Here is a 70,598-nt window from a genome sequence, read left to right as displayed (position 1 = left end):
CTTTTTTTGTGTAAGGCGGGTTCGAGTGTTCAATTAATCACCGTGGAGGTTCATTGTTTCAACTAACCACCTCCCTACGTCCCAAATGGTTCCCCTCATGCTCAGGGATCACTTACTATGACGGAGAAGCAAAAGCACCACACAAAAAAACTGTAAATAATCAACTTGATTCATTACAATCAGTTGTAGTTGATGTTGTGTGGATGCAGAAATGAAGGGAAACTTCCTCTAATGTTTCCAGGGTTTCTGCAGTCTGAAAGCACATTTTTAAAAATGTATTTTTAAAAGCAACTACTTTTTTGGTTTGTTTGTTTTTGGTTGTACTGTGGAGTTCTGATACCACACTGAAAAAGCTCTGAATTATGAGTAAATGTGGTTCAGAGAAAATTGAATGTATGGAAGTATGCTTTTAAAAAAGAGAGGGAAAAATAAAATAAAAAAGACAATAGCTCACCGTCCACTGTTACTGCAAATTATGGCATTATAATATCATTGCGAATGCACTGATGACTTGTCAGTTCTTTGCCTCAAAATGTAAGAAATGCTGTCAGAAACACCCAAAGCCCCGTCCACTCAAACATAATTTCAAAAATATAAGCAAGTGGTTCGAAAGAGATTAATAAACTATCCTCAGATTTATGCGTACTCACTGGCGGGCATTGTTTTCTATAAAACTGAAGAATTATATTAAATTACATTGTAAACTTATTGTTTAAGCTTATCATAGGAGCATCTGGTGAGGGCAAAATAATGCAAACATCTCATGAACACTTTGGGAAGAACATTAAGTAATCAAGTAATTTCCATACAAAGTCTACATATTGTTAGTTCTGTTTTAGCAGTTAAGCTGTTGAAAAACAAAGAAACATGTATCTATCTAAGTAAATGTTAACTTATCCCTTGATTCTGTGAATAAAAATTGATTTTGGGTTTAAACTGATGCATTTTATTTATAGTTTTGCAAGATCTTTGAGTCTGTTTTAGTAATTTAATCTACAACCTGATTCTTTCATGCACTCAGTATAGAACTGATATGCAGCCTGCAAACTGTCAAATAGCACGTTCATAATTGGCTGAAATTGTGTGACAAATGATTTTAAAAAATGGGACATAAATACCAAAAGACCCAAAGACATGTGAGAAACAGCCATCTGAAAAGTCCAAATTATTTGACAGAAATGCTGTATGTATTGAAAAGACCAACACAATTTAAATAAGTTGAAGTTGGAACCCCACTGTACTCTAAATCTGCTTGGAGGCAACTGAGCGAACCTGTGAGCCCAATAAACTTTATTGCTTCTGTTTCCCTGGCATATTTCAGTTTACCATCCATATGCCTCTAAAAAAAAGAGAGAGGGGGGGAAAAACAACACAGCTGAGCTCTATGCACTCCAGATTCCTCTGGCTCCATCTTCAACTCAGACATCTCCTCCCAACACAGCTGTCGCTGTGTTTTTCCTCTCAGATTTATAAAAGGTTTCTATTCATGTTGCCTTCATCTTTACGATCTGAGGAGGCGTGTTTGACACTTTCCATGTAGCCCTAGGTGGAAGCAGTCATTCATCTTCACTCACAAATTCTCCACTCTGACCGCTTCCTTTCTCTGAACGCTCTGCCTCCCTGTTCCTGCCCCGTGCTCTGTCTCTGTCTCAGACACCTTTTTGTTCCCCTGAGTCTCATTATATCCACTGAAAGCAATTAACAGAGATTAAAGTTGCGTGTGTGCGCTGGTGTTGGTGTTTGCACGTTCTTCTGATTGGGTGTAAATCTGTACGAGGGAGGAAAGTGACACTGAGATCAGTGTTGGAAGAGATGAGGTAGTGTTAAAAATAGTGTCAATAAGTTACTTAGTAGACAACAAATTGCATAAGTTGAAAGGCCTTCTGGGTTGACTGACCTGCAGAAGAGAGGTGACTTTTCGGACTGAAACGCACTAAAGTTTTTTTTACAGAAGATACTCCTCTTGACATACTTAAGCAAAACACTATTTATGATATGATTTTTATTCATACCTGCTACTTTCAGTCGGCAGCCTCTTAGGTAGGTTGATATAACACTTAACTCTAAACAGAAATATCTGAACGGTTCCTTGACAGATTGATGAAATTTAGTTTAGCCATTCATGGTTTCCAGAGGAGGATCCCTAATGAGCAGCAAAGAGGTGCCACTGCTAAACTGAACTAGAACAGCAACACAGTCTTAAGGAGGCTGAGTCCAAGTTTGTCTGCATAGGTTATGAACCCATAATCCTTCACTTTGCATGTGATGAAAGCAACGTAGACTGATACGTACGTGCTACCATGAATCCATTACATTACAAAGATTTAGCAAACGATTTTATCCAAAGAGACCATATTGAAGGATGACTACTTGCTTAGCTACAGCCAACTCTACTTTAGCATCTTAGCAAACTGGCATTTACTAATCCACTATCAATATAATTTATCTCAACTAAACTCAACTCAACTCAACTTTATTTATGAAGCCCTTTAAAACAGCCTTGGCTGAAACAAAGTGCTGTACATAAATAACAACACGAAGTATAAGGCATAAAACATAAGAACAATGTAAAAACAATAACAATATTAAAACAATAAAAACAATAACAGAAACAGAGTCTCATGCTGGGTTAAAAGCCAGGGAATAAAATTGGGTTTTAAGACGAGTTTTAAAACTGGACAGTGAAGGGGCTTGTCTGATGTGCAATGGGAGGTCGATCCACAGTTTAGGACCAGCAGCTGAAAAGGCTCTGTCTCCTCTGAGCTTCCGTTTAGTCCTCGGCACCTCCAGGAGCAGCTGATCAGCTGACCTGAGGCCCCCATCTGATGTATCTGATGTATCTGATGACATCTGCATGCTAACATGCTAAAGTAATTCATGAGCACTTTAAGTGTTACCTGCTAGAAACCATGATAAGTAATTCAGTGATTTATTTCCACCTGTAGTGCCGTACAGCAGCTTTAAAAACCCCTAGCAGCACTAAATTAATTTCCCGCAGCTTCATAAAAGGCTTATGAATCTGTCGACAGCACACCTCTAACAACAAAGAAGACTGCTTAATGCTTTTCCTGTTGTGGCTCTTTAATCCATGGAAGTTTTATAACGCTCTCCGTGGAGAAGAAAAGGGACTTTTCATTTTAGTGAGGCAATCACAGTTTTCTTATAACCTCAAGAAAAGACATGAGGCATTTATTTGAGGAGCTCTGGGTGAAAATACAATAGAGCAAACTGCAGAGCACCATTACTGTGGCTACTGTATGTTAAGTGTTAGCTCACTGGAGTGTTGTGCCGTGGTTTTCTAAATTGGTCTTGTTTAAACCTGCTTGTTCTTATTTACTGCCATTAGCGAGACGGAGCACCAAAAAAAAAAAAAAAAAAGAAAACTGTGGGTCACAGCTGGCGTTCTAATCTTTTGCAGGCAACTGTTATTGGGGCTGTCTACAGATTAGATCAGCAACAATGGATACTGTCTCGCATCACTCTGCGTTGCAGCTTTCAGATGTCTCTTATTGCAGAATGGGGGTAGAATTATGAAAAGCAGTGTTTGACCAAAAATAGCACGAGATGGGTATCATAAAGTAGCCAGAGGTGATGCTGAGTTTGTGCGTTATCTCACTGATGTACGCATGAGCTCACCGGGTTGGCACTTTTGCTCATTAGCTCAACACCTTGTGGGCTGCGAAAGAAAAAAAAAAAAAAGAGCGCAGCTTCCCTTTAATTTGAATTACGAGCATGTGTAAGTGTGTGTGCAGGGCCAAAGGACAGCCTGGGATGTTAAGAGGAGGAGTGAGTACGGGGAGTAATGCAGGTGTGTGCCCTCTATTTCTCCTCTTTATACAGCACATCAGCTGATGGTGAGCGGTGGGGTTCTATCCAGGAGCAGGTCACCGTTCACAGTAAGTGAGGAGCATACTTTTAACATCCTCTTTGCATTTCCCTCCGGCTCTGCTCCCTCTTCTTTTTCTTTTAAATTCTACCTCCGTTCCATATCTTGGTCAATTTACTGATGCACTGATATGATGACATCTTGGCTCTATATTTAACCCACACGGGATGTGTCTATATTGTGTCTATCTGTCAGTGCTCTTTGCAATTTCCTTCTTTTTTTTTTTTTAGCTGTGACAAACTATGTCCATGCACATGGAACAACCCCATAGTTGAACTTCTTTATCTGTAGGGTAAACGTGGCTGCCAGAGACAAGATGTTCTTGAGATTGGCGAAAGAGAAAGTGACAAGTTTAGACTATTTCTGAGGAGGGTTTCCTTGAGGAATTTGCTGAGGAGAAATGGAGGGGAGGCTGCCCGGAGCCGCAAACCCAGCTCACTGGAGAGGTTTCTTGAAGCAAATAGAAAGTCAGATCGGTCCTCTCAGAACATTTATGACCGTTTTTTGCTGTCCTCCACAATCCTCAGCTTTAAAAGGCTGGTTTTCATGCTATAAATATGTATCAATCTACAATAAATTGTGTCCGAGGAATGAAAGTGGATGCACTGAAAATAAACTGGAAGTAGTGACAACTTCAAAAACAGTTCGCCTTGAGGTCAGTGTGTCTTAAATTTAAGCACAATAAGTTTAGCCTTGTGTTGTGCATTTCCTGTTTCTGTTCTCAGTTCTTCGCTGTCTCTCCCAATTTTGTTCGCGTGGAAGCTTTCATTTTCACCCCCTTGCCAACAGTTTCGATCTTCACGCCTCACTCAGTTGCCTGAAAAGCAATCAAAATAATGCTGTAATGTGTGAAATAAAATGTAGGCAGGCCAGAAACAGGCTGGTCATTTGTTATTTCCCCTGAAACATGCCCTGGTCACTTGTTTAGTTCTTTTGAGCAGAATTAACAATGTTTCACATGTTATGACTCTTTAGTACAAAGTGTATATAATCATCCACCTTCGGAGATGAAAACTGGACGGGGATGTCAAGCAAGCTTGACCGGGATACTGCCCACCGTAGAAGGGACAGATGGATGACGGAATGAACAAACATTTTTGTTCATTTCTTTGTCCATCTGTCGCTCACACACACACACACACACACACACTGCGGTGGACACTGTGGACAAAATTTTAACAGAAGTGGGAGTTATTATGTGTCCCACCACCACATACTGACATTAAATCACACTCATAAAACATTGTAATTATTTGTTAAAGAAGCTGCAAATCATAGAGAATGATATTTGACCACATTCTAAATGACTGTTAGAATGACCATAGAAACATTTGGAAGCACCACAAGCATGTGATGCACCGGCATAAAATTTTAGGAGTTAGATGACACAATCATTTGAATACTATTTATTCTTCATATTTTCAGCCAGTCATTTAATTTAGGTTCTATAGTTCCCTAACTGTTTTGTAGTTTTTATTAGTTTAGTTTCCGGTATTTGCAAAATACATTAGTTTTAGCTTTTTTTAGGACAAGAACTTCACCAAAAATGTTTTCACTTTGATGGCACTGATGGCAGCCTCAGTGCTTATTAATAACCCTCTTCAAAGGGAACATAATTTTCATGTGTGGTTCTAGTATTTCAGTGTATTTTGTGTCCAAATTTACATTTGTATGGTAGCTCGAAGCTGTGAGATGAATCTCAAAAGATGCAGATCCCATGGATGACAGGGATGCAGAGGAGTCGAGTGCCTCATTCCACACCCTAAAACCAGCTGTTTTTAACAGAGGTGTTAAGAAAGGGCTGAGAAGAGAGTTGCAACACTGTAGTTTGGTAGTATTTTTTCACAACCATTTCACTAAGAGACCCAGACAGATAATGTAAAGTTCTGGAAAAAAAAAAAAAGTCCAATCTATAATGGAACCTCATCACATGCGGCTGCTGTTGAACTGATGTTCTTTGGCCTCAAAGCGAGCACAGTTGTTTTTTGTTGTTGTTGTTCATAAAGTAAAATGTAAGTGACTAAAGGCAGCCTATACATCTGAGTATTTTGAACAGTCAGAGCTTAATTAGCCTAGCTTGACATAAATACACAGAGATGCGGGAATCATCGAGACAGCTTTTCTGTTCAAAGTTAAATTATTTGCCAATCAACACCCATAGCACCCACTAATTAGCATGCTCTATCTTGTCATGTTAAATCCACACAGCTGGTAATCAGACATGTAATGGCAGATTGTGTTTATACGCTCTAACTACATTTCGACTCTAAACCACTGTCAATGATATCTCTTACATCATCTCTCTCTGAGTGCAATATTACAAATCCATACATCATAGATAGTCTGAGGGGCTCCTCGCTGAGTTAAATGACCCAGTCATATTTAAGTGGCAGCTACTTTAAGAGTTGTTCGAGTTCTCTGAACGCAAGGGAAAGCAGCCTCACTGCTTCATCATTATCTCTGTCATGAAAGAGATATTTCTGTGCAATTCCTGGGAGCTGCAATATTCAAAGCAGTGCTCGATCACGCAGTTCACTGGGATTCATGGAAATGAATGAGGACAGGATGGTGACTCTGAGCAGCCTGTGATGACAAGCGAGCCTTTTTCTTTCCCTTTGAAAGAAGGGAAAGAAAGCTGTTCCCTTGAACAGCTGCACACCAACATCAAAGCTCAGTTCTGCTGCCATTGGATTCTTGTGAGCGTGGTAGTCTCCTCTGAAGTTGTTAAAGGACTCATGTAATGCCCTTTTTGAACAAGTTGGCACAATTTCCTTAAGTCTTATGGGAGACGTATGAAACGGGCTTTGGTCAAAATATCTGTTTGAGCACAAGTACTCTGGACAAGTGCTAGTGATCCCGCCAACCGCCTCATCCTTTGAGGTGGGCTGCTACCCAAACTGGGTCACAGACTCATGTCCTGTGACACAGGAGTTGAAGGCCTAATGTCCCTGTACTCCCCTCCTTCATCCTTGTACTGTACATGGATGTGGCCAAATCAGCACTGAGTTTGGTTACAGACACAGTTGATTTGAGCCACAGTTCCAGCTCAATTTGGCCAGTTTATGAAACCACTGTCCTTGTCCCAGTACACCTGCACAGGGGCTGCAGCTTTGAACTTTCTCTGCAGGAGATGATCATGAACAAGTATAGCTGAATGTACTGCACAGGCATCAATCATATTTAAGTTACTTGGAAATGACCACGTAGTCTTAATGAGCTAATTTTTAATCACAATCTCTACTGCATTAAGCCATCTGATGAAAGAAACTGAAAAATAGGTGAATCAGTGTAGCTTTATTGAAAACTATTGATATACACTTTAGTTTAATTGTTTTTACAGAAAAAAAAAAAGAACGGAACTGTGGAGCATGTACAGAGTGCCTTGCCACATGAGTCTATTTGAGCCTATACATGCAGGAGTTGATTTGATCCCAAATCACATTTTTTGAGTTTGTTAGTGCGGCTTTAAGAAACTCTATTTTGTACGATTTTGATCAGACTAAACATATGCGCATGCATTTTAAGTCCAGTTTCGGTCGGACAAGCACAATTCTTTATTTCTCATATCTTTAGGCGTACTTTGTGTTGATTGTGTACATCTTCATGGAGTGTGATGACAAACTCCTGAAAGGGGAATGAGTCAGGAAATAGCAATCATTGTACATTTTCTTTGGGTGCCTTTATTGTTAAGGTGTGATATTTTGCATTTTGGACCAAAGTAGCTACTGTCATCAGATGAGGTTTTATGAACTGAGCAGCATAAAGGATGAGAATGAGATGAACAAGATATATTTTTCTGACAGTGAATACTGTAAATCTACTCAAGGGTTACCTGTCCTCTCCTTATCAAACTCTGCACCTTTATTCCATTTTCGTAACTGTCTTATGTGTTTTTTTTCACTTCCCTATCTGGAAACAAACAGCCCCCCTGCCTGTTTGACACGTCTGCTTGAGCCCACCGAGCTGAGGCCTCTCTTAATGTTTGTCTCCTGGGAGACACGTTGCCTCATCTGAATCATCAGGCTTGTCAGTCACAGAAAGGGCCTGGTGAGTTTTGAATTGCAAGTGATCCAGGAAACATGGAGTGGCAGCTATTATAGATATGAATAATACATGGAAGGTAATTGATTATTAAAATGAATTTTCAAAATCATCCTTACTCTGTGCATCATTCTACATTTCTGATTATCTGTCTGTCTTCTTTGTGCTGACAGTTGTTGGCAGTTGATGCTCTGTTGCTTTGTGAACATCTCTGCGCTGCGCTGCTCTTGTCGGATCTCATTTGTAATTTATTCACATTGTACTTTACTATTTTCCCTCTACTTTTCTTCCTCATCCACAATGTTATCTCTGAGAATTACACAACTTTGATTTTACATATCCACATGCTCCATCTTTGCTTTCTTTACCTCTTCTGCTCAGCTATTCTCCTGCCCTGTATCACAGGGCTATACTCTCAGATTTTGTCATGCCTGCCATTGTCAACCTCCTCTTCAACGTGGTCTCCACCAACACCACCATCTCCTTCACCGCGGTGCTGCCAATGGTAAGCCTGATCTCTCTTCTGGTGGGGGTCGGGGGTCACCTCCTGCTGTGGCTGGTGCTGGTGAAAAACCCCCGCAGTCGCTCCAAGCCAAGCTCCATACTCCTCCTCAACCTCAGTCTTGCAGACCTGGGCGCTCTTCTCACCCTGCCCTGCGTGCTTCTGGGTGCCAGTTTCCAGAACTGGGAGCTCGGTGGTGCTACCTGTGTCCTCCTTGGATTCATGACTTCAGTGACAGTAGGAGTGGAGATCTTCAGCCTGGCAGTGTTTTCAGTGCTGAGGTATCGCATCGTTGCACCACGGACGCGGCCACCTGTTAGTCTGACACAAGTGTGAGTGTTGTAAAAATGATAAAGATCAGGTCCTCTGTGTGTTGAATCTATTTAGTCACGACATCACAAATGATTGATAATGATTCTCTAATTCAAAACATTTTGGTAAAATCAGTTTTGATGCCACTGAATAGGATGTCTTTGTGATACTACCACTTGGAGCAAAGTGCAAAAATGTTCATATATTTCTAGTCAAGGGACTTGGAAGGGTGCCAAAATGAATATTTGTCGTGCTCCTAACCAGCATTCTTTTAAATTTTAATTTATTTGTAATTCCCTGTGTGAATTATCTTTAGAGATGTGTTAACCTAAAATGAATTCCACTTGAATGTGGTCCAGGGGCTCATTAGTTTCATGGCAGGTTGGATCCTTTAACAAAATGGGAAGAATTAAGACATCCATAAAGACATAACTAAAGACCATCTTGGGATGGGATCATACCTGCTTTAATGGAAGCAGGGAAAATTCTGCATCATTCACACAATCTGCCATTGCAAGTCAAAAAACCTTCTTTTTCCATTCCACACCAGTCCTACAGTCAGAGTCTTCACTGGGGAAGGCATGAACGCAAACACATAGAAGAATCTGCGGTCATTAAAATACCTCTGTGTGTACAGGACCGCAGGTCAAATAATTCACAGTCAGATGTTTAATTCAGGAACTGCACATTAGCGGTTCAGTTGAAACTAATACAACTGACGTGAGCTCAGAAGTTCCTAATGTTGAAAAATGACTCAAGAATTTCTGCTTAACAGGACATTTAGAATATTTGTCTAGTTATTTGGATGATTAATTTCCCCTTTGTTATACCTTGGAGCACTGGCAGTTATCTGGACACTGGGAACAACACCACAAGATTAATAACTACCATGAGAAAAATGAGACCGGTGTTGGCGGTGATCTTCAACTTAATGCAATAAAAAGACAAATATGTTGCTGGTCTGTTATAGAACATGAACTCTAGCCTTTCATCCTCTTTCTGCTTTGCTACAACTTAACAGGAAAATTACTTCAAGCACTGACACATTGGCAGTGGAAACTACTGTTATGCTACATAACCAGTCTTCCTCCATGAAATAAAAATCATTCTTAACCGCTTCTTTATCTCCCTCTCCCACAGGTTATGTACTGTGGTAGCCATTTGGGTGGTCTCAGTAACAATGGCACTACCAAAGGTCACCTATATTGACTTTGATGGCGGATGCACGTGGTCAGTTGGCCAAGAAGAGTGGCTATTCTTCCTGGTTCCTGCCTTCCTGGTTTACTATGTGGCCCCTCTTCTGTGCATTGCCATCAACTGTGGCCTCATCATCTCTCACCTCCACAGATGCAGGGGCACGCTGGCTGCGGACAGACGCAACAAGAAAGCTACCGCCCTGCTCATTGCTTCAACACTGGTTTTTGCAGTTAGCTGGTTGCCATACTATGCACTAGAGTTTGTCAATGTCATGTCCCCTCACGTTAGTTCGGCAGCTTCTCCCATAAGCAGATTTGGGCGTAGGCTATTTTCAACTTTGCCTCCTTTGCACTTGTCAGGCACCCCACCCGGGCCAAGCCAACAAACGCTTACAAGGGTGACCCTGCTGTGGGAAGTGGCGTCCTTAGTGGCCATTTTGTTGGTGTGCCTGGCGCCGTGCTGGAACCCTCCGCTGTACTTCCTGTTGTCACGTCCGGCCGTACGTCAGCTGAGAGCTCTTCTGCCTTCTTTCTTTCAAGAGCAGTTCGAGAGAAAACCTGTGCAGCGATGGCGTGTCGCTCCGGCTCCTCCAACATGCCTGCCAATGGCTCATCCTCCTGCACACTCACTCACTCGCCAAACCCTGACAAATAGACTGACTCAATAAAAGTCCCACAGCTGTGCTCACTCACAGCACAATACTGTCCACATTTGTCATTCAAAAAACACTTGAAAACCAAATGTATGATTCAGAGCATGCTTTTTACAGTACGCATTAGTCTGTGCAGTACATAGTGCATACATACAACGCTGTTGGCAACAGTGCACTAAGCTCTCAGATAGATGACAGTGTATCGTAAACAGAATGCATTATAGGCCATAAAAACACAAGCTTTATATCCATGAGTCACTTAACAACTCATTGTCCTAGCAAAAGCCAACTGTCAGAGTGGAGGAGAGCAGGAAATCTGAGCTGAATGAAGTGAAATTTGAAAAGCCAAACAAAGCAATTTCCCTTTAAATCATAGCTCATATAATCATTCTAAATCCAGGTCACTGAACTTAGATATATGTATTTAACCTCCCACATGGGACCTGAACAGACAATCCTTTACAGCCTCTTTCAGTGTCTGAAGGACATCTGCTATGTCCTGAGATAACCAAACTCCCTGTGGAGCTTTAAACACATCTAATAACTGCAATACAAAAAAAATATAATAATGGCTTTGCTCTGCTGTGTTTGAAAGAGTTTCGAAAGGGCATCATTACAAAGCATCTAGTGCATCACAGCAACCTGTGCCACCTTATAACCCCTTTACTGAGCGCCCTGGCGGAGGGGATGCTGCCTCCCTGCAAAATTCCCTGTAAAGCCAAGAAGCAATAGTGTGTGAATTTAGTGTCATATTAATAACCTTGTGAAAAGAGGCCTGATTTATGACGAACATTAATGGAAGCTGACTTGTTTAGTTCTGAACTTGAATGATGAGAAGTGCCCATTAAGTGAAGGTTTGACACAAAGATCACATCAGCAGTGGGGAAATGACTTCTTAACAAGTGAAACCCATCTGCATCCGGAGTGGTTTAATATCACAACGCAAAGGGCAAGTCATGTACTTGCTGTGGTCAGGGGCTTTGTTTGATGAATTGGCCGAGACATAGTAATTGGAAATCTTTTTTCATTTATTTATTTTTTTGTCAGGTTATTTATTTCCAGATAAGCAAAGCAGAGTTTTAAATTTATCGTGACATTAGAATCACTTGAGCTGCCCTGAAACAGTGTATGTGCGGGACTCACAAATACTGCATGTTAAGTATGTAAAGATGAATGATGGACCTGGACAGAGATGTGCATGTGTCCTTCAGTAGACCCCAACAGCCTGCAGTGTACGATCTTTTTGTGCTTGTGTTTTTTGGTTACCAGATAAAAAAAATAAAATGTGTTTCTCACACTCTTGCGTGCTGGAAAGTCTGTTTGTGTTCAACATATATGATGGTTTGTTTTGCAACTAAAGTGCAGATGTCTTGTACTTTTATCGGAACTAAACAGACTTGTTGAGCAATAGTTCAACAGTTTGGGTATGTACTGATTTGCTTTCTTGTAGAGTTAAATGAGCATGTCAGTAGTATTCTGATGTTTGTATTCTAAATATGAAGTTACAGCTGACTAACTTTGGATACACGGAACCTCAAAGGGCAGGATAAGCTCTGTTCAAATGTGACAATTCCTTATGAACAGCTCTTTTAAATTAAGGAATTACAGTATCCTCCAAAAGTAAAAGTATGAATGCACAAGTTTTGCTGCATATGTTTTCAGTAAATTTTACTGACATTCAAAATGATCAGAAAATGCAATAATGGCCATCCTGGCCAAAGGTTTTTAGGGCATCGTGCTGTGACACACCGATCAGCCGTAACAGTAGTAGCACTGTCATATAACACTGCTCATCTTGTTACAGTGCATTGCTCTGCTGGGAAAACCTGCACAAGGATGTTAGTTTGACACTTTCCATAACTCAGCACAACAACGGCACCCCCTGCCAGCCAATGATGAATACTCTACAGTATATAATAAACTGTTACATATAGGACTACTCTGTCGCATTTTGCTGACCAAAAATTGCCAAGTAATGTTCCTGCTTCTTGAAATCAGCGTGGTCACCGTTTTTGCACAGCCTAGAGGTGTCCTTGGGGTTACTGTCTTGCTGCCTGACAAAGTTGGAACCAATCAAATAAGTTCCCAAAAGTATAGCACGTCACTACAAGATGGCGTGACATACATGTTGGTTGAACATTTTTCTGTGCGTCTCAGTGATGGTTATGCACAGAGGAATCATTCTAGAAACATATTCATGATATAAACACGGAGCTTTAAACTAAAGATCTCAAACTTTGAACTGTCGATCTGTGAGACTTTATTCCAGTCATCCTGAGTGCTACATAAACAGTGTGGCCCACTTCGGTTTCTTCTTCTTGTTTTCGGGGCATAGGAGTGGTTTCTTTCTCTCATCTCTGCCATGCAAACATGCCAGGATTGTCCATACTGTTCATGTCGTCTATATGCTGCAGCTATAGGGCAGTGAACTGATGCCAATTGGGCCAGTGTTCTGAACTGTACGCACAGATATTCTGAGCTTTTTGGAAAGTTCACTAAAGGTACAACCTTCGTGTCTCAAAACTACAATAGACTTTCTTTTCTGTTCTCACAAAGGCTCCCTCTGAGAGCTTTAATGTCTGACCCTTACCCTTTAGAAAGTTTTTAATGACAGTATGAGTTTTTAAAAAATTAAGAAAAAAAAGCAAACATTATATATCATATAAGAAAATACTTAAATGAACAACTATTATACTTCAACGGATGTGGGATCCAACAATTGGGTGGCTGTTTTCATAACAATAATTGGTGTTTGCGCATCCCTTGACACATCAGTTAAACTGATTAATACAGTTGCTGAGAAGTCAAGCTTGAAAATATTCAAATGTATTCATATTGTTTATTTTATCCAAACCAAAGTGTGAATTGGGATTTTAGACCTGATTTTGTCTGCACCAACTCCTGGCAGAATAATGTTGCTCCTCGAGCTGCCAAATGTTCACCAGCTGGTTGCAAATTTTGTCTGTGTGAGTAACGCAGTAATAAATCAAATTCTAAGTTTGTTACATCACAGATAAATGCCTTATAAATCATATAAGGCAAACATGAATGGTAAACAATTATCAGCCAAATAGAATCAGGTCTCAAAATCATTGGAAAATGAACAGTGTTCCCTGCTCTGTGACACGGACAGATCTCAGGGCTCAGATTAACAGATCTCAGATCCGCTGAGTACATTTTAACTGAAGTAAACTGCTTTGAACTCATAAATAAGCACTTTTGTTTTGATGTGTTTTTGTCATATTCCAACTGTGGACTAAAGGAGGAGGTGTGAAGCATTTAAACCCCTATAGTGCAACGTTGGTTATTCACAAAATGAACTCATATTGTGCACTTTCAGTCCATACAGTTTCCTTTGTTGATATTATTCCCCTGAAATTTAATAAGAAAACCAAAGTTCTGCAAATTCACGCATCCAGTGAGGCTATGAGAAGACTTGGCTCAGTATTTATTGGAACCAAATCTGAGGATCATGAGTTGATTATTCTGTTATCTTGAGGAAAGAAAAGCATACAATTCTTTTGAATGATGGCAAGGTATTTATCTCAATTTCTTGTTAAATCTGCCTTTTTCTTTTCTTGAGATCATGACATACCTGTTGTCATGAGAAAACAACTTTTACACTGGAAAAAAAATGGTTTTGGTAGCACTTCTGTGTTGGTGGTCATATTGATATCATATTGGAGTTCTTTTGATGTTTCAGGTGTATTGGCTTGTTCATAACTGTATTCATTGCTTCCTGCTGTTGTGGAGAAATTAGAGTCGAATCACGCGTTGGTCAGCCGTCCATTGGGGAGTTTATTGAACAAACTGTCACAGCAAATATGCATACAGAATGTTCAAAATGTCCGCCGTCTTCCTTCTGTGATCTCTCTTTATGCTGGTCCTTATCAAAACAAGCGTACGTGGCACTCTCTGGAGGTGCCTAATGTTAAACAACTCATTCTAACTATCAACAATATTCTGAACCAGTCAGCAAGGCACACGATGTAACTAGGCCAGAAGTCATGAGAATGTCATGACATCCTTCTCCCACACTGCTTTGGGTTAACAAAAACTTGTCCAGGAAAATTGCTTGTGCCCTACAAAAATAATCAGAGGTACAGGATAGGGGTTTGTACCCCTATATATGGTTTTGAACTAAGTCGGGAACAACATCTGACTCAAATTCAAACACTGACAGTCCTGAACTCTGAGATGAAATGTAGAAAGAGGAGGCTCTGTGGACTCAACACCAAGAGTGAGCACAATTCCTCTTTTTTCACATTCAAGATATTGTTATAAATCCTGCTTTAACTACTACATATATACCTGAGTAATTATTATTGTTTCATTTTTGGAGTAAACGGGTGTATTAACAAAGAAATGTACACACATTTAATTCTGCTTGAAAGGTTCTGCTGGTGAAGGTTCAAGGCGGGCAGGAGGGATTTTCCTTTCCTATTATAATTAATCCAATTCCAACTGTCCCAGTAGATCTGTGGGTAGTGGGCCTCTCATAATAACGATACATAGAGGTCATCTCTGACCTTGAGGCTGTCATCTTATTGGAAGCCATAAATCCTGCCTTAGTTCCCTCTTGACCTTCTGTCACGTCCTGGACTGCACACCAGCTAATTCAAAAGAAGGTTCAGAGTGTCTCTATTACCAGGGTTCTGGCAATTTTTGTCTCTACCATCTTGGTGGCTAATGAGAGCACTTATCCTTGTCATCCGTCTGCACTGTGATTCTCACACGCACTACGAGGCAGTGAGCTCCAGTGTCCTGATGAGACATAATTAAGTCAGCAGATTAGTGAAAGCTTAAAATATAAGTCAAGCTCAGCAGGCTCATTGTGAGGATCCTTTCCATTTCTATTCAGTGTGTTTACTGAAGCGCTGACATATCTACAGACCTGCTGTACTGAGAATACAGAGCAGAAAGGGCTGAAAAATTAAGCAGAAAGAAGATTAATATCCAGAGGGTTCAGGAGTAGTCATCATAAAGAAAGGTAATTTCCACCACCTTGAAGGGCATTTAGGACAGATATTGATTATCTGTGTAACAGCACACTTACCACTTAAAAGCCTTAAAAGCATGTCGGGTCATTAATTGTCATTGAGGACTATGTAAATCCCAAAGGGAATATGTGTTGAACAGTTTTACACAAAGAGCTCTAGATCAGCAGTGATTCACAAAACCACCTTGAGGCACAATCACACAGCATGGTTGAAGCTCAGCCCGCAGCTGTATTTCTAAAGTATTTCACTAAATCATTTAGAATTAGTCCACAAGGATAGTTATCAAACAGGTAAATCCATTGTACATAACAATGGATAAACCTGGATAATACAGTGATTCTCCCTCATGCTGCCAAAGCAGGCCTGACCTGTTGGAACATAGACACGACCTTTGGGAGTGTCCTGTTATCGTAGACCTCAGTGGTGGCAGTGGATCATTTTTGTTGTGCTGGTTCATGTCGATATTTGTCATTTCATGAAAACATAAAGGTGTAAAGGTGCAAAGAGTTACTGATGCATATTCCCAGGAAGTACAGGGCAACATTAGCATTCACTTGGCATTGTCAGCCTGATCGATATCCAGGATTTCGGTCTTTTAAATCACCTTTGGTCTGCTCTGAGGGAAATTCCAATTTACCAGCTACTTAATGCTCCACAAGATTCATCATCAATCAGCATTGTTGTGTTAATTGATTAACAAAGTTTTAAAACCACTAGGTTTAGTAATTGATGCTTAATGTTCTCTTTTTTATTGAGCTACTTTTGAGTTAGTCCAATGTTAGCAATGCCGATCCTCAAAGGCCAGTTAAGTCATGTTTTCTTTAAGGTCCTCTTTCTGGAGTAATCAACATGCCAGCTGATTAATTAATGCTAAGGGGCAAAACATTTTAAAAATCATCCCTGAATCGTTGAATTAATCAAATGATCCGGGGCACTGTCTGTCAGACATATTTAGGATATTTTATTCAAATTTCAAGTCTTTGAAAGTGGTAATAATGACAGCATTCTGAGAAAAAAAGGCTGCACAGCATTGCTGCCAACATTTCACTGCCTCGGGCCAATTACATGGAGTCCCGTTCTTTCTCCAAAAGCAAGAAGTAGAGCACTCTCATTCATGCAGGATTAATTTTATATTAAAGATGGTAGATATGAGCCAGGTCAGCTTCCAGATGGCACTGGGATTGGCCATAAATGTTGGTCTCTTTAACACAGCATGTCGCTGTGTGATAGCAAGGTTTGCAACATGCATGGCAAGAAGCAAAAGACCTACTGATGAGGAGTTTGGAGGAATAGCAGAGAGATGCAAAAGGTAGGTAAGACAGAGACAGTTTGCAGGTGGTAACAGAAAACATTAAGATTTGTGGTGTTTAATGGTACGGTGTGTAATGGAGGCTAACAACATTAAAAACACACCTCCAAACATAAACAAGGATGTGAATGCAGCTGCTAGAAATATGATTCTTTGTTGTTATGTTTCTGATTCAAATTTGCAAACGACGGAAAAGGGAAAAAAAGAGTATACCCTGAGTTTTAAGATTTTACATATCACAACATAACAAAAAAGAATCATCTGGGCCCTGTCAACCTCGGACGAACAACAACACACGATGTGTGTCATAAATCATTTAACAAAAAATAACTTCAAAAGCAAAGCATAGCCTTTCTGTTTCCATAGGAATTCAGAGGTAAGGAGCAGTCCAGTGCTGCTAAACAAATGTACTTGATCATTTGATCATCAGCAAGTGTGAGCACCTCCGTAAAGGCAGACGTTTTGTTATTTTACTGGTCTGGAGCATTCAGGTGTTAACACAATGCCAAGGAGGAAAGACATCAGCAATTATCTCAGAAAAGTAATTGTTGCTGCCTATCAGTCTAAGACAGGTTACAAGGCCATTTTCAAACAATTTAAAGATCATCATTCTATAATGATGAAAATCTGTTTGTAAGTTGGAAACATTCAAGACAGTTGGCCAGAGTCAGACATTGCAGTACTTAGAGAAAATCCAAAAACCCAAGAGCTACATCTCAGGCTCTACAGGTTTCACTCAACATGTTAAATGTTAAAGTTCATCACAGTACAATTAGAAAAAGACTGGCCGTATGAACGTAAGTATGGCTTGTTTGGAAGGGTTGCAGGAGAAAGCCTCTTCTCAACATGGCAGCACAGCTTAGCTTTGTAAAGTTACATCTAAACAAACCACAAGACAAATTAACTTTGGACAGACAGATAGAGATGCTTTGTCATAATGCACAGCACCATGTTTGGAGAAAACCAAACACAGCATATCAGCACAAATACCTCGTACCATTTGTCAAGCACGGTGGTGGAGAGCTGATGATTTGGGCTTGTCCTGCAGCCACAGGACCTGAACATTTTGCAGTCATGGAGTCCACCATGAACTCCTCTGTATACCAAAGTGTTCTGGAGTCTAAATGTGAGGCCATCTGTCTGACAGCTAAAGGTTGGCTGAAAGTGGGTCATCAACAGGACAATGATCCCAAACACAGCAGCAGATCTACAACAGAATGTCTGAAAAAGAGAAGAAACAAGGTGTTGCAATGACCCAGCTGAAGTTCAGACAGCCTGAGTGACATGGTGTGATGGGGTCTGAAGAGAGCTGTGAATAAACAAACCGCTGTGAATATCAATGAACTGAAGCAAAGTTGTAAAACAAAGTAAGCCAAAATTCCTCCACAATGATGTAAGAGGCTGATAACACCTGAAGGAGAAGATTACTTCAAGTTACTGTATTGCTATTAAAGATGCCGCTAAAAGTTATGAAATCATTGGGTTTTACTGTGGGGTCATAAGGCCAGTGTTTACCTCATTTTAAGACCTGGTAAGATCATCCCTTATTATGTTTTTTTCACATGACTTTATATAATAATTCTTACATAACATTAATGAGAAAGTTTTTTCTCAATTTTCTGGTCCATTTCTTCTCACCCCAGTCACTGTGAGCTGTGAACTGTGCTGAGTCGTGTCCGAAAAAAGGTTTCAGCTTCAGGACACAATCTGATTTAATTTCCCAAACATTCTACGTGATCAGTGGCATTATCAGATGTTATCAGTCCATGGAGGGCTTTTTGTAAATAAATTGAACCAAACAATTTTAGCTGTGAGCGTGCCAGCTCTGTAATGCACACAGTCACAGTGGTGTGTTCCGTCAGTGGCATTATGTTAATGGCCTTCATAGCTGAGTAGCAGTACAATCAGAGTGCTGAAAAACGTGGGAGGGATACTTTTGTAATCCAGGATAGCTTTCTGTTCTGCTTTAGAGACATTTTTGGGGAGAAATGCAGCATTTTGCCAGATGATTGACAGGTGACCCATGTATCCAGTGTGAGTACAACCTCTGAAAAACTGCTCACATTAGAAATAAACACTCAACGTGGTTACAGGCACGACTGAGTTGAGCTACGGTTACAGCTCGGCGTGGCCCATTTAACTGGACTACCGTACTTTTCCCAATTTACACTGAGAGCAAAGTCAAATTATCAACTGAAACATCAATTAGAATTGCTTAATTGGTATTAAAGCAGTACGTTTGATTGGAATAGAAATGTGTTGAAGTCAGATCTTTTAGAGCCAGTAGTTAATAGCCATCAGTGGTGCCTCTCTTTTATGTAAAGATGAAAGGGTGGCTCTTTAAATCCACACGAAAGCTTAACCGCTCTTCTTTGTCTCTGCAAATGAGATGAACACATCAATTATTCTATCATTATAAAAGCTCAGTCGTGAACGGGCTAAGGTGGTCCCAGCAAATTCAAACTTCACAGCTCATACAATGTAAAAGGGGACATCTAAACAGAAAACTTGAAAGTGTATAGTTTATGTGTCTGCAGCCACTCCCAAGTCCAAACTACAAAACAAAGGCCGGGCATTAACTTTAGGAGTCCCCTGGGTCTGAAAATGTTTAATTCAGCTTATAGATTTCAGGAGTACTCCTGTCACATTCTCCGCTCCCAGAGAATTATTCCGCCTCCTCATCTTTATCTCCACCCAACTTCAAGTTAAAATCCTGCTGCATTCACAGCACCCCACACGCTGAAAATATTTTGCTCTTCCTTTTTTTGCGTTGCTATTACCAACAAATTCTCATCTGCAGTTATATAGTCCACTTAACTTGATAAATAAATGTGCAGTTAATGCTCCACCAGCACTTTCTTTAATGTTTTATATCTGATCGACTAGGAAATCTGACTTCTAAAGAGGTATTCCGACATTTTTCTTCACAGTCGGATGTTAAAAATGTTAGTTTCCAATTTGTCACTGAATGCCAAGCTTTCCACCTCAACGAAAGTCAAATTTTGGTCAAGAGTAGCCCTGAGCGACAGTTCCTAACATAAGGGGCAAAAAACTTAGAGGAATGGAGCAACAGTAAAGGCCAGGGTTTATCGAGCCCAAATGCAACAGAGTAACTATAACAGGATTTTTAACAGGTAACTTCAGCCCTCCTAGCTGGGGTAGGGTGTTTTAACACCCTGGGCCAGTTCAACACATGCCTTGCTACAAGATTGTGCCTAAAAGTGAGACACTGCCAGCTGTCTGTGGCCAATATGGAAATAAGGGAAATCTAAGTATTTGGAAATAGAATTGCAAGTCAAGTCTTTATTTTAACAGTTGGGTGTTTGGTGAGCTCAGTTTGCAGTGTCTGCTCTCTGCTGAGCGACTGTGTGCCCACTCAGCCTGTTCTCGCTCCAAATTCTGATTCCATTGGTACGCCAGGAGCATCACTTTAGGAAATGCAGTGTCTCCTGAGCTAGTAACCAGCTAGTACGGGCAGCTGTGGCTCAGTGGTTAGAGTCAGTCGTCCAATAACCAGAAGGTTGGCAGGTTCAATTCCCACTCTCGCCACTCAAAATGATTGGTGGAACTGACAGCTGGAGGGGTGTCAGTCCACCTCCTTTTCATGACCGAGATGCCCTTAAGCAAGGCACCGTACCCCCATGCTCCCTGGGCGCTGTGAATGGCTGCCCACTGCTCCAGGTTGGCACCTGTCTCTATGAGTGTGTGACCATGTGCATGTGTGTGTCAACAGGTGCCAACCTGCATGGGTTAAAAGTGGAGGACAAATTTCATGTGTATGCATGACAATAAAATCTGATCTTAATCTTAGTAACCAAACGCTCACGAGACGTTAACGTGTAAGATGTTGGCAAAGCTTGTTGCAATAACATGGATTTAGTTATCGATTTTAATGCCTAACCAAGATGTTTTCCTAATCTTAACGACATTTTACTTTTTAACACCTAACTTTAGCCAAGTAGTTATGTCGTCTAAGGTAGTAGGCTACAGTAGTTGAATAAAGGAAATCAAATAAGAAATCCTCATATGGTTTGTGTTTATCGCTGGTAACCTGAATTATGTTTTCCTGTTGCTTTTTAGCATTCGCATCCCTATTGCGTCGATGATATGCATGTCTGCAGTCCCTGTGTGTTGATAATAGGTGCTTAAAGTGTACCCCATGCATGAAAACTGGCTTGAGGGGAGCCGGTGTGAGTTAGGAGTGTTGGCTCTCACATCTTGTGCTTCAACGGTTGTTGAGTGCAATTTCTTTCCAAATCTGCACGGTAGCTCCAAACTATAGCTCAGCTCCATTAGGACACACCCCACGGAAGAGAGGAGCAGAGTTGAGAGCAGACCGTCCACCCCCACCCTAAAATCAATTGTTGTGAAAAGTGCTGTAAATTCAAAGGTTTGTTTCAAAGGTTGGTTTCAGAGGAAGGTGTCGTACTGTCTTTCTGTGTTGTTCAGACCAAAGGCATTTCATTAAGACTTTAGGGAATTGTTTCAACTTGTAAAATTAAGGCATAATACTTAATAATGTTAATTGATTAATAATTGAAATAATTAATTGTCTTTTACACCATAGCACATTTCCCAGGGGACGTCTCTCTGCCTCCCTCTGGCGGCCGCTCCACCTGCTTGCCTGAATAATATGCTCCAAACCTGGCGTATGACAAAGACAAACGTAGGAACCTGTGCAACTGGGCTGATAGATGTTTGCTCAGGAGGGAGTGAGGGGCACTCCCTCCACCTCCAACCCAGCCCGTGGGGAGATCACTCCGCTCACTCTAGGACGCTCCTAGCACACTTTACAGAGGGAAAGGGAGAGAGAGAGAGAGAGAGAGAGAGAGAGAGAGGGAGATGCAGGTATTAAGTGGAGGTGGGGAGGGACGCGCACAAACTGCTGTCCGCCGGGACACAGAGAGGACTTGGGGGGATGTGTAGCACCGCCGATGGCTTTCTTTCTTCCTCTACCGTTAATCCAAACGGAGACGCAGGTGTAGCCTCTTCACCGTCCACCCAAATACTACCTATCTCAGTTTTCCACGCGCCGCGCCTTTTCCTTTTAAAGACAGCACGAGGGTATTTTTACGCGCCGGAGCGGGAAGAATAACAACACCATGATAAACGAATCGCAGTGCGTCTCTTTTGTGCGCCGCGTGCCGTGATGCCGGGTCTGCAGCCAGCACAGATGACTTAAACCACACACAGAGCTCATCCCCTAAAGAGAAGACTTATTGATAACCATGGCTGACCAGGTAAGGAGACGTACATCTTCCACGTCCCTCATAAAACCACCTCGTGCGCGCGGCACAATAGCCAATAACGCGCTCATATTAACGCACACAGGTAGCCAAAATCAAATAATTATTTCTCTGCACCACACTATGGTTTTTATGCCAATTACAATCTCTATGTGAGAATCCAGATCGTTCTGTGGGACATGCCTTCTTCTTCTTCGCCTTCCACCCCGTTGAATGGACCACCAGACTGTCTCTGTAACTCAATGGTGATTTTAAGTATTCCTACTCTTATTTTTACTCACTCCATATTGGATTTTTGTCAGAGCTCATCATTTTTACCCACCAGCTTTTGCTGGGATATTGTTTTCATGTGGGTGTGTGTGTGTGTGTGTGTTCGTGTAGCCTTAGTGATCGGTTAGGTTCACAGTGAAAGAGGTGGCAGATCATTAGGAGTTTTTCTACATAAAATTTGAAACGAATCACCTCCTGATGAGTTGTTTAGTCATGGTTTTAAAGTAGTCGATAAAGTACTGTAGACATAGACCAAGGTGTAGCTGGCGAAGAAGCAGCAGTGCCAATGTAACTGAGTTGTAAAGATGACAGAATAAGAAAACATTGCCTGTAAGTATGAATTTTGTATTGCGCACCGTTGTTTGCCCCAGTTTCTCGACATCCTGCCGAGAAGCAGATTAACCCCTGACACACTGGCTCAGCCCGCCGCCGGTCACGGTTTCCCGTCCCTTTTGTGCGTGTATGGGTCGCGCGCAAGCTTAATTGATTAGCTCCTTCAATTAAATTAATTGTGCCACCTCGCTGATCCTGCTGGAGTGATGAGCGTGTGCGCGAGACATAAACACCCGTGAAAAAGTGGCACAAGCAGCCACACCTTTTGTGCTTGTTCTTAAAAGACACCGCGACGCTATAGGGCACACTTCACAACTCGGCCCAGTTTTGTACCATACAACAATATTCTGGACGTCAAATGACAGCTTTTTTTTTTTTTAGCTAATACTGTAGCCTACTTTGGAATAATAGGCTAAACTACATATGGCTTGAGTTGTATAAATAACCACTATAACCCACCATCCAATCATACACCACCCAACACTACATTTTATTCACTCAGCTATGCTAAACCATGTTGTAAACAGCAGTACACTTCACAGCATTATACTGTTTATTATACTGTACCACAATGTGGCATGATTACATTTTACTACAGTCTGCTGTGGGTCAGTACCCAACACTCTTTTGTTATTCTCTGTGCCATGTGACAGTATACTACCCAGCACTATTAGGCACACAGCAGTGATAACATACCCTATAGTTTCCAATATAACCTATAACTTCACAACACTACACTGTGCACCATACTATACAATAGTGTACATGACACTGCACTGTTGTTTATGGTGCTATATAAAAAATACTATACAGCACTTTAGTGTCTTGAATTTTGATTGTATTACAGACAGTAATACACTACAGAGCACTATAAATCGTCATACTTTATTATGCTTTATAGCAGTAGCCCACACCACACAACACATTGTTTTACACAGTTATTTCAAACAATACTGTTAAATGCTGTTATCATAAAAACCTATACTACACAACAATTTTTTTAGACTCTAAAGAAATGCATGTTAGGCTGATTGGCCATTCTAAATTGGCTGTAGGTGTGAGCGTGCAGGGCTGTCTGTGGTCTTTGCGTTGGCCTTGTGATGGATAGGCACCCTGTTCAGGGTGTACTCTGCCTCTCACTCAGTGTCAGCAGGTATAGGCTCCACTGTCCCACGACTCGGTAAAGACCTAGATAGGTATATTTGATTGATGGAAAGAAGAATTGACTATATGGCAGTCGTCAGCGAAAGCCTCCCCCTGCACGGGGAATCCTGCGCAGTGGAGGTTGAATAATTTTTGGTGGCATGTCTGTACATGTCAGTGCGAGATATATATGTGAAGCATACATTTATTTTACTAGATTCCAGTCTCATATGTTGTTCAACGATGTCATATGTGTCATATGATGTATGGACAATAATACACAAACGTACACTACAGCACAGCTCAGTGCTAAACTACATTGCTTTACACTGTATAGTATTATACTATTAAACTGTATACTAAGAATTAGTACAGTACATCGCATTTCTCTGCATAATTTTGTACTATTCTAATTTACACTATTGTACATACTATACTATAACATTGTGTGCATGATCCAAACCTTTATTGGCTTGGCTTGTACTGTTATAGTACAATTATTATACTATTACTACTATTAAAGACTACAATACAAACACACAACATACTGATATTGTAAACTATTTTAAATTTGATCAAATTTGATCAAATCAAATTTATATTTATAGCACATTTCATGTACAAACAGTTCAAAGTGCTTTACATAAAATAAAAGCATTGCAGCAGGGAGTGCAAGAAGCATTAAAAATACATAAAAGAATATAAAGAGAAACAAATAAAATAATTTAAATGAATTTAAAAACAGGCAACAGTCTAGATAAGTATTTATATGATACACTATGCTATACTGTGCTCTACTATACACATATACTCATAAAATATATTGTGATTACATATATCTTATATACAGTACGCAATATTACAATAGGCATACTCATTAATTCTATACATTTTTTAATCCATTAAGATCCGAGGCACCTTATGTACAGGGCATACTTGGCATATGTTTTATCAGGTCTTAAAGGGTTAAAGGGTACCAGGAAAAAACAACAAAACCAAAGCCATACGCATACTGTGCCACGTGGGACCAAGTTCCCACTTTATTTACACCTGTGCAATCAATCATTCTAATTCTTACAGGCTTGTGGTATGCAATTTTGCTAGGACTGTGTGTGATGATGTGTTATGCTTAAGGTAAAGTGGGGAACTTTCCTTGATGGTTATACTGAACTCGTTATTATTATTTTCTAGTGTGTCCTGTTTTTGTGTCACACGCCTTTAAGTGCCAATAGCGTAGATAGCTTTGACACAGGCAGACTCTAAACCTCAGATGCCCAGCGGTGCTGCTGGAGCTAGATTAATTGCTGCTTTAATATTGATGAGGGTCATATATGGTTGACCTGCTGCGGTTGCAAAATGCTCAGTTTTCCAAGTCAAACTATCGCTGTGGAGAAAATGTCTGTCTGGCAGCCCTCTGTGCTGATTTCATTTCTGAAATAACAAAGAATGGAGAAAAATACTGCATTGTTTTGACCTCCTTTCTTGTGAATTCAAGCTGCATGCATTATGTACCCTGCTCAGTATAGAGCCACCTGACCATACTTATGTCCCCATTACACACAGCTGCAAGCTCTTTCCTTCTCTCACTGCATTGTTTTTCTGATATACATACCTCCTCTTCTTTTTCCCAGGTCTCCACCTCATTTACTCAATCCGTATCAACCTGCTGTCTCTTACAATTCTTGAACGGCTCCCCCCCTGCCTGTGTGTCTCCCTCAACTCATTACCCCACAACCCCACTTCACCACCTCCTGTCTTCTCTCTTAATATCTTTTGACCCTGTTTTATCATCATCAGCAGCACCTCTCCCTCTCACGCTGCCACCTCATCTGTCTCACATCCATTGTTATCAACTCCCTCTTCTTTACACATTGGCGCAAACAGTGGAGACATCCCTCCTCACCACTTTCAAGTGGTAACATTTACTACAACAGACTGTGTTAATCTGCCACACAGGTAGATCTGCAGCCTGTTTGTACTGCAGGCTTGCAATGCAACCATTTTAAATGCTGTTTTTAATATATTTTTTTAAATTCTCCCCAGCAAAACTGTCTGTTTTTAAGCCCTCTGGACTTACACTTTTCTTTTGTCTGTTTCAATTTGATTCTAGTACAGTATGTTTCTCACCACGGCACCGCCCCTTAGGCGAGGGAGCACACCCCTGCCTGTCAAACACCAGCTGCGGAGGGAGGAGGCCGTGTCCGAGGACTGCGACTGGATCCCTGGCTTGGACGAACCTAAGACGTTGCCTATCAGTGACACAGGACTGCCTCGGGATGATTCTTTTAGCCAGTCGGCAGCAGCCCAGCCGGCTTACCACAGCCATGGCGGGGCACTTAGGATAGTGCTACTGGGACAGAATGGCGTGGGCAAGTCGTCACTTGCCCTGTCCCTGGCTGGACAGTCGGACAGATCCCTCTCTATAGACTCTGAGACACAAGCTTGCGGTAATAACCTGAACAGGGAGTGGAAGACCTTTTTTTAAAAAATCTTTAAGGTTTAGCTTTATAAAAACCCTCACTTAAATGCATCTTCTCAAAATCAGTTCTCCCAAACTCTCCTTTAAAATGCTCATTTTCTTTCTCAGTAGTGAACTCTAAAGAAAAACAATTGGCAAATAAATGACCAACTGACTCGACAAAGAGATGAAAAGATGGTTACCATAATTTATAGGCTCAAGTGCTGTGTAGGCTACAGAAAAATGATGTAACTCATGCTAACGCTGCATATGGGGGTCCTCCCCCAGAAAATTTTGCAATTTCCTGCATTTTTACAAAATTGTGTCCCGTTTCAGCTCAATACAGAACCGCACTTTTGTTTCTAAATACGGGACGATTCCGTATTTCAAGGGACTGTTGGCAACCCTTCAGTGGTGCTCTGTCTGAATCAAATCCACCCCTTAATAAAGCCTATAAAACTACTACAGCAACGTGATTCATAAAATCATCAATGACATCATATTACAATATTATTAAATAAAATGTTCAAATCTACTTGTGAAAAATTAATGCAGCAGGGAACACACGATGTGCAGACATTACAAGCGCTTTATTGAACCGTAAGCCAGGGGTATCGTTCGTAATTTGCTGATTGAAAGTGGCGTACAAATCCTTTACCGGCTTGTGTCAGGTTCGCTAACTTCGGAGTTAGCCGACCTTTCTTTAGGATGTCCAGCTTCTCAGTAAAAGTCCTCCGGGCAAATGGCTGCAACAATAAATTTGCCACCAAATCAACTTCTCCTCCTCCTTCAGCCATTGATGTTTTGTATAAAACGGAAATCACACGTCATGTCAAAATCTACCCAATCATCGAATGTGATTAAAATGACGTTTCCATATGTCTGCTTGGAGCCAATCAGACCACCTACGCCTGCAATGGGCTGTTGGGGGCCGTCAGAGACAGTCTAATAACATTGGTTCGGGGTTCGCTACGCTGTCTTCTACATTCTAGATGTAGTTAGGGCCAGCAGACCCGATTGTTCTGGCCTCCCGGCAAATTTGTTTGCCTGGCAACCAATGATAGCTGAAATATATGTCAATATGAAAATACACGTCTGGCAGCAGCGCAGCCAGGGGAAAGGAAACGGACAGACAATAAAATAGTAAGATATGAAATTAAACAAAATAATAATTAAGAAAATCACAAACAGATGTTCATTTTACTTTGTTTAAGATATTGTTTAGGCCAGCAGAGAAGGCCTTGCAGGCCCTGACGGCCCACCACTGCCCTTTTCACACTGCCTGCTTTTTGTAAGGTACAGAGGCAGAATGTGTGTGCAAGAAACAGCAGACATGGGGTACACACCCCCGTAGACATCAGTGGTACTGTCAAATGAAAATAACACACTTATTCAGTGATAATGTGCCTCTTTTTGGTCAGGTAGCTATGCCACAACAGCCTAACGGGGGTGGGGGCGGGGGGTCCTTTTCTGTGCCATATAGTGTGATTTGAATGAAAAGGGCTTCTATTTCCCCTTTGGGCATTAAAGCTGCTAAAAAAGATCTTTCCTTTCCCCTCCCCTGTGGCCTCTGTCAGTCAATGGGTTGGTGTGTCACACCGCTGTCTGTAACATCAGGGATAATCAACTCTGGTCCTCAACTCTTCAGCCAGCTTGATCAATCACTGTCACCAAAAGGTGACTGCTTTGCCTAATGCATAGAGCTGACCTGCCCCTGTCTCACCAAAACAGCATTCATCATGGCCTCTGTTGTACGCATGGATTCATCATCATAAGATGGTTGTATCCACACTAGAACTTTCACCCCAGGAGTTTCACATTTCCCCATAATGCTGCTCTCATTGTGTCTGGAAAAAACTCTTTTCAACACCTGTTTAATTTACACAATTTATTTTTATATTTTTGCACTAGCACTGAATTACACAAGATGATTTTTTTTTAGTTTTTTTGGATTTACCTTAGAAACGTGGTTCAAAGCAAATAAAGAGTATTTTCAAAGGGTGAAATGATCATGAGGTTTAGTTCAGTGCATAATACCAGGTTAATCGTATTACACGTGCAATGTTTTGAAGATATTCACGTTGTGAATAATTTTTTTTCTTTTTGATATGAAAGAAATTATTTAGAAACAGCAATGTCAGAAATCCAGGGAGTGACATCCAAGCTCATTAGAATGCAATGAGGAATGAGGTAAAAAATATTTCTGGTTTTGGTTTTCCTCTATCGGGGCTTTTTTGACAGTAACAGAAATAAACAAAATCAGCAGCTTTCTCCTTTAAAACTATATAAATATAAATATGTCCACAAAAGAAAGTCTTCAAGCCAGAGTTATTTAAACATCCCCGCAGACACTAAGTTAACGTTTCAGGAGTAGGTCAAGGACATTTTGATGATTTAAATGAATCTGTTAACGCTCTGAGGCAGTGCCTGAAACTGCAGATACTTTAGCAAATATTGTCATTTTTTTCAGCTTCGCAAATGTATACTGCCACATTTTTGCAAAGTAAAGTATACTCTTATAATATAATGCTCTTTGTGCTGATGAGTGTCTTACGGGTATTTGGTTGCAGGTGAGGGCTACGAGTGCAAAGTGACAGTGGATGACGAGGACAGTAAAATAATCGTTTTTGACAACTGGAAACAGGTGAGTGACAGCCTGTCATTTTGTCCCGTTTATTTTTTTCTACTGAGTTTGATTCCTTGTTATCACACTCAGTTGGCCTACACGACGTTGTGTTTTATGTTTGGTATGGTCAAAGTTATATGCTGTATCTGGATACAACGCGATATTTAAACTTATTCCCATCTTCAGTCTTAAGCGCAGAGACACTCCAGCACGTTTACTTTTGAACAAGTGACAAAATCTTCTTAAAGTTTATGCTTAGGGTTACTGCACGCTTCAAAATTGCCATCCCAATACCTGATGTGCCGGGCACTTTGGTGTCATTGCAGTTGGGCGTGTGTCCCCGTTTTTTTTTAATCTGAGGCGGACTACACGAGTGTCAAGTTAAATAAATGAGGTGCTGAAAAGAAGAGTGTGCTAGCTTGGAACTGTGTAGTTATGTTTATTTATGAATCATATACTTCCTGTGCAACTACTTCTTCAACTATCCATCAGCTTTGTTTTTTGTTTTGGTCTCACTGCCTGTTTAATTACAGTTTCACTTAATGCGTGTTTAGGCTTAGGCAACAGTTATTTCCTGGTTAGGGTTAGGCACTAAAACTACACTGACTGGTTGGGTTGAATACAGCATTTTACTATCTTTACCTGCTGGATTGAAAACTAACACAAAAGGTGTCCCTCAGTGTTGCGTCAAGGAGCCCTGACAAATGGTCAGTGAGTTTGCGAGTAAAAAACAGGCTGGATAATTCTGTCGCCAGGCACAGTTAGAGTGGCTAAATATGCATCTGCTTGAAGACAAACAAGTGTCAACTATCTGCCTCCTTGTCTGTAAAAATGTAATAATAGATGAACACGAAGGAGTGCTCTATTTCAAAAAGGCTCAGGGATGATATAAGGGTACCTGGGTGGAAAACATCAATGTGGACACTGGCGGGGGGGGGGGGGGGGGGATACAGAACTGATTAGTGATCCTCATGTTGAAGTTTCCAAGGTTTTCCTATTGTCAAAATTCCTTTCCTGTGCTGAATGAAATGGAAAAGGCCATTAGTTCAATTCCCTTGATGCGCAGATTATTTATATTTTCAAGTTAAAAAAGTGTGTTCATATTTCTGTTTTTTTTGTGTATATGTGCATGTGTGTGTGGCCTGAACAGCACAGAGAATTTTCCAAGAGCAGCTTTTTTTTGGCAAAACCCTAATTTTTTTTTCAATTTAATTCTAATGCTAACAATTTTTTTTCTGTTCTGATGCTAGAACTTACTCAGGTTTTTGAGCAGAACAGTGCGAGAGAGTTAAAGGGCACATGTTATGCCCTTTTGTCAGAAGCAGCAAACATTTCCTGAGATCTTAATCAAATGCTTTGGTGAAAATAAAACAGGCACTAAAGTACTTGCATCCCTTCGATAGGCACAATCTTGTTCAAGTCAGCTGTCGAATTGGTCCAATTTATTAAAACATGCAGCACAGAAGGTAACGGCCGCTGGCCAGTTAACAGACACCGCTGAGATCATTCAGATACGTGGAATTCAACCTGCCTGAGCCAATTTTACCACTTGGTTTAGATATATAATGCTAAATAAATTTTTTATATTATATTATATTATAGTTTTAAGTGTAACAGCTTTACTGGTGCTGCACTTATAGAGAAAAATTAAATATGGGATATAAAAATTCAAAAAGTTTAACTGATAAAAAAAATTTAAGAGCACACATTAGATTTTATTGTTGGGATACGAACCAAAAGCAATAGCAGCAAAAGAGTGTCAACTACTCTCTCTTCCAAGGGGGACCGAATGCTGTATCATATGAAGTTGAAACTGGGCTTGGATAACAAGAAAGGGGGCTGAAAGAACCTAGGGAAGTGACAAATTTAAGTTTGCAAATTTGAATGACTTGCTGAACGTCAAATAGTTTTAAATATATGTGGACACAAAACAAAATGCAAGGGCTGTACCTTTCCCGAGTTTTTGAGTCAGTGGTGATGTCAAACACCCAAATATATGCTCTCAAGTGCAGGAAAAAAGTCATTTTCCCATAATATACATCCTGTGAGATGAACCTGTGGGGATGATTTTTATAGCAGAAGAAAAATTGAGACACAGCAGACGGCTGATGAGAGCAGTGAGAGCTTGTCAAAATGAATCTTATGACACTGAGAACATTATGCAGAATCTAACCGTATGCTGTTATTTATGGACATTAATGATATGATGGAACAGCAGAGCTCTCTAATTACTCTGTATTGTGGAAGTATCCAGATGTCCACCGGCCCAGCAGGGGCCCTCTTCTTAAGGTTAAATTATTCACATGCAGCTACATTTAAGAACTCCACAGAAAACTCGCTCATTCCTCACCCGCAGCTTTGCTGCCCTTCCTTCCTGCAGCCGTCATTACTTTCAAATCTCCCCCATCCATCCACTCAATTACTTTCTTCTTTTTTTGCGCTTGCTTGCCTCATACCTCTGGTAAAATCTCGCTGAAAGTTAATTACATTTGTGCATGTCAATGTAAGGCGCGGCATTTAGGCTGAAGCAAACAGACGTCGTTCTGTGGGAAGCTTGGACCGACTCCAAGACCGTCAGCAGTTGTGGGAGGGGGCAAAGAGGACTGGACAGCGTCCCGCTCAGCAATTTGTGCTCATGTGTTTGTGCTTTTTTTTTTTATCAGTTATGCCCATAGCTTAAGGACATGTACACATGAAATCCAAACACACGCACAAAGTCAGGTGCAGAAACAGATGTCATCAAGCTGTCTAACACGTGCCCTGGCCTTGAACTGGCGCAGCATTTACCGCCTACACTTGCAGCCCCAAGAGGCAGGGCTTCTGGCCTTGTAGCGAGCTGCGAGTGTTCTCCGTGGGGCAACCCAACCTACACCCGAGTTGCCATAGTAACATGCCCAGACACACACATACAGAGCTGAATTAATCACTCATTCGTGCATAAGATGGAGCTTTAAACAGTCAGCATCTGACACTGCTGGCTGTGGGGCATCGCTCGTTCTCTCTGACCGGCACCATCAGCACATTGCCCTGCAATACAAACTGTGAGAGAAAAAAAAACAAAAAAAAACTCTTACACTTGCTTTGAACCGCAGCAGATCGAGACAAAAAAAAAAGTCAAGCTGGTGCAGTAAATTTTCCCAACTGCAGCCTAGGGAGCTGTGCACAACTAACCACAGGTGGAAACTTACTGTGAGTGCAGGGTCTTGTAAATACTGTAAATACAGAGACTGCGCCAACAGATATGTGTGTATGTGTGCTCATGCTTGACCGGCGTGTGGACAAACGTGTTAAATACGGCAGCATACGGCACACGTGCACAGAAGGGAGCGTCTGCTCAGCCAGACACTGTGGTGTTCTGAGTGTTATGAATGACACGAGGGGTAGGATGCTTTAAATAAGTTATCCATGCTCCCAGAATAGCAACACTGACACACTTGGCCTTGACCTAGTCAGCCGTGTTTGTCCTCTGCTTCAGACTGACTTTGGTATTTTCATATGTCTCTTACATAGCTAGTTTGCTTCTAGGCGTCCAAATAGGTGTCGTCTCTCTTCTTTCTAATGTGTTTGTCTCAGTGTTCATACATCTCTGAATTTGTTTCAAGCTTGAATCAGTCTAAGACTCTCCATTATTATTTAGTAGCTCATAATTGAAATATTTATCACAGACAGCGGAACTGTGCTGCCTCAGACCAAAAGGAAATGCAAGGCGGTGAGGTTTTTATCTGTGTGCATCTGTATGCACTCAGGAGGAGTTGCTGCTGACCTTTAAAGAACGGATGGTTTATTGTGTTAAAGCCAGTCAGAAAAAAGAGCCAGGATGTAATTTGGTGGAAGATAATTGCTGCCCGACTACATTTTGTTGCTAAAATTGGAGGGAAGAAAAATGTCAGTCAGCCAGTTCTTGGAACAGATTTGGATTATGGCGTTGACTCATGTCCAGTAAAAGGAAATCCCACAACGTTTTTTCTCTTTCCTGTTTCGCTGTTGGGCAGTCTTATGAGAGATGTTCCGCACTATTTCCAGTTCCTGATTTGTTGCCTTAATCCAAAAAGTTATTATACTCGAGCAGTTTTGTCTGTTTTGTTCTGCCTCCCATACACGAGAAAACTTTAATAAACTTGGAAAAGATTTTTAAAAGGCCTAAAGTCTAAAGAAATGAGTTCTAGGTCACAGACTTAAGATTTTTGCCAGACTCGAGATGTTGCAGGGTCACTGTTTGCAAGACCACAACTAGATTTTTCTGCGATTATTTCCCAAATTGCACCTGGTGGAAATTCTTAACAACAATGACGTTGACAGATAAGCAGCTTTTAGCCACAGCCGCATATTTAAGTGCAGTGAAACGTCGTAGAATCGTTTGCGCTGTTGCCATAATGCAATTACTAGCTCCTTGTTTTGTATGGTCCAGTTGAACCGTGCTTTTTTTTTTTTTGCCTCATCGCCATGGTCACTCTCAGTTACAGCTTCCCCTACAGTGCACGTTTTGGTTAAAAAAATTGTGTCTCTGAACGACACAATTTGCATAAAACGAGACCAAAGACCTGTGATAATATGAAACATGTTTGATCAAGTAACAACCCAAGATGTGAGAAAAACTCACATGCTAAATCTGGATTCAGCATTATGAACACCTTGCACCAGAGGACCACACCTCGTGTAAGAGTCTTCACGGTTTCATTCTGACACTGGAGAACTGTCTACAACTCGAAAAACCATGTAGTGTAGCCAGCTTAGCCAGCTTTCTACAACGGGAGTCAATCTGCTGCAGAAAACTCAGTGTGAACTAACATAAAGTAAGTAGAATAGCTCAAGCAAAATAATGATGTAAAAATCTACAGTGTTAATGTCTTGAAATATTAGCATCTTTACCAATCTGTGAAACGCACATTCGTCTTTGTGGAAATCTACTATGTTGAATTGACCAACTAAATGCATCGAAACCCAGATACTGACTGAAAGTTAGGTGATGTGTATCCCAAAGATGACAACATTTGTGCAACAGTACATCATTGTGTCAGAGTAAGAAATCATGTATTTATCCTCTACATGGAGGCCAAAGGTCAGCCAGAACAGCATCCCTGAAATGGGTAGAGATTTGGAGATTTGCTAATGTGCAGTCCAAAGGCTGAACATGCCGACATATTAAAGCTTGAATCTGGGTCATTTCGGCACATTCGCTATGATGCCATGATTTTGTGTTGGTGATGTGCGTGTGTGTGTGTGTGTGTGTGGCACGGTTGTTAGGGATGCCGTGCAGAAGTCTACATGGTGCAACACTGTATGGTGCACTAGGCTGCGCTGTGATGGGATGTCAGATGATGTGGTCGTTCCTGGTGTCGGTGCTATTTACATGTTTGTTTTTGTTTCCTTTTTTAAGAGAAGAATGTAAATTTTGTGTTTTGCCATTTTCATTTCTCAGAATTATAACGTGCGTGTTTTTGCCTATCCGGGGCCGGCTAGGTGACCTCACTAATACATTTCCTCTGGGAAGGGTTGTCCCTTTGCAGCAGAGAGTGTGTGTGTGTGTGTGTGTGGGGGGGGGGGGGGGGGGGGGGGGCAGCAAACCTACGATGTCCCTTTGCCACATAGCAAGGCTTGGCTCTGTCTCCTCTTCCGTTTTTTGATCCTCTCTCTCCATGCGTCATTCCCTGCCCTTTTTTCATTCCCTCCATTTATCACTCCTGCATCTTTATTGATCTGCCTGCTCTTTCATTCTGCTCTGACAGCCAGTCAGACAAACGGATAGAACACAAGCCAAAGAGGCAGATGTGTGCAAAGTGCATGTGTTTGCTTTTGATAAAGCCAAATGGTTTCGAAAGCCTCTATGTATTTATCTGTGCATGCGAGCGAGTGTTTGTGCAAGCAGGTGGGGATGTGTTTGACCTCTTGTTTCTATGAAAAGACCCTAAGCCGCTTTGCTGATATATCTTGTTTTGCAGAGCAAACGACTTTTGAGTCAATAGCTTGCAATTGTGTTGGTTCTTTTTTTTCAGGCAGCGAGGAGCACGTTGCATAGTGACAAATACGTGCTTCCGAAGTATGAAACACTCTTTAAAAGAAAAAAAAAAGGGTCAAATGCGTTTCATATTTGGGGCTGTTTTTCCCCCCACAACTGGAAAGAATAATAGTTTGAGTGCTTGCGCAGCCACAGCGTGTTATGCAAATCATGTCTGATAAGTGATTCATCGTCCCCGCCATTAATGGTTCCTCATGTTGTGTGGGGCTCCAGAGTGCATGCTAATGTAGGTGAGCCATATAAGTCAAATGAGAACTTAGTGGAAAATGGAAATGATTAACTTTTTGAGTTTTTTCTGTGCTTTTGGACAGGCAAACGGTCGATGCTCTTTTCCTTACAATGAACAATAAAGCTGGTCAAGGGGAATTCAACCACATGGTTAAACTTTCAATCATTTATTTCAGCAGAAATATCATTTCATGCGATGCTGCTCAGGAAACACTGGATTCGGACGCAAGATTGCTCAACTGAGAATTAACTTCTTTTTTGTGTTTTGCATCATTGCCCATTGAGTTTTATTGCCTGCGCTTCCTGTTTCAAATCTCCCAACAACATTTGATTGGATTCGATTCATGAGGTCATCTAAAACTTTCTGATATGATGTAGGATTCATAGTTAAATCAATGACTGCAAACTGTCCAGTTCTTCAGACAGCGAAGCAAGCACCAACCATAACATTTCCACTGCCATGCTTTACATTTGCTATAAGCGCTTCTCCTGAAAAGCTTTTGTGTCTTTTGTGTCCACCAAAAATGGCCGCCGTTAGTGTGCCCAAACAAGTCTTTCTTTGATTAGCCAGTCCAGAACGCATTATTCCAAAAGCTTCCCGCCACCTTTCACATCCTGACGCAACAGTCAAGCCCCTCGCCTGCGCCCCGGAGGTGGGGGTTGTGATGGTGACACGGCATTAATGAAATATTGAGTGGAATTTGATTTGTGATTTTAGTAAGCTTTCATCTTCTGTGGCTGAAAAGCGCTCGGGTGGTAATAGCTCATTAGCCCATGCACAGAACAAACACTGCTGATTTGAATATTTGTGGGCCTATAAGTTACATGATTTGAAGCCAAACTAAACGTGTGAGCAGCTCGCATTTTTAATTTCTTCAATCTGGCATCAGCTCGCCGCCTCACCATCTGTTTCCAAAAGTTTACGAGAGAGGTTTTCTGACAAGTGGGCACATTCTCCCATCAAGTGTATGTTTATAGATGCTTCTACCAGCTGACATTTCGAGGCAGATGCTTTTACGATGCAAAAAGCCTTTTCCTGCACTGAAACCCTTTGATGATGGAACAGAGTTTGTGGGCAGACTACGCGCACCAGGCCATGCAGACACACAGTTCCAGAGCAATTTAAGGCTGATGTGGCGAAGTGGACGTGAACACATTTTGAATAAAGCGACAGAATTTAACATGAATCAAAATGTGTTCCATGGGCTAGTATGATGGGGTTTGTTTTTCTATTTTTTCACATTATTAGTTTTTATGACACACTGTGAGAAATTCATATGGATAACGTAATTCTAAGAGGAAAAACTGCTATTTTGAGATCGTTTCTCTTCTTGTAGCACAACACGATAAAAGGCTAATTTAGGGCTTTACCCTATTTTAGCACAGCCTGCATGACCCAGTATACAGGCAGTGCTTCCATAGAAGTTTGGATGTAGAGTGTATGGATGGATGTACTATTCCATCCAGATAAAGCAGGGCTTGCTTGCCTACCTCCTGCATGGTCTGGTCATTTTTTAATTTTTTACCTCTGCGGGATGCGTTGCCCTGAACTCACAGAGTCAATCACTTCCAAAACTTTTCACTTTTTTCCTGTCACCTGCTGTTCTGGTGATGATTCCGGAGGCGAGAGCTTTCAAATGAAATGGATTTCATTCGGTCTCTGCACTGAGTCTCTGCTGAGTGTCTCAGCTTCACATTCGGGAAACGTTTTCTCTGTTGTCGTGGCCGTTTTAGTTGTGGTGAAAACCGGGCTTTTATATGCAGCTGACTTAGGTAGGGGAGTGTCAGTCCAGTCATTGCTACAGACAGGAGTGGAAATCAGGGTAGTCCAGACCCATCTGTTTACACTGCTTTGCAGATTTTTCCAAAATAATTCACATGTGCATTTCTGTGTACGCGTACACACTGTTTTAGTCATGAAAGTCTTTTCATCTGCAAAGTGTACTCGTCCTCTAATATTCTTTTTGGACATCAAGCCCTTTTTTCCTTTAGGGTTCTTGTGCAGGTCTAATTTGTGCAATCTTTCTTATTTTGACACACAATGCTGCCAGAAATACCCGAGGTTCTTTTTTTTGTTTTTTTCTTCTTTTTTTCCCCACAAATGTTCAGCTCTTGAGCTGAATTTACCGGGGTTGGCCAGTCATGTGATATCAACACAAGTAGTAGATGATTGCCAGACCCATGAAAAGTCTCCCTAAATAAGTGAATTGTTATGTCTGTATGTTGCTCTCCCAAGCAATGCTGTCTGTAATTTATTGGATGGGTTTTTATTATCTTCAGTGCATCTTTTCCAAAAGCAGGAAATGAGGAAACCTTAAGTCCCAGGAAGCCTGGTTTGTGAGCCGTTTTTTATTATTATTGATAGCAGATACGTCTTTGGATTTTTGAATATTGTGTTATCGTACAAACCCCATTTCCAGATTTCCTTTCTAAAAATGCAATAAATGCTTAAATCTGTCGTTCTACTTCCACTCCCCTGATGACGAGTGCCACCAGTCTTTTGGATCTTCGCATTGGCGTTTCCCTTTGCTAGAATTAAGAAGCCTTCCTCAAAACAAGGCAAAGTTACTTATAAAAGCAGGAAGATACTCGTGTCATTTTCGCTGTTTCGATCTCTACAAGTGGAGATGTAAGTCAAGTAAAACACAAAATAAATTACCTTGTTAGCCACGCGGGTCCTTTCTTGTGAAATTATTTCAATATTATTCACCATGACTTGAATATTATTGTATGTAGGCCCAGGTTTTGTATTTGTATGTCAGCCCATGTGAATATGGGCGGAGTAGATATTGACAGATGGCCTGCTCTCCGTGAGCAGAGAGGAGCAGCTTAATTGAGAGAAAAAAAATAAAAGGAGAGCAAACCAGAGTTGGCACTGTTGCAAGTTTCTCTGCCTGCATTTGAGAGGCATGTTTACTTGCTCCCAGTGTTTCTCCAGCATGCTCTTGATCGATGCCTTCTCTACATTTGTACTTGTTTGCTTGCAAAGATTAGTGTCCCCCAGCCAGTTTCTTTTCCTCTATGTCTTTGTGTTTTCCTCTCCGTCGCCTCATCCCCCCGTCAGACGGTGACAGGTGGCCAGCACCTCCCACCCTCCACTCTTCTTCTCTCTCTGCCTTTTTTCCTGTGCTCCGCCAAGGCTCTCTCCATGAATTTCCTGCTCCGGGCTCTGATCCGATGGTTGTTGGCTGCGAGAGATGTTATGAATCTTTCAGACGGCTGAAATTATCTGGTGGATTGGAACTTACCGTACCTCTAGGGCCGAGGATGTAGGACAAGGGCATCCACGCAGTCACACATGCAGACACGCACCCAATTTGTGAAGACCTGCTGTTATTACGATGCATCCCACAGGTGCAGACCCCACTGGCGTAGTGGATACCTCCTGTTTGTACCCCACAAATATGGATAAACAAATGCAAACACCTTCTGTTTCACTTACACTCAAGTACACATGAACTCTTCTCTCCAAAGTGTTTGTGGCCTCAGAGTCTTAGTTCTTCTTGAAACACCACTCGGCTGTGTTATAGGTATATATCTGTTAGGATTTTCCTCTGTTTCTGAATAATACAATTGAAAGTGATACATTCAAGCTCACACCAACCATACAATTCCATCAGTTTGCATTTATGTCAGTATAGAATTATCAAAGCTTAAGAGTATTTTTCTGGTAATCCATCCATCCATTTTCTATAGCCGCTTATTCCACTTTAGGGTCGCAGGGGGGCCTATCCCAGCTGTCATTGGGTGAGAGGCAGGGTACATTCCAGACAGGTATCCAGTCCACCATGGGGCTATGTTCTGGTAGTGAAACCAGGAAACTTTTCCTCCTGTGTGTGTTTTAATGACCAGCATTACTTTGGGGTGTCTGGTTTCAGGGTTTCTGTTTCAGAGCAAACATGATACTGGTTTCAGTACATTCACATAAGGCTACAATACAACTTTACAACTTTATCGTTCCAAAAGTCAGAAAATCGGGATATAATGATAAATACTTTCGTTTTGTTTAGGCTGCAAAGATGCTTTTATGTCACATGTCCAATGAAGAGTCGTTCACATATATCTTGAAATAGAGACACTTCTAAACCTCATCAGCAAACCTCGTCTCCTATTTGACCTTATAGTCATCTGACTGGGTGTCTATTGATGGATAAAATGGTAAATGGACTGTACTTGTACAGCGCTTTTCTAGTCTAGCTGACCACTCAAAGCGCTTTCAACACAACATGCCACATTCACCCACACATCATCCAACACGACTTAGTCTATACAGCTACGTTCTTCCTAGTTCCTACTACATTCATACACTGATGGATGCATCGGTAGGCAACGTGGGGTTCAGTGTCTGCCCAAGGACACTTTGACAAGTGACCCGGGGAAGCCGGAGTCGAACCACGACCTTCCAGTTGGTGGGCAACTGCTCTTCCTCGCCGCCCTGATAAAAATGTAAAGATTGAATCTTCAAATATTTTGAATCTTTAAAAAAGCACAGGTGACAAGTTGCTATGTGAAGGTACATGGAAATGAAGATATCCTTTCCATTAGGCGCAGTCACTCTACCTGCCTGTGTGTTGTAATCTAATCTCGTGGCAGCCAACTGTAGAGGGTTTTTAGTGCTAAAAGTCTCTATCGTGCAGTTCAGAGCGAGCAGTTTTCATCAACATGCAGCTAAAAAAGCCTCTCACAAAGAGAGGGCTAAGACCAGGGTCACCATTTCTCAGCACAAAGAGACAGACAAGCTACTTATATTGCTTTTGTTTACATTTGCTTAAAGCAATACTATGTAACATTTCTACCTTAAAATAACAGCTTGAAAAAAATTGTGCAGCTAGAATGAGTTTTAATATTACGATTGGCCTGTCTCCTATGCCCTTCGGGGGTCTGAGTTGGAATAACTGCACTATGTAACTTTGCTGGACCGGCCCGGGAGCTGAGCGGGAAGTACTTCGACTTGCTTTCTGGCACACCTACAGCAAAAACAAATAGACCCCTCTCACGCTCCCAGGTATAAGGCTAAGCTAGCGCAACATTGTCAGTACAATCATCATGGCAGAGGCACCGAAGAAACAGAAGAAGACGTTGACTGATGAAGCAAGGAAGATAAAGAGAGAGGCCGACAAAGCAAGAGACCGGACTAGAGTTGCTCTCGGAACAGCTTTTACTCGTTGGTGAGAGCTGAAAGAAACATTTGGATACAAGTTCTATTCAGAGCTAGCCACCTTTCTGCTGGATTAGTAAGTAGCTTATTTGCTGCCATGGTTTGTGCTGTATTATACTTGCTTGATGTTTCACTGTGTTCGGAAAGTGACTCGCTAGATTGTTATAACTGAGGAAAACTATTTTCCTGTTGTATTCCTGTTGTAAGGGTGTTGTATTTACGACAGTGTCGTAACCGTACATTACCTCCAAGCCTGTAGGGGGAGCTCCATAATGGGCTTTTTGAGAAGTTACATTGTATTGCTTTAAGATTGCATTTGGGTTGCTCCAGTGCGCCACAATTGTGCGATGTTCTAACATCGCACATTGAACCTTTAATGACTGCCCAATGCACATGAGTTTAATCCACAATTCTATTGCATTTTACTCATAAGAACATGAAAGTGACTTCACTAAACCCTTAATCTAGCCAGATTAACAATATATCATTCTTTCTGAACTGCAGTGAAGAAATGGGTCAACAAGTGATCAGCTCTGGCTGATCCCTGCGTACAATTTGTTCAGTTAGCTTCCAACTTGTTTCTCTCAAATGAGCAAACATGCAAGCAAATGCAAAAGTACAGCATTAAAAGTCTTTCCATAACCCAATTTTCCACCCATAAACCACCTTCGGTCCGATAAAGATTCGGCTGACTGAATCGGGAAAAGTGAGCTGGAGAGAACAGAGATGCTTCCAGGCAGTTACTGTACACCCTGCTGTTTCTTGCCAGAGCCACTTGAGCTAATTGAGCCTCTGTGACAGGAAGCCCTGACGGGCTGTTAGTGGTCATTGGTAAGAGGGTCACGAGATTCAAAGTGAAGCGTGACGTGCACACAGTCAAGTTGAGCAAAGCCTCCTCTGCGTCCTCTCATGGGACAGTGATAAAAACTTGACCGGCGCCTACTTGGCAATAGCTCTGATTGCTTTCTGTGACTACACACAGAGAGGGACTGAAAAATGTTGAAGGACAAACTTTCAATTTGTTGATGGCATTTAAAGGATCCTGCGTTGCATATAGTGTCTACCTGACATTCCACACCTGCCGTGTTGTCACCGGATCTCTGCTCTGAGTGCATACTGATCTGCTCCACTTTAAGTATGGCTTGTATTATACATGTGGGTGTGTGTCTCTTTGTGTTTCTCCAGGACTTGTCCTCTCTGCAGTGTGATGTGTGCATCCTGGTTTTCTCGGTGACTGACAGGCGAAGTTTCCACCGCACCGCCCAGCTCCGCCTCCTTCTCAGGGAGTCCCAGCCGCGCACACCAATCATCCTCGTGGGCAACAAGAGCGACCTCGTCCGCTCCCGTGAAATCAGCTCAGAGGGTAGGTAGAACATCCTATAAACCCACAGCTGTTTCCCAGATCCCTCCCCTTCAAAATGAATTTTCGAAAGCTTCGCAATCGCAACTGTAGCTTTAGCCTTTTCTAAACCAAAACATGTGCAAAAATGCAGGAATATTCTTTATCTGGATCTGGACCTGATCCAGCTAACAGCTGCTTCACTGTATCGGAATTAATAATCTGGCTTTACGCATCAGGGCATAATGAAATAAACAATCCGGTCAGTACCAGGGCTTACAATTAGGTAACTACAACCTCGGTGAACAACAACACATGAAAAATGATGCAGTGTTTTTGAACAAGATTCCGCCTAAATACAGAAGCAGTGTGTGGAAAGCAAATACTCCCTTACTGATCTCATAGGGATTAAGAGGGTAAGGAGCAGCTGGGTACAGCTTTAAAATAGACTTGATTAATCGACCATCAACAAATGTGAGCACCTCTTTAGAGACATTTCTGGCATTTTGCTGGCCTGGAGCATTCAGGTGTGTGTTAACACCAATTCCAAGGCGGAAAGACTTCAGCTGTGATCATCAATTTGGGAACGAATAAGGACATTTCCTATCAAATTGTAGTCCATCATTCTACAGTGAGGGAGAGTATTAACAAGTGGGGAACATTCAAGGCATGTTGTCCATCTTCCCATTAGTTGACGTCCAAGCAAGTTCACCCCAGTGCCCAGTGTTGGGTAAGTTACTTTAAAAATGTAATCCGTTACAGTTACAAGTTACCTTGTTTAAAATGTAATTGTAGTGTAACTTTTTGGATTACTTAAAAAAAATTAATGTAACTAATTACTTTTGGATTACTTTTACCTATTTATGGTATAGGATAATCTGTATATTATCTGTATGATTCCATCTGTATTTATCACATTTATTTATACCATGCTATTTTTCTTTTCATTGTACTGCCATAACTACATTATACATTCTCTGCACATACATGCATTTCCCTAGGTAATTGATCTATTCTGCACATATCTATTAACCATCTTTCCTTACACTAGCTGTAAATAACTGCATTTTATCTCTAAATACTGCATGCTATACAATCTGCACGCGTTACACTTGATAAGATGCCAAACTGCATTTCATTAATACATGTGCAATGACAATGAAGTGCTCTACTTTAGTAATAAATAAGCAAAGTAAGACTTTTACATCACATTTTATTTTTCTTTGCACACCCTTGCTTGTGTGTGTGCGCCAGTACTTCCGGTGAAAACTTCCAAGTGATTTGACAGCTAGCGCGTCAGGTTAGGGCCAGTGGCCGTAAACAAAGGTTAACTTATAGCCGAGAAGAAAGATGATAATATAACGTAGCTAAAAAGACTAGCTTTCTTCAGTAGCCTATTGCTTACCGATTTAGCAAGCCTAGCAGCCTCGTTGCTAATGCTAGCCGCCGTAACGTTACCAACCATACCCGACGTCAAGGAGTTGGCTGAGCAGGGGCAAGAGTATGGGGCTTGCAGAGTTAACTTCATAATGGGTGAGTGCAGGTTTCATTCACTTGTTTTCATTCTTTCACAGGATTGATTCACTTCATTGGTTTATCCGATTGCTGGCCGCCGAGCCGTTATGTGTCTGGGTTTGTGTAGGTTACTGATCATGGTTGTCAGCAGTCGATAGTCAGGTTGTGTGATGTGTGTGTGAGTGTGTATTTTTTCTATGGGTACATGCCATTGACTGTATGAGCGGTCTGTGCTCGTTTTTTTTATTTTTATTTAATTAGATTGGAGATACTAATTAATACTGAGGGGGGGCTGGTCCCGGGGAAAATTGCCAGGGCCGATTTTTTTCCCCAGTCCGACCCTGCCGCTCTGTACTTCTGTCACTGCAACCTCGCACAAATTGTAATCCTGTCAAGTAACCCCCATTCTCACTGAATGTAACTGTAATCTGAGTACATCATTTTTGCTTGTACTGTAACGGATTACAGTTACTTTTATTTTGTATCCTTTTACCGTAACGCCGTTACATGTAATCCGTTACTCCCCAACCCTGCCAGCAGTGTTGGGAGTAACGGCGTTTAAGTATAACGGCGCTACTAACGGCGTTATTTTTCCAGTAACGGAGTAATCTAATTAATTACTTTCCCCATCGTTACAACACCGTTATCGTTACTGAGAATATAAAGTGGCGCGTTACTACAATTTGGTTGTAGGCTTTCGGCTACACATCAGCTGCATGCTGCCTGGAGAGAGCAGGGGTGGGGATGATGACAGCGTTGCAAATGCGGCGATGATTGGCTGGGTGGGCGGATGACCTACTCGCGCTGTCTCACTGCACGCGCTAAACACACACAAGACAGCGGCGACAAGCCAGGGAAGTTCACAGGTAGCGTTCTCTAACTGGAATTTCCAGAGCCGTACGGCTCCGGTATTTACTGGCACTACTTCTCACTCGTGGAGATAAAAGGCAAGAATGTGTATGTAACATGCACGCTATGCCCAGTTAAAAAAACTTTATCCACGTCTACCTCAAGTAACTCAAATCTAATGAAGCACCTTACATCATCCCATGCGAATATGAAGCACTTGTTGCTTCTGCAGCTGCTAACCCAACCCCAAGCCCAAATGCAGCTAGCTAACCCAACACCAAGCCCAAATGCAGCTAGCGTGAGCCCCAGGGAAGGAGGCGGAGCCACTCGAAAACAAACAACACTCGATTTTTCAGGTCAGAATTTATTTATTAATTTATTTCTATGCATCATATGGCAGGCTGCAATCTATTGAGTTCAAATAAATACAGAATATTCTAAATTACTGTATATAGTGTTTTTATATCTTCTATATAGGGAGTATAGGGAAATATTCACTGAGTCCATTTTTTTCCCTTTAGCACAAGTTTCTTGTGTTTACCATGAATGAATTCAATCAGTTAATATAAACATATTTGATGTTAAAGATGTTATAGAACGTAACAGCGTTATAGAACACAAAAAATAACGCCACAGTTACTTCGCTGAGTAACTAATTACTTTTACAATGTGGTAACTGAGTTACTAACTCAATTACTTTTTGGGAGCAGTAACTAGTAACTATAACTAATTACTTTTTAAAAGTAACTTGACCAACACTGCCTGCCAGTGCCTGATCGTGCAGTGCTCAGAGAAACTGTATAAGATCCAAAGAGAGATATCTCAGACGCTACAAGTTCATGACAGTACAATTAGAACAAGACTGAACAAATATGATTTGTTTGGAGTATGTCAGGAGAAAGCCTCGTCTCTCTATAAAGAACATGGCTGCACAACTTGGGTTCCCAAAGTTGCTTCTGATTTGGGCTTGTTTTGCAGCCACAGCCCGTGAACACCTTGTAGTCATTGCATTGAACATGAACTTAACATGAGTCGAATGTGAGGCCATCGGTATGACAGCTAAAGCTGAGCTGAAACTTGGCCATAAACAGGTCAATGATCCCAAACAACAGCCGCAAATCTACAACAGAATCTGAAAAAAAAGGAAAGAATCGAGGTGTTGCAATGATCCACTGAAGTCCAGACCTCGATCTGATTGAAATGGAAATCTCTTGAGCTCCTGTCTTTGGAGAACTGTGCATAAACAAATCCCTGTTAACTTCTATGAACTGAAGCGTCGGACAGAATTCCTCCAGGATGATGTGAGAGATGGGTAACGTCATACAGAAAACAATTACCTCAAGTTATTGCTGCTAAAGGTGGTTCAATGAATTATTGAATCGCAAGATGTACTTCATTTTTCAAAAATTGTTTCTGCATTTTGACATAGTCTTTGGTTAAATAAATCATGACGCAGTGCAATATGTCATGAATTGTAGTTCATCTGAGGTTGGGGGCCAGATTGTTTTTTCATGTCCTCCACGGCTAAAAGAAGGCATAAACGTCCACACAACCCCATACATTGTAAGGTAACAGAAGCACGGGCACTGTACAGAAGTGTAAGATAAATGATCATTACCTGGTGAGAAACAGAAAAAAAAAGAAAGAAAAACTACAGCTCCCTCGAGAAACCTTAATTTTTTATGTAGGTCAGTGCATCTAGATTGGGTCTCTAGGAGGGAGACTGTTATTGGTCACCTCAATATCATGGTCTAATAACAGATTGCACCAAAATTTCTCTTGAGTCCAATCTCCCGTCCTGAGCGTGCATGAGGTGCCTGTGGAGAGAAACGACTCCCTTTTAACAGGAAGAAACCTCTGGCAGAACCAAACTCAGGAAGGGCGGCCATCCGCCTCGACCCGCTGGGGTTTGAGAAGACAGAAAAGAGGGGACAACAAACACCGTAACACCATTCAAAGGATACCTGTTCAGAGAGGGAAACACAAGTTAATGACCACAATAATGCCAAATGTACATAATGGCATATGAGAAATGTTGTAGCTAATGACTTATTGTAAGTTAGATAGACCGTTTAGCATATCAGCAAGTCAGTCCAGTATATTAAGAGGCCGTTTTGGTGAGGGGATCTGGTGACGTTATGGTTACGTAAGTGAAAGTAAGTTTTAGTTGAAAAGCTGTGATAGCAGTTTTTTTTTGTTGTTGCCTGTTGATGTCATACGTCTCTCAGCCACCGAAGACAAAAAAAAAAAAAAACACTGAGCGGAACCACTGGGGTGTCAGCATTTGTCTAAAAATATAACAACCTGCCACAGCTCAGTGAGCAATCTGAGAGCCAGCTGCTGTTTCCGTCTAAATCAGTGACCCTTTTTTTTTACCCTTTTTTTTTTGTTATTGTGACAGACGGCATAAAAAAAAACATCAGCCGTCTAACATCAGCACGACAGCAATAAGTAGAGTGGGCGGGACAAAGCAAGCTGTTCGCCTGAGCCCGCCCGGGCACCAGCAGGGTTTAACAAACCCCGGTTTTCTGGGGGAGTGACGCAAGATAAGAAACACACAAGAAAACCTCTAAAGCACCCTTTGTTTGCTTTTGGATTGCCTTTCAATCAGCTCTCCAAATGGAAAAATCTTGAATGGAAAATTTCTTGTAATTACAGTTATCTGGTTGGTACTGATGCTTCTGCTGCTGTTTAGAATGAGTGTGGGTGCCTCGGAGCTCGAAACGGAAACTCGTACAGATCCACGCATACATTTTCCCAGAACAAACAGTGGCAGTGTGCTTTGTGCAATTACTTATTTGCCCTCTTTGTTTTAAATCCTAGGGGAATCTATCTTTGATCAACAAAAAAAATCAGTTTCTCAAACACTAACCTCGGATCAATGCTTTGTCGGCAACTGCTGAAGGAGAGAAAATTTTGTCATCTGTTGCAAAGAGCTGAAAATACACACTGTGTGTAAAATCTATTGGCTCTAATTTTATATTTAATGAATGATAGGGATTCGGCTGTTCGGCCTACATTTAACATTTGAAAAATAACAAAAGAATGTGTCCCACACCTATGAACACACCTTTCAAGATCCCTGAATTGCATATCTACACCAAGTTAAAATATGTCTCAGCAGCTGTTGGGGGAGTTGTCGCTGGTGCTCACAATCAGGTTGCTTTTAATCTCTTGCCGCCATGGGCTGTCACTATTAGGACACGTTAGAGGACGATTGTTAACTGTGACAGGCCTAGTGCTGTCTCGGGATCGCTGCGGTCTGCGCTACAGGTGACAGCACGATACGTTAGCACGTTAGCTTGGTGACATTAGCATTTTGTGTAATGGCACAAAATGTTACCATGATACACACAAATTGATCCAAAAAATAAATAAATAAATAAATCCAACAGAATCCTCTGAATTGAGATAAAACTACAGACGTGTCATAATCTCGTGGGACTTTATGGGTGAATTTTTATGGAGGGCCGCCATTTCATTACAATTTCAAATAGAGTTTAGTGGAATGGGAGGAACGTGTGATAGCACAGTTTGACCTTGATTGCAATGTTTCAATATGGGTATACGTACATGCCTGACACACTAAAACTTCCCAGTCATCCCTGCAGTTTCACAACACATTAAGTACACAGATGTATCCACTGTCACCGTGTCCCTCGGCTCTTGCATGTTTTCTTGTTTTGTTTTGTGCTCCAAATGGCACATCTCTGTTTGCATTATCTCCCTCTAGCAGGACACCACTGCTCCTGCTATCTTTATGTATGTACTGTGTACTCACCATATGTGCACAACTGGCTGCATGTACATAAATACATCAGACGTGCTAACAAGAACATCTCTCTCCATCTTCTCTGTGCTTTTGTAAAGCGAGGGGCTGTGATAAGAGGGATGTGAAGAAGAGGGAAGGGTGAGTGCGGAAGAACGGCGGTGTGTGTGTGTGTGGGGAGCTCATTTGGGGGAGATGTGTGCCACGCATTGTGAGAGTGTGTGTTGGGGGAGAGCGGGGCTTATTCTGCTGTCCTTGAAAGAACCATGGTTGGGTTCTTCAACCATCAGACTGAGCGTAGTTTAGCTGAGGGAAGCTGTAGCTGTTGTCACAGCCACACACTGGTTTAGCCAAATGTTGCTGATCTTAAACACTTTTTTCAAAATCTTTGTTACACTTTCTTTGATTTTTTTTAGCAATATTTTGAAAGACTTGCCTGCCAAGTTCATCAAAAGTCTTCCTTTTTGTGGCTGTTCAGAAATTGCTGAGAGAGGCTTTAGGAATAAATGAACTCATCTGTAACTGCAGTCACACGAGTGAACAAAGTTTCAGATACAATGCTCTGACTTCTGTCTCATAAGCAGGGTTTCCAGTCACTCCAGCAAAGCAAATCTGAGATATCAAATTTTTTATAGCTTCATAAAAGAAACGGAATTCAGACTTGTTTCCACTGACAGATGTGAAATGAATTAACCAGGCTGTGAAGTGTCACCGGATGGTGGCAGCATAGGCTACGCTGCTAGTGGCTGTAATTCGGTAAAAGAAGTAGCGTCCTAACCAGGAGAAACAGAGCAGAGGGTATCCACAAAAGGAAGGTGGAAAGACCTCTTCCTCAGGACTTCCTTTCATTTCTAGGAATATGTGGGATATTTGGAAAGACACCAGTCACTGTTTACCGGGTCAAACTGGAAAAAGCTGGTGGTTCAAATCATGTTAAACTTTGGCATCTCAGACACAAATCAGACGCAAAGTTGTTTCCATTCCATTCAGGTGTGAAGGCTTATGTAAGACAAGCCAAAACAACTTCAAGCCAGCATATACTTTTCTTTTTGGCCTTTGTTGTTTGCTTTTTTTTTCTATTTTGAACATTTCCATGCCTTCCACTCCTTTTCGTACTCAGATCTTTTAAGTACACGTTAAAAATTGCTATGAAAACCCAGTCAACCCAAAAGCCTAACCCTAATGCGCTGTTTCCACAAACGTGTGTTGGAATGTAAGTCATCCAGAAGTTCATTCATCCCTATGGGAATATTCGCAATCTCAAATAGATGTGCGTAGCTCTGCCTTACGTTTTTTTTTTTCCACTGGAGTTAGGAGTGCGTTTTAGTTTTGTGGTGGATTTGCATGCCAAGAACTTCAAATCTAAGTAGCGAGTAGGCTAACAAATGACTAGCTTCACTGTTTATCAGATTGTTTTGAAGTAAAAATGTCATAGTCGTATTTAGCCAACATTGGCTTGGAAATAATGGGAAGCTGTGTCAACAAAGGTTGAGACTGAAGATCAGTCGGAGTTGCGATGTGCAGCTGATGTGAGAGTAGAGACGAGGCAGAGAGAGAAGCAAGGAATGAACGCTGAGAGATGCTTCTACTCAGCAGAAGAAAAAGACAATCCAGCAGCATTAATGTGGTCAGCGATATGGAAATGCCCCATCCCTGTTCCTGAGGCATCTGACAGAAACATTCTAATGTTCTCAGGACGGACCACACATATTCTTTCCGATGTGTGAGCCTGACGGAGAACTCTGACTGGCCTAGCCGGTTAGGTAACGTCCTCCATAGAGAACCGGGGGTCTGGCTAAGGGTGCTGAAGTCATAAAGTCTATTTATGGCATGTACAGTGACACTTCGATTCTGCTATTTCTCACCTTACCCGTGTCTCTCCATCCTTACCACACACACACACACACACACGCACACACAGTGTCACACTGGAACATATTCATCATGGGCTCAGTATGGTGGTGGAGTGGACCTGCTCCTCGGGGCTTTGATTAATATGCACTCTGGCCGTGTTTGTCTAATCGACATTCTTCTCTGTCTGGCTTTCTCTTTCTCTCTGCATGTTCATTTCATCTGCCACCTTGCCTGTCATGATCTTTAAGCATCTCTCACTTCTCTCCTTTTTCCTCACGTTTTTTCATCTTCAACTTGTTGCCGCTCTAACCTCTTCACCATCTGTCTTCATCTCTTTCCCTTGTCTCTCTTCCTTATGTCAGAATGAGTCGTCAGTGTCTTACCTTGTCTCCTCTCCTCTCTTGAGTTCTTCTCACCTTTCTTCACCACTTCACACACACACACACACACACACACACACACACACACACACACACACACACACACACACACACACACACACATCCACACGCAAACTCGCTCTTTCCCTGTCTCCTCTCCTCTCTTTCTGCCTCATCCCCCCTCACCTCTTCTCCTCCTCTCCCTTCTACTTACTTCATTCTCACTTGTAATACTTGTCTATACTTCATCCCTCTTCTCTTCTCACCCTGTCTCAGCTTTTTCTCCACCTCCTGTCGTCTTCCTTCTCTTTGTGGTCCCCTCTCCGGGTTTCCTCCCCCAGGGTCTCTCGTCCTCTCACCCCTTCTTTCGGCTCTTCCGCTTATTTTGTCCTCTTTTTGTCCAGTTCAGTGTCCCAAGCGTTCCTAACAGATCATTCAATCAGCTGTCGGTGGTATTAGTGTTAGCATTATAATTGATCTGGTTTGGGATTGGCTTTGTTTCCTCCCACTCGTAATTTACCCACCATTATGTCACACTGCGGTGGTTCCACAGCTGCTGTGCGGTTGGATTATTCCATCCAGATCAAATCTGCTTTTTTAATAATGCCTCTGTATCCCTGCAGTGCATATTGTACCCATACTGTAAAAGTTCAAATGAGATCGCTGAATTAACATCTTCATACCTTACCATACCAGAAAATTCATACTTGAGAACAACTCCATGGGTCATTTGTTCTACCTATAATTACTATCAAAGAATGTAGTACCTCCAGTGGTTGTGTGAGCGACTGCAGGTGATGTGTCTAATTGGTGTCGGGAGACATGAAAGGGATTTTTTTTGGTGTCTTTGAAGTGGGGTTGTGAGATGTCAGTGTCTCACCTGCAGTAGACGGCAGCGGAAGCTCTCTCAGTCAGGAGAATCAGATGGTTTCCTGACACTGAAAGGGCACAAGTCTGAACAGCAAGTGGTGAGTGAAACGGTTTCAGATGCCTGCGTTTTGCTGGCATTGGACACATGGACGGATTTTAGCACAAACATCGTGGTTCCACTGAGTGAAAAGGCCCGAAAAGGGAGCAAACGGTATTTTTGCGTTGATAGATATATACACAGGACAAATACATTTTCACCTTCCTCGCCCACTCGGCAAGCCTCTGGGAATCACACTTGACACTTTAGTCATATCCCGTCGTTCTCCGGAGGAGGCTCCCCTGAAGAGAAAGCTCTCCCTTATTTAATTACAAACTATTTCGAGCTATGAAGTATGCAAAACTAATCTAGAGGTACCGAGGACTAAGAATTAAATGACAGGAAATGATATTGCCATGTCTACTTTAAGGGTTTGATCAGGGTTACATCCAAATATTATACTATCAGAGCTTCATTTTCTGATTGCGTTTGACTTACAATTGATAATAATTATATGGTTTTTTTAGGGCTGGGCGAGTTAACTCGTTATTATCGCTTTAACGCATTCATTATTTAACGCCAATAAATATTGTAGTGCAGGTTTTATTATTTATTTTATTATTGTAAAAGTCTGTTGCTCACAGGCTTTTATTTTGTAAAAGTCTGTTGCTGTCTGCTGCGGCACCGTAAAAGAAAGTAATCGGCGGATCCACCAAACATGGAGAGGGGTACGGAACTTTTACTCAGACATTTTCATTTTAAAGTTCTTCCAGACGGTGGAGTCGACAGAACCAAAGTCATCTGTAAACACTGCCAAGTTGAATTGTCTTCTCACCGTAGTACTTCCAGTCTAAAATATCACTTAAAGGCAAAACACACAACTGATATCAGCAAGTCATTCAAGGAAACAGACAGTGGAGCGAGGCTTCTACATAAAAACTACAGAAAGATGCTGATGTTAAAAGTGTGTTTGCAAAACAAATGTTATGGCACTTTCATTCATATGGCAGCACATTTAAAATAAAACTAAATGCTAAAAGCTATACACTACTTTTGAATTCATTTTGGGATTTTGCATACAAATGCGATTAATCGTGATTAATCAGGGAAATCATGTGATTAATTAGATTAAACATTTTAATCGTTGCCCAGCCCTAGTTTTTTTTTGTTGTTGTTGCTGTTTATTCATTGCCTTTATTCTTTAAGATATCCTGAGTTCTGTGCATATGATTTAGAGTGCCAATTATTGTGAAAAAGAGGGCTTTAAGAAAAAACAGATGAATTTTACATAATTTTTATTTGCTTTGCCCTATCTTAACAGATATCCGAGTAGATTTTTTTTTTAGCAAAACTAATCACACTGAACAACACCCGACGGCCCTATTAATCATTTTGTTTACCCACCAAATACGTTATATCAACAGTCACAAGTGAACCTAAAAGCACGGGGAAACAGTGGTGATAAACACGTTGTATAAGCCCATGCCAGTTTGCTGAAGCTCAAATTGGGTAATGGTCTCCATCTCGATGTGACTCGTGGATAAGGATAGGTGGCTGAGCGTGTTGTTGACGAGGCTCAGTATTTCATCTAAAAGCAGCTGTTTGTGCCTGGTCAAACAAGCCAGGACGATAAGGAAAGCTGACAGATACAGATCATTCCACGACAAATGGCCGTCATTGTCAGCTCAAATGGCTTTTTTTTCCCCCCAGCTGCGCTTCAGGTTTCTCCTCACCGCCGCTCTACACAGAGCCAGGGTCTGCGAGGTGCTTTGTGTCGCAGAGGTTTCACTGGATTGTTACTGATATTCACAGTGGCCGAATGGAAAAAACATGAATTTAACTAATTGATGGCAGATGGAAGAGGTCAGCCATAGATTAAACGTGCGTGGGTTTCACGAGTACCTTTTCTGGTTTGTTTGTTTGTTTCAGTCCAGAAAATGATTCCAAGTGCACAATAAACCCCGTTAAAGCTCTCAAACGGGACAAAAACTGAACAACGAAAGGAAAGCAGATTTAATAAGATAAGTACTTGAAAGCTTTAATAACGAGCATGAGGGAAAGTACACAGCTGTAATTCTAAATTGAACATGCCAGAACAACGGAGTAGTTTTAGACGCTCCATTAAGAACCCATCATCCCTAATTGTTATCGTTTGCGTTATGGTGTGCTTGCATGTTAGGAGATAAAGAAAAAAAGTTCTTTGCTTTCGGAAAAAGAAAATATAAGTATGATCACATAAGCAGTTGTTTCATAATGTTTACTGCGTCTACGCACCATGTAAGCTTTAGTATATAGAAGGTAACATGTTGTTTTTAAATGAGCCTAATCAGCGTTCAGATCGTGGTGCTGCAATGGCAGGTTCCAGGACCTTTAGTAGCAATATCCATTGTGTAACTTTTTAAGTTTATTGTAGCCATGTACACAGTTCTCGCACTTGTACGCTGGTAGTTCCTGCCACTATTTCACTCCTGCGTATGTGCTCAGGCCCCTTTTTCTTTTAAGCGACTTTTGCGTTGTTGGATATCCTGCCATAAAAAACCCAAGACATTCTCCTCACACTGGAAAAAAATGACCAGGTATATTTGTCTGATTTCTAGTCAAATATCTCATTACACTTAATATAAGACACAACTGCCTAACAAGTACCATTTCAGCAAGATATAGGGACTTGTTTTAAGACAATACATCTTGAATATCTTGTTAAGTGAAATCTCAGAATCCGATTTTCACTAGTTCTATTGGCAGATTTTACTGCTTATTTCAAGCAAAAACGTCTTGTATTTGCTACAAGATTTGTATTTGTGTCTTGTATTTGAACAACATCAGACATAGCTGATGTCTGATGTTGTTTTTTTACTTATTTTTGGAGGGGCATTTTTTTTCCAGGGCAGTCATGGTTTTCTGACATCTGGCCACTTTTTTTTACTCTAAACTGCCTTGGTTCTGAGTTCATCGTTGCTTTGACATATCCAAAGCCCCCATTACCAGAAGCAGCACAGCAACCCCACAGCATGATAAAGACTCCACCATGCTTTACTGTACAATCGGCACAGCAATCTTTTTCTTCACGGCATTCATTTTGTTACTTTTAAAGAAAGTGGTGCACCAGATTCACTAAAGAAGATAGAATTTTTCCATAGAAAATTTTCCCCCAATGACTGTGACTAATCTATGACTGGTTTTGAAAACCTTTTCTTGGCTCAATAATTCCTTTCTTTGATTTGTGGTCCTCTTTATTTGCAAATAATTGTGCCCAACATAGATTTTAGAATATATTTCTATTTGAAAAAAAATATCCTGATTGTATAAAGTTGTTTTATTTATATTTTTAGAAAGATATTTCGCGTGCAACTCAATAATTCTGACCAGGACTGCATTCATCTTTTTCCAGATCTTTCCGCTGTATAACACATCAGCCTGTTTTTTAGACTTACACTGCTGTCCATTAATCTCTTGGCAACTGATCGTATTGGTGACATGTGGGATTTACCCCCCTGCTGCTTTTCTGTAATACTTTGCGACAAAAAACAGCAGGTTGTAGTGAAACAACAGTAACTCAATGAATAATTACAGACTTATGTGTAGCGGTGCGGCTTCTCCTCTGACAAACAGCAGGATGCACTGTCCTCAGGAAAAGTAAACATCACCTTAATTGAATCGAGAACAGTTTGAGCTTAGAAAAGGGATTCTTTTAAAATGTTCCCGTCGTCATTGATATGTTTACACAACTGCTATGTGCTTAGAAGGCTAAAATGAATTGTTTTGGTGATATGATTTGTTGTTTGTTGTCAATTACGAAAACTTCGCTTGGAAGACTATTTACAAGATCAAGGATGACAATATTTATCCCTAACTGGGAAGAGTACTGTTTCCATTATAGTAGTTTAGTCTTATTCTCAGTTTAATTCAAAATCCTAAAATGGTACGTCGCAATGCCAGAAAAATGTCTCTCTTTTTCTTTCTCTGTCCAAGCTTTTCGAGAAGATTTCAGATGCTCGATAAACAAAGGAACAAAGTCTTCTTCGTACAGTGAAATGCTGTTAACGGAATCAATTTGTCACAATATGGAGCAACAGGAGTGACAACCACTTAAGAGGCTAATAGAGTCTCTCCCAAACAGTAGTGAGTGGGCCCTCGATGTAGAAGTATTATCTAGTGGTGATACACATCGCACAGCAGCTGGGTCGTTTATGCACTGCTTTCATGATCTAATGTCCGTGAATTTCAAACTGCCACCTCTAATTGCCGTTTGCAGCTGCCACTGTGAGAAGCCTTGGTTTGTTGTTTCTAAAAAAAGATTGATTTTTTTCCTCTTTCACACCAGAGGCCCAATCCAGTGCCATGATGTACGACTGCCTCTACCTAGAGCTCTCGGCCTCCTTAGACCACGGCACCAACGAACTGCTGGAGGCGGCCGTGCGGACAGCCAGGGGAGACTGTGTGGGTCCAGGGTGGACGGACGGCGACCCCGGGGCAGGACGCAGGGAGAGCCTGACAAGCCGCGCCAAGCGCTTCCTGGCCGGGCTGGTGCCGCGCTCATACGGCCGAGACCGCGACCGAGACCGAGGGCGCTACAGGGAAATGAGCCGCCACCGGGGCAGCAAGATCCTCCGCCAGAAATCCCGCTCCTGCCATGACCTCAGTGCACTGTGACACTCACACGCAACCGTCACTATTCGCTCCATTAAAACACAGGGAAAGAAACACACTCCACATTAACACTAGCACACACCAAGTTGATACGAGGGAGGGAAAAGTATGAAAGACGAATGAAAAAGGGATCAAGGTGGGGGATGGATCGATGGAGAGTCGAGAAGACGACGGAACGAGGAAGAAGATTACGGAGGGAAGGATTGAAATGCCACTGTGGCAGGTAAAGGTCAAAGACAAAAAGGAAGAGAAAGTCATGGGAAAAAAAAGTGGATGGATAGAACAGACTGCCTGTGAAGGCACTTTTGAGACACAGACAGAGAAACAGATAAGAAGGTGGGCTGAATCAGCGAGGGCAGTCAGCCGTCACATCAAGGTGCTGATTTAATGCTTAATGAGGGGGAGGACGGGGTCACAAATAAACACACACCCAAGTAGCACGCACAAATAATCTAGACTCATAGCAATTTAATGTATCTTTGTTATAGACCCTGTTTTATAGCATGCAGAGTAGACGATCTAAGACATGACCCTGTAGGTTTTACAGTTAAATGATCCTTGATTTACAGTACCTCAGTGGCTAATAGCTAATGCACAGTCTCACCGGTGTTTCAGGCAATGCCATCTCAACAGCAACACTACTTATTCATAGATGTGTGTCCGCACTGCTTCCACCATTTATGTCCCATACTGATGTTGAGGATTCTTGGATTGTTGATAATACCACCAATGGTTTACAGTACACTCATCTGGGACTTTTTTACAAGGTTAAATCATCAGCACCCAAGCCATATTTGTGCTGAATGCACCATGAGCAATCAGCACAGTAAACCCTTTACTGCAGGATGTGAAAGGATGAAAAAGACGGTAGCGGAGAGGCTGAGACTGAACTCCTTCTCGAATGAAGCTGAGTCATAGACTACAGGGATGTTCTTGATGCAAAAGAGAACAAACAAGAAAAAAAAAGGAAACAAATCTACCTGTGGCTCTTTGATGTTTTCTTTCTTTCTTTTTTTTCTTGTCGCCCGCCGGAATTTTGTACGTGTGTGTTCTGACTGGATTCTGTGGGGGCTGGCCACACAGGTGACCCAGAAGAGAACGTTCTGGAAACGTTGTTTGGCCGTTTCCTCAAGCGCGCTGTCATCACTGAGACATCCTCACTCGTTTTCCTCTCTCCACTGAACACTAATCTTTACCACTGAGAATAAATAGGTTTTTGTTTGACATCTTTATGAGTGTTTTGTCATCTTTGTATGAAAGCATTGGAACAGCCCTTAACCAGGTTGAGGAATGTCGTGACGGGCCGGCAGATGACTCACAGGGCCTCTTAGGATGCTTGTTCCATTTAGGACTGAGCAGCAGCAAGATGCAGTGTCAACACTGTGAGGCTGGACCAAAATCCTGGCTTGAAAATAGACTGCACCAGGGGAGAATATGAACCATGTGCTCTAGACTTCAAGATTAGAGACAACTGTATTTTGAGATATATTGACCCCTTTCGTGATGAACATGCTAAAATCGGTGTGTTTTTAGCAGATACTTTTTCTACCATGTCTGACCTGCACCCACCCATGTAGTCATGATGCCCCTGGTCCACTATCTTGTGTTCTACATGTATTGATTTGTACAGGTTTTAAACTGGATGTTGTTCACAGAATATATATATTTAAAGCAGATATTTTTATTATAATTTGAAAGACATTTGACCTGTCAATAGTTCATCAGTTTTGGTAAAGTTTGGAACAAGCTCCTTCAATCTATTTTCAGCATTTTTATTGATGTTTTTTTTCAGCAATAAGCATTAATTCAAGCTAATTACTTAAACTCTGTATTAGCTGATTTTTGTGACTGCTTTTAGCTTAAAAAAATCTGCTACTTTTAGCTAACTATAAAACTATTCACTTTCTGCAAAGGATTTTGACCATTATTTTAGCTAGCTTTCTTTGTACTTATAGCTAGTTATCTCAACTAGCTAGAAGCTATTTATCAACTGCGTTGGTCAGTTTTGGTAAAGTTTGGAACAAGCTCCTTCAATCTATTTTAAGCATTTTCATTGATGTTTTTTTCTTTTTCAGCAATAAGCATTAATTCAAGCTAATCACTTAAACTGTATTAGCTGATTTTTGTGACTACTTTTAGCTTAAAAAAAACACCTGTCTGCTACTTTTAGCTAACTATAAAAATATTCACTTTCTGCAAAGGATTTTGACCTTTTTTCCATTATTTATTAGCTCACTACTCTGTTTTTTGACTGGCTTTCCATTCAGCTTTATCCATTACTTTAAGTAACTAACTATTTGAACACTTTATCCATATTTTTTTTTTAAATTTCCATCCATAGTGAATCAATTAACAGTTTATTTACGGTAATTGTTTCAGCTTAACTAATTTGCAAAAGAAAAAAAATTGCATTGACAGTTACGGTGTGTTGGTGTCAGCTGACTTCATTTTAATTCTTTAAAATGGTTTCAGAAACTAGCTCTGAGAGATTGTCACGGCCAAGCCAGAGTGTAAATGAGCCCTGCTCAAGGCCTTCATTGTGGAAGCTTTTACATGTCTCTGTGGTCCAAAGCTCGTTGGTGCCTACAGGCATGCCAGCTACCCAAGGACCTGTCAGTGGACGAGGCCATCTGATTGAAAGAGTCCGCCTGTCTGATTGAACTGGGCTGAATGATTGCTGCAGCTGCAATCACTAAGGCCAAATTATTGAAGGCAACTATCAGCTGGCCTCAAAAAGTTTTAGAAAATGCTCAGTAGAGAAAATAAGGATACAAGCTGTGCTTAGCAAGGGAGATGACACACTGACCTAAATGGGAAGGTTTTTTTCAGCTGCATCTTACCACTGCGGAGTCAGATAACTGCAGTGCCAAAACCTTTTCAAATTAGACCAAAAATGGTTGAGGTTCTCAATGTTGTTGGGCTAACTTGGTTGAAATGCCAGTAATACATTATATGGACCTCAGGAACAATACCTCTGGACTCGAAAACTGGGTCGATGGTCCTCCTTCGTAAGATAGGGGACGAGGTATTCGGGGATCTTACTCCTCATACCTCTGCTAAATGCCATGTTACTGACAAGAAGAATAAGACAGTTGAGCTTTGGATTCGGGAGGAACCGTGAGGCTGTTGACCAAATTTTCATTTACAGATCCCTGTAGCTTATCTGAATGTGTGATGTGTACTTGGAGAAAACTTGTGACTGGGTTCACTGGAGAATTGTGTTGGCAATGCTTTGGGTGTAAAGGATGCAGAGCTGCCTCTGCGTGCCGTCGAGTCCTCGTAAAACTGTATTTGTAGCTGCTCAACAGGAAGTCAGAATGTGTGTGGCAGCAGTGATGGAGATGAGGAGGTAAAATCTCTCCTTTATGCTGGTGATGTAGTGCTTCTGGCACCATTTCAGGAGGGTGAGTGGGATTTATTTTTTATTTTCAGTCAATGACAGAACTGGCTGCATTCACTCCCTTATATCCCTTATATATTATGTGTCGGTGGTCCTTTCAGACACAACACAGCAGGCTCAATCAGATTCTGAATATCATCCTCTTGCTCCACAACTGTCACTATTTGCTCCAGTAAAACCCGAAATGGCAACTGATAATTACCAAACTCTAAGCTTCAGAGGTACTGTCATGAGGGCTGTATCCAGTCATTTTATATGGTGTATGATGAGCACATGCACAAATTGTTTTAATAAGTCACTGTTTGGGGAGATTTAGAGTTGAAGTGAACACACTGGCAGTGATATTCTAATTTGAATGACCTTTTCTTCATAAACAAGCAGAAGAGCTTCTCTTGTTGTTGATGGTGACGATAATGGCACGAATGAACTATGAAAGGTATCCTCAGCCCCTCCGGTTTCTGTTCCATCTTAGCGGGTGTAAAGAGGAGCGCCTCAGGCTAAAAAGCGAGAGCACTGCATCCAGTCACATGAGATCATATCAGACAGTTTTCAGGTTCTGATGCCGGGAGTGGAAGCGGTGAAGAACTCTTGAGGGAAGGCAAACTAGCAAAGACTTAGAAGGTTTGAAGAGAGGGAGAGAATCAGACAGAGACTGGGTTGGAGGAATGCTTTGAGGAGTAATGGTTGCTTGGAGACCGTTGTCAGGGAGACGGTGAGTCCTTTGGCATCTAAAATGTCCTATATTTATGTTGATATTCACAAGGAGGGTGTTTCTCCTTTTTTTGTTTGTTGTTTGATCTGACTTTTTTTCTCCCAGTGGGGAAATGCAGAGCTTGACAGCGATCAGCTCGCACAGAGGGTGACTCTTCAAACTGGAGTTCATGGCAAGGCGTCGGGGGGAATGGAAAATGAAACAAAGGTTTTTAATCACACTTAAACGGGTCAGAAATCTGTCAGACGATAGCCCCCATTTGACAGCAACACAGACACCCACAGGGAAAAGAGAGGAGGGAACTGGGGACAGCGTGATAGAATTTGTTTCTCTGGCACCCTATCAGTCTCTCAAAACTGTGACAGATATTCTCCCTCTCTCTGTGTTTTTCCGTCGCTGACTCATTCTGTGGGCATTTTCCGTGATTCTCGGGCAAAAGAATACTTCAAGACAGAGGGGAGCTTAGAAGATGAAAAACCACCCACTGTGTGCCAAGTGAAAGCTTGTCGAACTTACTCACTTTGCAGTAAAGAAAGCCTATTTTTGGTAAGCACTGTGGATAACTAATGAGAGGCATATTTTCCTGAGGTATGGGTGCAAAGATGTAAGCACAGAGGTAATATTGGTATATGGGTATGTGGGGGAGGCAGAGATGGGCACAAACTGGGTGAACGCAGTGCCAGTGAATCTCAGGGGGATGCATGTGATTTGTCTTCAAGAAGCAATCGCACAGTGTAGCCCAAAGGTCGTTGTTTCTCTGCTTTGCCTAATGAGTGCACTGAGATGATTATACATGCACAGGGCTTCAGCAAAAAGGGAGTGAGATTGAACCAAACTATTGTCTAAATATCACCCGCGGAGGGAAGCACATGTAATTAGAACTGGCTTGGTCAGAGCAGGAAGACAATGGCGAAGCCTGAGGCCAGGTGACAGTAATGGCAGGCTGCAGCTGAATCCAAATCAACCGATTTTTAAAGGCTGAATTCCTCATGCAGAGCTCTCTGCACCTTCAGTAATGTGGATTAATATCAGGACAAAAGTTGACGGCAAAGCCACGTGTTTGGCAAAATAAACCAAGATGTCATCAGGAGTTCAGAGCTGATGTCGAATCATGTAAAATAGGCGTACTTCTGTCTATTTATTTAATTCTTTTAAAGGAAATATTACAACCATTTAGTCGTTTACTATGTGATGTTGAGCTATACACAGGTTAGTTGCATTCACGTGGTAACTTTGGATGATGAGGCCCCATTTCCAACAAAAGTTTTGGTGCTGTGTAAAATCTAAGCAAAAAAAGAAGCAGAATGAAACGATTTGGAAAGTTCATGTTTTTCATGGCAAAATGTCTCCCTTTCAACATTTGTTTTTCATGTTCTACAATGAAAAAGAGGCACGGGTTTATGAGGTTTGCAAAACCGTTTTTTTTTTTTAAATTTTATTTATTTGAATTTTATAGTGTCCCGACCTTTTTCATAGAATTTCATCGCTTGAGATCAGCTCAACGCCACGAGGACAATATGATAAATTTGATTTAAAAAAAAAAAAAAAAAAAGATCTGAAAACACATGCAGTGTATTTGTGTGGGGTGTTTGCCTACTGAAGAGGAGATGATCGTTTTTCATAGTTTTATTTCAATCAAGCTTCAACAGGGATCAGAAGTGTGGCGAAGACATCAACATTCAAGGTTCAATGATTTCTCTGTTGCTTTTTACAGGAGATGCTAGCCCAGCCTGGACTGAACGCTAGCCTGAGCAGAAATAACAACCTCTTTAGGTGTGAAAACGAGCTGTACTTCAGGGTGTACCGAACTCTCAAATCTTTTTTTGGTTCAATCCCATCGATGACTTGTGGCTGCTGTGAGGTTTCCAGGAAAACACCTCTTGGCTTTAGTGCGTTTTGCTGCGTGGCGTGAAAGAAATACTCTGCTAAAGTACTCTGAACACGACCTGCTTGATGTTACATAAAGTGCCTGTTGGAGAAGCAAATTATTTATGTCAACCCTCTGAAACCATGTGAAACACATCAAACATAAGCTTCTTTGTGGTTGGTTGTATTGTTGTGTGATCAAAGTGAATTATGTCTGCCTGGAGTGGTGAACGACATCAAAATGTCAGCGCTAAAGGATTATAAAGAAGAATAAACATGAAGTGGCAAAGAAGCAAAAGCGTCCTTCACTGAAAGAAAAGGACCATTCCATCGCTATTCCAGCAACGTAAATATATAGAATGCTCACTTAGATACAATCTGACTTTTAGACTACAAAATAACGAGTGTTTGCGACTGACAACCCGGTTTTCTCTGCCATATAAAAGATCAAGGTCACCAAAGGACATGTTTTCTTGGAGAATAATGCAATCTGGCCCAGATTTTTCAAATCTTTCAACACAGCAAATTAAAAGTTATTTCACCACAGTTGTACTGATGTACAAAGACTCCACTCATGAGGTCAAAATATGCGAATACCAGAGGAATGTCTTAGCATTATCCCTAAGCTAAATCACGCCTTTCAAACTTTTCCTTTAGATATCGGCTGCCTTTTCACTCATTTTCCAGTCAACGACAAGCCACTTAAAACGGACCTATAAATCATTCAAACAAAAAAATTCCCCCCCCCCCCCTATCCCAACCAATGTTGTGCCTACACGTTAAAAAAAAAACTTAGCAAAGAACCAATCTTAAATAGTATCTGCAACAGGCTGCTGTTACTGTCACAAAGACGCATCATTTATTTTCAGTTCTGCAGTTGCATTTACAAACGGTGCTAAAGACAAAACAACCTGACAGTCATAAAATAGTGTTTTTACGCCAACAAGGAGATTCTAAAAAGATCCAGTGATGTCCTTAAGAAAGAGGAAGAAAATATAGATGCATCTGGACCTTCAGTTGATACATCTACTGTTCACCGAAGCCTCGTCAGAAATAGTCTCCATGAAAGGGAGGCTGTCAAGAAGCCGTTCTTAAGAGGGATGCCAAATGACACAAGAAGTGGACTGAAAATCAGTGGCAGCAGGTCTTATGGAGGGATGAATCCTCCCCAGAGCCCGGACCTCAACATTACTGAAGCAGTGTGGGATCATCTTGACAGAGAACGGAACAAAAGGCAACCGACATCCAAAAAAAGAGCTTTGGGATGTCCTTAAAGAAGCCTGGAGAACTATTCCTGAAGACTTAAAGAGATGACAGAAAGCTTGTTTAAGAGGGTTCAGACTGTGTTGGAGAATAAAGGTCATTTTTATTGAATTTCCATTTATGCTGGCATGTTTACATACATCTCTGCAGCTACTTCCTGTTTCCCTGCTCGAGACACTTTCACAGTGCTGTACATCACAATATCTAATGCCAAGAAATGTCGTTGAATTCTAAGATGAAGGCACAAAAAAACAGACGGTTACATTAAATGTTCAACATTTGACACAAAGGGAAACCCTGAAAAGATGGCTACAACTGTAAAAACAGTGTTTTTATTACCGTTTATTATTTTTATTGGTGCTCGTGGGTCTTGTTCCAGCACTGAAATCCCAACAGTCTGGCGTTGGGGCCTCTCTCCAAAGAGAGGCATCTGCCAAAGAAAGGCCTTCCCTTGTGAAAATCAATGTATAATCTCTTAAAGAGCCCATGGCATGGTATAGTAGCGGCGCTTTAAATGGGCTTGCGGGGGCTTCAGGATGTTATACCTGCAGGCGTTCTCAAAATTAACCCGGAAAACGCAGATTTGGCCTCTTAGAAGAAAGCAGCATTTCAGCGCTTTCTCCTGTGCCTTGTTTTCCTAATGAGAAGCATGGAGGAGCGTGAGGGGTGTGTCATGGCTGAATGGGGGCGTGTCTGATTCATCTGTTTTGGCTATGTGCATGTTAGCTGCTAGTAGAAAAAAAAAAAATAGAAATGGCAGGTGAGAAAACCATCATACCGTTGGTCAAAAGACAAATGTCTTGTTTTACAACCAATTTTCCAAATCTAACCAGTTTAACAGAGTATTGGTTTTGTAGCGCAGTGTAGGTTTCATGGATAAATACCTCCACAGCTAAAGTTGGCTAGTTAGCTGGCATCCATAAAGTAGCTAGCGGCTAGCAAATAATTATGACTTACTTGATCGGTGTGGGTAGCTGATGGACCGGCAAGGCTTGGCACTGATCCAGGCTTCAACTTCAGGTGTAGGGCAAAACCTGCCCTGTACTGTCCTAAGTTGTGAAAGCATTCCTCTGTGAAATGTTTCGCGCAAATATTGATGCTTTGGGACATGCATGGGCACCTGTCCCGCGTAAATGAAATTAAGCCATTCCGTTTTTAAAGGGTCAGAGGATGGAAGCGCAAACAGACTCTTCTCTTCATCTTCACATCCTGGCACAGTACATTTCGCATGGTAAAGTCGTTTGGAAGCCATTGCTATATCTTCTGTCTTCAGTCGTAACTGGCGAGTCTTCTTCTTCTTCTTCTTCTTTGGCGAGTCTACTCCACATGAGTTGGGCGGGTAAGGTAATACAGGTAGTTTACCAGCAGTGGGTGGAGACAGAGGGCGTGGGGAATTTTGATTAGCTCATCCTGGCATGACGTCAAACCAGGGGCCGTGAATCACTGCGCCACTTGGACGCGCTCTTTTCAAAACATGGAGGAAATGCTGTACTGCTTAGTGAACACATTTCGCCATTTCTACCCACTGGGGTGACTTAAGGAGGCTAGAGGAACTCATTTTAAGGCTAAAAAACCTCAGAGTGAAATTTTCATGCCATGGGAACTTTAAGATGACCTCACTGAGATAAGAAACGCCTCCAATTTCATGTTGTATGTTTGAAAAACGGTTTAGATTTTTCACTACCAGTGTGGCATTTCAGATTTATTTATTTATATAGCGCCAAATTACAACAAAATGTCATCTCAAGGCACTTAAATAGTATAGAATTAAATTCATTGTAATCATTATTTTCAAAATAATCAAATTCATTCATATTGAGCCAATTCAAAAACAATTTCCAAGCTAAGGAAACCGATTCAGATTGGACCGAAACTTGTCTTCGGTCCAATCTCCCGTCCTGAGTGTGGCTGAGGCGACTGTGGAAAGGAACGACTCCCTTTTAACAGGAAGAAACCTCTGGCAGAACCAGACTCAGGAAGGTCGGCCATCCGCCTCGACCAAATCAACCCAAATGTGACATACAGTGGATTAAAAATAAGATTTACAAAACAGATGTGTCAGCGGCATGTTACACTTCTGAGATGGAGTCGCTCACCTCAGTGGGCAACCTGAGGCAGGGGGACAAAAGTTAGAGAATACATGTTCCACTAGTGGTCCCCAGTGGCTGAAAATATAAAAATCAACATATGATTTAGAAGTAACATATCTTTATTCAATTATATTGAGAGGGAGGAGGGAGGGGGCACAAAAAGATTAACCAAATATGAACTTCTCATTGAAGAAAGTCACTAAAAAGCTTCCTCTTCTTGGACTCTCCGGTCTGTATTTCCTGCCAGTGTGCTCTTCGCTGTACAAAGTGGGAGAGGGCGAACTTGGCCCAAACGTGCCGCGCAAACTGATTCGACCTCAGCTGGCTTTCACTTGGAACTGGAAGGGGAGGATAGATGGGAAAGGGAGTCGTGAGCAGGGAATTGAGCCGGCGGGAGAGTGTGATTCTGTGTAGAAGTGATTGACAGCTGTCAGTATTACCCAGTTCCTGAGCGATGTTTTGCCTCTGACTGACTGAGGCGCAGTTCCACACGGCTTCAAGGACCCGGCTGCCCAGCCTCGAGCAGGCCATTTGGACGTACTGGCCCTGGGAGGACAAACGAGTGCGAGAACAGCTTTATAAGTAAGGTTTCTGTCACACTTTCAAAGAAATATCGTGACATTAAAGCGATACTCCTCATTTCCAAGTCAACCAGAGTGTAAGAAATGTATACAGATGTTTTTTTTTAAATTCCATGCAGCCCTTGCGAAACCACTGCTCGCTGTTGCTAAGCTAGCGCAAGTGATCGACTTTTGGTAGCCTGCCACAAGAAAACAGTCTTGCCCAATTCAATAAACACTCAAAGCACAGCAATTGTCTTGCCAGGCTATCGATGCAAATATCTACGTTGATAGAGAGATTTAGGGAGTAAAACCAACCTTACAATTATATGTTATTACCCGCAGCCATTCGTGCTTCCTGGTTTGAAAGTTTGGCAGCCGCGGACTAATATCTAGCACCAATCTTACCGGCTCTCGCTGCCAATAGTTTGTTTTGTGAAGAATGATGCTGTCACAACTACTTGCGCATACAAAAACTTGATCAAAGAATGGCAATATTGGGAGAACCCGGTGCTTTTGATGACGAGGACGAGCCATTTAATTTTTCCAATGAAGCATACCTGTACGAGCCGGAATATACTGAGGAAGAGTTGGGAGAGATGGAACGAGAGAGGGCCGAACGAGAGAGCGCGTCTGTAGCAGACAGCCGCAGCTAGAATAACCGGGGATTGGTGGTGTCGGTGCCGAAATTGCAAAGCAATGGAGACGGAGGAAGAATGCTTTTGCTGCCGTGAGTGGGACTTAGTTATCCCACAGATGGAAGAGCTGGAGCTTGATACATTGTTCCATAGTCTAGATTTGTCTGGCCATAGCACATCTCGAGATGTGTGCATAACGGAGCACCAGGACTTCTTACCACATCTCAACCGCGGAGTGCTAAAAACATTCTTCTCAGTCGATAAGATAAACTGGAAAAAACGACCCAATAGCCAGTTGTCATTGCGGTAAGTTACCAAAACAAAATTTTGTTGAGATTTGTTATCTATTGGTTGAATGAAAAAACGTACCGTGTAAGCTATAATAACTAATAGTCCACAGTGTAACTATTATAATGTGCACTTATAATAATGTGACCCGGATACGCAGCGTCTCCATCGGAGTTTGTATGTCTAATCCTGCAGCTAGGAGCCAGAGTTTTGTTCTTTCCGGATCTTTTATTGGAAAATAATGGAAACTTTTCGGAACCCATCTATGGGCTCTATTGTTGCAATTAGCAAAGGCACACTGGTTTACCATGTTGCCACGTTGTTGGTTTATAATCCGCTCGCAGCAAACTCGCTCGATCCAAACGCAGCAGAACTAGCTTGGAACTAGCAGCTGAGTTAGTTACATCACAACTGCCGAGAGTAAGGTATAATTCCGCTGACCACTATAAACTAGTCCCTCATATGATAAAAATCCATGTAATGCAAGGTCAGTTTTATTTCAAACATTACTCTATCACCACAAACCTTTACATCCACTGCCTGACATAATAATTGATGTGCTTTGAGTGTTTATTGAATTGGGCAAGACTGTTTTCTTGTGGCAGGCTACCAAAAGTCGATCACTTGCGCTAGCTTAGCAACAGCGACCAGTGGTTTCACAAGGGCTGCATGGAATTTAAAAAAAAAACAAAAAAAACATCTGTACACATTTCTTACACTCTGGTTGACTCGGAAATGAGGTCCAATGTCGAAAATTCCGGAGTATCGCTTTAAAGCAACTCAATTAAACCAGGATATCATGTGAACATCATGTACCTCCAGTCTCTTGAGGATCTTGCCTCTGCCTTTGTCGCTGGACGTGGTGATGAGGGCCTGAAGGACGTGGCTGCCAGCGGGGTCCGACGCCAGGCTGAGGAGGTCCGTGGGGCTCAGGGTGCGTAGGCTGCTGAGGAGGAGCGAGCGATCCTTGAACTTAGCCAGCGCCTGGACCAGCAGGGAGCCGTGGTAACAGATGGAGGTCAGGGGCACCTGAAAACAGCCAAAAAAGGGAGGAAGATACTTCACTGCATCTGCAGCTGCATCATCCAACCTGTGCTGGATCGTTAAGCCAGCTGAAAAGGGTCAACTCCAGTTAGGCCATCTGATAAGGTTTACCTCTGTGTTTACGGCGCCCTCTGCTGTGTCAGAGTGGTAGTACACGTCGTAGGTGAGCAGCGACATGAAGAGAGGGAGGCAGGTGTCATGTCGAGAGCCGGGCTCAGCGCAGTGGAAAGCCTGAGGGCAGCATGACATGGCCTCCATTATTCAGTAATCAAACAGAAAGTAATTATGTGTGTGTGTGTGTGTGTGGGTGGGGGGACCCTCTTTCAGTTCGAAAGTTTTTATGTTGTCCCACTCTTCTTTACAAAGTTGATTCAGTTCATTTCGATTTGTTTGCATTCATTTATGCACGGCTTTCTTGTGGTCCCACCTCAGAATTTTAATCAAGCTGAGGTCTGGACTCTGACTGTTGTTGTTCACCTCATTTCAATCACAGGATTTTAAAAAGTTTGTCCGGACACATGAAACATCAGAACTGAAAAGGAGCTGTACTTTCTCTCTCATGACTCCATCCATTTCAGTTTCCAAATCAATGCTTTCACGAGCTTACACAAAGAAGGCACTGCATCATCTCTTCCTGCTTCTCTCCGCTTTCTGCACAGCTTTCTACCAGCCGGACGATCACACCCATGTGACCTGCGGCCAAGATGGCCTCCACGCCCTGCACCAGCTCGTCGAACAACCTCGGGAACTGCAAAGAAAGAAACGGAAGAGGAGCTGTGGAGGGAGTTCCCAGCAGCTGTAAAACTTTCTCCCCTCTGCACAGTCTGACTTACCAGCTTGTACTTGGCCACGGCTGCCGTTAGCCTCTGTATGGGGAAGTTGGCGATGGGATGGAGGGCTAAGTTGACCACGTGGCCCTTCAGGTGATTCTTGTATAAGTCACAGAGAAGAGATTTGGGGGACAGCTGTATGACCGTCTCTATGAGACGACTGGAGGCCTGGTCCTTCAGGAAGACCAGAAGTGGGCTGCAGGGCGAGTAAAAAAAACAAAACAAAAAAAACGCCATCATGGAACAAACATCTAAACATTCCTCACAATTAGCTTCAAATCAACAACTTTGGGATGAAAGCAAATTAAAAAACCTTTGCGTCTAACCTAACTCCAGGAGCGGCACTGCGACTCGTCAGGTACTCCATGGTGCGTTTGAGGAGCTGTTTGCAGAGTTTGGGTCGTTTTCTGTGACACACGGTCAACATGGTCTGGAACACTGCGCTGGCGACGGCATCTGTAACACTAACTGCAGAGAAGGCGAATCGTGTTTAAACCTTCTGACGATTTAAAGGTGCGCTGCTGCCACCAACAGCGACCTGCTGCCACCAACTGCGACCTGCTGCCACCAACAGCGACCTGCTTCCACCAACTGCGACCTGCTGCCACCAACAGCGACCTGCTGCCACCAACTGCTGCCACCAACTGCTGCCAGCAACCTGCTGCCACCAACTGCGACCTGCTGCCACCAACTGCTACCTGCTGCCACCAACTGCGACCTGCTGCCACCAACTGCGACCTGCTGCCACCAACTGCGACCTGCTGCCACCAACTGCGACCTGCTGCCACCAACTGCTACCTGCTGCCACCAACTGCGACCTGCTGCCACCAACTGCGACCTGCTGCCACCAACTGCTGCCACAAACTGCTGCCACAAACTGCTGCCACCAACTGCGACCCGCTGCCACCAACAGCGACCTGCTGCCACCAACTGCCACCTGCTGCCACCAACTGCCACCTGCTGCCACCAACTGCCACCTGCTGCCACAAACTGCCACCAACAGCGACCTGCTGCCACAAGCTGCCACCAACTGCGACCTGCTGCCACCAACTGCCACCAACAGCGACCTGCTGCCACCAACTGCGACCCGCTGCCACCAACTGCCACCAACTGCGACCTGCTGCCACCAACAGCGACCCACTGCCACCAACAGCGGCCTACTGCCACCAACTGCTGCCACCAACTGCTGCCACAAACTGCCACCTGCTGCCACCAACTGCGACCCGCTGCCACCAACTGCGACCTACTGCCACCAACAGCGACCTGCTGCCACCAACTGCTGCCACCAACTGCGACCTGCTGCCACCAACTGCGACCTGCTGCCACCAACAGCGACCCGCTGCCACCAACAGCGACCTGCTGCCACAAACTGCCACCAACTGCGACCCGCTGCCACCAACTGCTGCCACCAACAGCGACCTGCTGCCACCAACTGCCACCTGCTGCCACCAACAGCGACCTGCTGCCACAAACTGCCACCAACTGCGACCTGCTGCCACCAACAGCGACCTGCTGCTACAAACTGCCACCAACTGCGACCCGCTGCCACCAACTGCGACCTACTGCCACCAACAGCGACCCGCTGCCACCAACAGCGACCCGCTGCCACCAACTGCCACCCGCTGCGACCTGCTGCCACCAACTGCCACCCGCTGCCACCAACTGCGACCTACTGCCACCAACTGCGACCTGCTGCCACCAACAGCGACCCGCTGCCACCAACAGCGACCTGCTGCCACAAACTGCCACCAACTGCGACCCGCTGCCACCAACTGCTGCCACCAACAGCGACCTGCTGCCACCAACTGCCACCTGCTGCCACCAACAGCGACCTGCTGCCACAAACTGCCACCAACTGCGACCTGCTGCCACCAACAGCGACCTGCTGCTACAAACTGCCACCAACTGCGACCCGCTGCCACCAACAGCGACCCGCTGCCACCAACTGCCACCCGCTGCGACCTGCTGCCACCAACTGCCACCCGCTGCCACCAACTGCCACCAACTGCGACCCACTGCCACCAACAGCGACCCGCTGCCACCAACAGCGACCCGCTGCCACCAACTGCCACCCGCTGCCACCAACTGCCACCAACTGCCACCCGCTGCCACCAACTGCGACCCGCTCCCACCAACTGCGACCTGCTGCCACCAACAGCAACCTACTGCCACCAACAGCGACCTGCTGCGATCTGCTGCCACCAACTGCGACCTTCTGCCACCAACAGCGACCTTCTGCCACCAACTGCGACCCGCTGCCACCAACA

At 42.3% G+C, this 70,598-nt stretch overlaps 3 protein-coding genes across 3 annotated transcripts in view; 2 read left to right on the top strand and 1 right to left on the bottom strand.

Annotated features, from left to right (window-relative positions):
• The first annotated feature begins 8,128 nt into the window (after positions 1 to 8,128).
• Positions 8,129 to 11,816, top strand: LOC142398375 (somatostatin receptor type 5). The gene is made up of 3 exons (XM_075482344.1): positions 8,129 to 8,761; positions 9,882 to 10,258; positions 10,298 to 11,816. Exons 1-3 carry the CDS (start codon positions 8,355 to 8,357, stop codon positions 10,603 to 10,605), a joined length of 1,092 nt encoding a protein of 363 aa, XP_075338459.1. The 5' UTR covers positions 8,129 to 8,354; the 3' UTR covers positions 10,606 to 11,816.
• A 9,761-nt stretch (positions 11,817 to 21,577) lies between these two features.
• On the top strand, positions 21,578 to 56,870 carry rem2 (RAS (RAD and GEM)-like GTP binding 2). Its single transcript, XM_075482343.1, has 5 exons — positions 21,578 to 22,139; positions 26,002 to 26,338; positions 28,920 to 28,993; positions 41,563 to 41,740; positions 55,315 to 56,870. The coding sequence occupies exons 1-5, from the start codon at positions 22,128 to 22,130 to the stop codon at positions 55,641 to 55,643; spliced, it is 930 nt and encodes a 309-aa protein (XP_075338458.1). The 5' UTR covers positions 21,578 to 22,127; the 3' UTR covers positions 55,644 to 56,870.
• Positions 56,871 to 65,072: 8,202 nt separating this feature from the next.
• Positions 65,073 to 70,598, bottom strand: part of nop9 (NOP9 nucleolar protein) — a 12,663-nt gene continuing 7,137 nt past the window's right edge. Inside the window, exons 6-12 of the mRNA XM_075483810.1 lie at positions 68,658 to 68,799; positions 68,335 to 68,527; positions 68,109 to 68,249; positions 67,613 to 67,732; positions 67,274 to 67,486; positions 65,412 to 65,517; positions 65,073 to 65,309 (exon numbers count right to left, since the gene is read on the bottom strand). Of these exons, the coding sequence (XP_075339925.1) occupies positions 65,155 to 65,309; positions 65,412 to 65,517; positions 67,274 to 67,486; positions 67,613 to 67,732; positions 68,109 to 68,249; positions 68,335 to 68,527; positions 68,658 to 68,799 (1,070 nt within the window). The 3' untranslated portion in view covers positions 65,073 to 65,154. The remainder of the gene's footprint in view (positions 65,310 to 65,411; positions 65,518 to 67,273; positions 67,487 to 67,612; positions 67,733 to 68,108; positions 68,250 to 68,334; positions 68,528 to 68,657; positions 68,800 to 70,598) is intronic.

Source organism: Odontesthes bonariensis, chromosome 14 (assembly GCF_027942865.1).
Source record: "Odontesthes bonariensis isolate fOdoBon6 chromosome 14, fOdoBon6.hap1, whole genome shotgun sequence".
NCBI lineage: Eukaryota > Metazoa > Chordata > Actinopteri > Atheriniformes > Atherinopsidae > Odontesthes > Odontesthes bonariensis.
This window is presented reverse-complemented; position numbering and strand designations above follow the sequence as displayed.

Coding starts and splice junctions, on each gene's coding strand:
- LOC142398375 (XM_075482344.1), top strand. CDS start 8,355: ATGCCTGCCATTGTCAACCTCCTCTTCAACGTGGTCTCCACCAACACC. Junction 8,762..9,881: donor CCTGTTAGTCTGACACAAGT/GTGAGTGTTGTA, acceptor CCTCTCCCACAG/GTTATGTACTGTGGTAGCCA. Junction 10,259..10,297: donor TCCCATAAGCAGATTTGGGC/GTAGGCTATTTT, acceptor TGCACTTGTCAG/GCACCCCACCCGGGCCAAGC.
- rem2 (XM_075482343.1), top strand. Junction 26,339..28,919: donor CTCTGAGACACAAGCTTGCG/GTAATAACCTGA, acceptor ATTTGGTTGCAG/GTGAGGGCTACGAGTGCAAA. Junction 28,994..41,562: donor TTTTTGACAACTGGAAACAG/GTGAGTGACAGC, acceptor GTGTTTCTCCAG/GACTTGTCCTCTCTGCAGTG.